General features: G+C 48.2%; 1 long non-coding RNA gene across 1 annotated transcript; it reads left to right on the top strand.

Annotated features, from left to right (window-relative positions):
- Positions 1-61,952: 61,952 nt before the first annotated feature.
- On the top strand, positions 61,953-67,365 carry LOC140399768 (uncharacterized). Its single transcript, XR_011937862.1, has 4 exons — positions 61,953-62,017; positions 63,521-63,548; positions 63,729-63,781; positions 67,328-67,365. It is a non-coding gene; the product is annotated as an uncharacterized lncRNA (long non-coding RNA).
- Positions 67,366-72,089: the final 4,724 nt, after the last annotated feature.

Here is a 72,089-nt window from a genome sequence, read left to right as displayed (position 1 = left end):
CTGGGCAACATTCCCATCTCTGTGTGGACAGCATGTGCTCGGAGGAACCCCTGCAGCTCCTGGTAAACATTCCCATCTCTTGTGGCCACGGTGTGCTCTGGATTACTCCTGCAGCTCCTGGTCAACATTCCCATCTCTGTGTCGCCAGGGTGTGCTCTGTATAGCTCCTGCAGCTCCTGGTCAACATTCCCATCTCTGTGTGGCCAGTGTGTGCTCAGTATAACCCTGCAACTCCTGGTCAATGTTCCCATCTCTGTGTGGCCAGGATGTGCTCTGCATAACCCCTGCAGCTCCTAGTCAACATTCACATCTCTGTGTGGCCAGGGTGTGCTCTGTGTAACCCTGCAGCTCCTGGACAACATTTTCATCTCTGTGTGCCAGTGTGTGCTCCGTATAACCCCTGCAGCTCCTGGTCAACATTCCCATCTCTGTGTGGCCAGGGTGTGCTATGTATAACCCCTGCTCCTGGTCAACATTCCCATTTGTGTGACCAGGGAGCGCATTGTATAACCCCTGCAGCTCCTGGTCAACATTACCATCTTGGTGTGGCACGGTGTGTCCAGTGTAACCCCTGCATCTCCTGGTCAACATTCCCATATCTGTGCGGCCAGGGTGTTCTCTGTATAACCCCTGCTCCTGGTCAACATTCCCATCTCTGTGTGTGGCCAGGGTGTGCACTGTATAACCCCTGCTCCTGGTCAACATTCCCATCTCTGTGTGTGGCCAGGGTGTGAACTGTATAAACCCTGCAGCTCCTGGTCAACATTCCCATCTCTATGTGTGGCCAGAGTGTGCTCTGTATAACCCTTGCAGCTCGTGGTCAACATTCCCATCGCTGTGTGTGGCCGGGGTGTGCTCTGTATAACTGCAGCAGCTCCTGGTCAACAATCCCATCTCTGTGTGGCCAGGGTGTGCTCTGTATAACCCCAGCAGCTCCTGGTCAACATTCCCATCTCTGTGCGGCCAGGGTGTGCTCTGTAGATCCGCAGCAGTTACTGGTCAACATTCCCATCTCTGTGTGGCCAGGGTGTGCTCTGTATAACCTCTGCAGCTCCTGGTCATCATTCCCATCTCTGTGTGTGGCAAGGGTGTGCTCTGTATAACTCCAGCAGATCCTGGTCAACAATCCCATCTCTGTGTGGCCAGGGTGTGCTCTGTATAACCCCAGCAGCTATTGGTCAACATTCCCATCTCTGTATGGCCAGAGTGTGCTCTGTATAACCCCTGCAGCTCCTGGTAAACATTCCCATCTCTGTGTGGCCAGGGTGAGCTCTGTATAACCCCTGCAACTCCAGGGCAACATTCCCATCTCTGTGTGGCCAGGGTGTGCTCTGTATAACCCCTTCTCCTGCTCAACATTCCCATCTCTGTGTGGCCAGGGTGTGCTCTGTAAAACCCCACCAGCTCTTCGTCAACATTCCCATCTCTGTGCGGCCAGGGTGTGCTCTGTATAACCCCAGCAGCTACTGGTCAACATCCCTATCTGTGTGTGGCCAGGGTGTGCTGAGTATATCACTAGCTCTTGGTCAACATTCCCAACTCTGTGTGGCCAGGGTGTGCTCTGTATAAACCCTGCAGCTCCTGGTCAACATTCCCATCACTGTGTGGCCAGGGTGTGCTCTGTATAACCCCTGCAGCTCCTGGTGAACATTCCCATCTCTGTGTGGCCAGGGTCTGCTCCGTATAACCGCTGCAGCTCCTGGTCCACAATCCCATCTCTGTGTGGCCAGGGTGTTCTCAGTATAACCCCTGCTTCTGGTCAACATTCCCATCTCTGTGTCGCCAGGGTGTGCTCTGTATAACCCCTGCAGATCCTGGTAAACATTCTTATCTCTGTGTGAGGCCAGGGTGTGCTCTGTATAACCCCTGCTGCTCCTCGTCAACATTCCCATCTCTCTGTGGCCAGGGTGTGCTCTGCATAACCCCTGCATCTCCTGGTCAACATTCCCATCTCTGTGTGGCCAGGGTGTGCTCTATATAACCCCTGCAACTCCTGGTCAACATTCCCATATTTGTGAGGCCAGGTAGTGCTCTGTATTATCGCTGCATCTCCTGGTCAACATTCCCATCTCTGTGTGGCCAGGGTGTGCTCTGTATAACCCCTGCTCCTGGTCAACATTCCCATCTCTGTGTGGTCAGGGTGTGCTCTGTATAACCCCTGCAGCTCCTGGTCAAGATTCTCATCGATGCGTGGCCAGGGTTTGCCCTGTAAAACCCCAGCAGCTCCTCGTCAACATTCCCATCTCTGTGGGGTCAGGGTGTGCTCTGTATAAATCCAGCAGCTCCTGGTCAACAATTCCATCAGTGTGGCCAGGTAGCGCACTGTATAACCCCTGCAGCTCCTGGTCAACATTCCCATCTCTGTGTGGCCAGGGTGTGATCTGCATAACCCCTGCAGCTCCTGGGAAACATTCCAATCTCTGTGTGGCCAGGGTGTGCTCCGTATAATCCCAGCTCCTGGTCAACATTCCCAACACTGTGTGGCCAGATTGTGCTCTGTATAACCCCTGCAGCTCCTGGTCAACATTCCCATCTCTGTGTGGAAAGCGTCTGCTCCGTATAACCCCTGCAGCTCCTGGTCAACATTCCCATATCTATGTGTGGCCAGGGTGTGCACTGTATAACCCCTGCTCCTGGTCAACATTCTCGTCTCTGTGTGTGGCCAGGGTGTGAACTGTATAAACTCTGCAACTCCTGGTCAACATTCCCATCTCTGTGTGGCCAGAGTGTGCTCTGTATAACTCCAGCAGCTCCTGGTCAACAACCCCATCTCTGTGTGGCAAGGGTGTGCTCTGTATAACCCCAGCAGCTCCTGGTCAACATTCCCATCTCTGTGTGGCCAGAGTGTGCTCTGTCGATCCGCAGCAGTTACTGGTCAACATTCCCATCTCTGTGTGGCCAGGGTTTGCTCTGTATAACCCCAGCAGCTACTGGTCAACCGTCCCACCTCTGTGTGTGGCCAGGGTGTGCACTGTATAACCCCTGCAGCTCCTGGTCAACATTCCCATCTCTGTGTGAGGCCAGGGTGTGCTCTTTATAACTCCAGCAGCTCCTGGTCAACAATCCCATCTCTGTGTGGCCAGGTTGTGCTTTGTAAAAACCCAGCAGCTACTGGTCAACATTCCCATCTCTGTGTGGCCAGGGTGTACTCTGTATAACCCCAGCAGCTCCAGGTAAACATTCCTATCTCTGTGTTGACAGGATGCGCACTGTATAACCCCTGCAGCTCCTGGTCAACATTCCCATCTCTGTGTGGCCAGGGTGTGCTCTGTATAACCTCTGCTGCTCCTGGTCAACATTCCCATCTCTGTGTAGCCAGGGTGTGCTTTGTATAACCCCTGCAGTTCCTGATCAACATTCCCATCTCTGTGTGGCCAGGGTGTTCTCTGTATAACCTCAGCTCCTGGTCAACAGTCCCAACTCTGTGTCGCCAGCGTGTGCTCTGTATCACCCCTGCAGATCCTGGTAAACAGTCCTACCTCTGTGTTGCCAGGGTGTGCTCTGTATAACCCTCTCCATCTCCTGGTCAACATTCCCATCTCTGTGTGGCCAGGGTGGGCTCTGTATAACCCCTGCAACTCCTGGTCAACATTCACATCACTGTGTGGCCAAGGTGTGCTCTGTATAACCCCTGCTCCTTGTCAACATTCCCATATCTGTGTGGTCAGGGTGTGCATTGTATAACCCCTGCAGCTCCTGTTCAAGATTCTCATCTATGCGTGGCCAGGGTTTGCTCTGCAAAACCCCAGCAGCTCCTCGTCAGCATTCCCATCTCTGTGGGGTCAGGGTGTGCTCTGTATAAATCCAGCAGCTCCTGGTCAACAATTACTTCTCTGTGTGGCCAGGTAGCGCACTGTATAACCCCTGCAGCTCCTGGTCAACATTCCCATCTCTGGGTGGCCAGGGGGTGCTCTGTATAACCCGTGCAGCTCCTGGGAAACATTCCAATCTCTGCGTGGCCAGGGTGTGCTCCGTATAATCCCAGCTCCTGGTCAACATTCCCAACTCTGTGAGGCCAGATTGTGCTCTGTATAACCCCTGCAGCTCCTGGTCAACATTCCCATCTTTGTGTGGAAAGTCTCTACTCCGTATAACCCCTGCAGCTCCTGGTCAACATTCCCATATCTGAGTGGCCAGTGTGTGCACTGTATAACCCCTGCAGCTCCTGGTCAACATTCCCATATCTGTGTGGCCAGGGTGTTCTCTGTATAACCCCTGCTCCTGGTCAACATTCCCATCTCTGTGTGTGGCCAGGGTTGCCACTGTATAACCCCTGCAGCTCCTGGTCAACATTCCCATCTCTGTGTGAGGCCAGGGTGTGCTCTGTATAACCCCTGCAGCTCCTGGTCAACATTCCAATCTCTGTGCGGCCGGGGTGTGCTCTGTATACCCGCAGCAGCTCCTGGTCAACATTCCCATCTCTGTTTGGCCAGGGTGTGCTCTGTATAACCCCTGCAGATCCTGGTAAACATTCCCCTCTCTATGTGGCCAGGGTGTTTTCTGTATAACCTCAGGTCCTGGTCAACATTCCCAACTCTGTGTCGCCAGCGAGTGCTCTGTATCACCCCTGCAGATCCTGGTTAACAGTCCTACCTCTGTGTGGCCATGGTGTGCTCTGTATAATCCCTGCAGCTCCTGGTCAACATTTCCATCTCTGTGTGGAAAGCGTCTGCTCCATATAACCCCTGCAGCTCCTGGTCAACATTCCCATATCTGTGTGGCCAGGGTGTTCTCTGTATAACCCCTGCTCCGGGTCAACATTCCCATCTCTGTGTGTGGCCAGGGTGTGCACTGTTTAACCCCTGTTCCTGGTAAACATTCCCATCTCTGTGTGTGGCCAGAGTGTGCTCTGTATAACCCTTGCAGCTCCTGGTCAACATTCCCGTCTCTGTGCCGCCAGGGTGTGCTCTGCATAACTCCAGCAGCTCCTGGTCAACAATTCAATCTCTGTGTGGCAAGGGTGCGCTCTGTATAACCCCAGCAGCTCCTGGTCAACATTCCCATCTCTGTGTGGCCAGGGTGTGCTCTGTCGATCCGCAGCAGTTACTGGTCAACATTCCCATCTCTGTGTGGCCAGGGTGTGCTCTGTATAACCCCAGCAGGTCCTGGACAACAGTCCCAGCTCTGTGTGTGGCCAGGGTGTGCACTGTATAACCCCTGCAGCTCCTGGTCAACATTCCCATCTCTGTGTGAGGCCAGGGTGTGCTCTCTATAACTCCAGCAGCTCCTGGTGAACAATCCCATATCTGTGTGGCCAGGGTGTGCGCTATAAAAACCCAGCAGCTACTGGTCAACATTCCCATCTCTGTGTGGCCAGGGTGTACTCTGTATAACCCCAGCAGCTCCAGGTAAACATTCCTATCTCTGTGTTGACAGGATGCGCACTGTATAACCCCTGCAGCTCCTGGTCAACATTCCCAACTCTATGTGGCCAGGGTGGTCTCTGTAATACTGCAGCAGCTCCTGGACAACATTCCTATCACTGTGTGGCCAGGGTGTGCTCTGTATACCCCCAGCAGCTCCTGGTCAACATTCCTATCTCTGTTTGGCCAGGGTGTGCTCTGTATAACCCCTGCAGCTCCTGGTCAACATTCCCATATCTGTACGGCCAGGGTCTGATCTGTATAACCCCAGCAGCTCCTGGTCAACATTCCCATCTCTGTTTGGCCAGGGTGTGCTCTGTGTAACCCCTGCAGATCCTGGTAAACATTCCTATCTCTGTGTGAGACCAGGGTGTGCTCTGTATAACCCCTGCTGCTCCTGGTCAACATTCCCATATCTGTGTGCCCAGTGTGTGCTCTGTATAACCCCTGCAGTTCCTGATCAACATTCCCATCTCTGTGTGGCCAGGGTGTTCTCTGTATAACCTCAGCTCCTGGTCAACATTCCCAACTCTGTGTCGCCAGCGTGTGCTCTGTATCACCCCTGCAGATCCTGGTAAACAGTCCTACCTCTGTGTGGCCAGGGTGTGCTCTGTATAACCCCTCCATCTCCTGGTCAACATTCCAATCTCTGTGTGGCCAGAGTGCGCACTGTCTAACCCCTGCAGCTCCAGGTCAACATTCCCATCTCTGTGTGGCCAGGGTGTGCTCTGTATAACCCCTGCAACTCCTGGTCAACATTCCCATCTCTGTGTGTGGCCGGGGTGTGCTCTGTATAACTCCAGCAGCTCCTGGTCAACAATCCCATCTAAGTGTGGCCAGGGTGTTCTCTGTTTAACCCCAGCAGCTCTTGGTCAACATTCCCATCTCTGTGTGGCCAGGGTGTGCTCTGTATAACCACAGCAGGGCCTGGTCAACAGGCCCACCTCTGTGTGTGGCCAGGGTGTGCACTGTATAACCCTTGCAGCTCCTGGTCAACATTCCCATCTCTGTGTGAGGCCAGGGTGTGCTCTCTATAACTCCAGCAGCTCCTGGTCAACAATACCATCTCTGTCTGGCCAGGGTGTGCTCTGTATAACCCCTGCTCCTGGTCAACAGTCCCATCTCCGTGTGTGGCCAGGGTGTGCACAGTATAACCCCTGCTCCTGGTCAACATTCCCATCTCTGTGTGGCCAGAGTGCGCACTGTATAACCCCTGCAGCTCCTGGTCAACATTCCCATCTCTGTGTGGCCAGGGAGTGCTCTGTCTAACTCCTGCAACTCCTGGTCAACATTCCCATATCTGTGAGGCCAGGGTGTGCTCTGTATAACCCCTGCATCTCCTGGTCAACATTCCCATCTCTGTGTGGCCAAGGTGTGCTCTGTCTAACCCCTGCTCCTGGTCAACATTCCCATCTCTGTGTGGTCAGGGTGTGCTCTGTATAACCCCTGCAGCTCCTGGTCAAGATTCTCATCTATGCGTGGCCAGGGTTTGCTCTGTAAAACCCCAGCAGCTCCTCGTCAGCATTCCCATCTCTGTGGGGTCAGGGTGTGCTCTGTATAAATCCAGCAGCTCCTGGTCAACATTTCCATCTTTGTGTGGCCAGGTAGCGCATTGTATAACTCCTGCAGCTCCTGGGAAACATTCCAATCTCTGTGTGGCCAGGGTGTGCTCCGTATAATCCCAGCTCCTGGTCAACATTCCCAACTCTGTGTGGCCAGATTGTGCTCTGTATAACCCCTGCAGCTCCTGGTCAACATTCCCATCTCTGTGTGGAAAGCGTCTGCTCCGTATAACCCCTGCAGCTCCTGGTCAACATTCCCATATCTGTGTGGCCAGTGTGTGCTCTGTATAACCCCTGCAGTTCCTGATCAACATTCCCATCTTTGTGTGGCCAGGGTGTTCTCTGTATAACCTCAGCTCCTGGTCAACATTCCCAACTCTGTGTCGCCAGCGTGTGCTCTGTATCACCCCTGCAGATCCTGGTAAACAGTCCTACCTCTGTGTGGCCAGGGTGTGCTCTGTATAACCCCTCCATCCCCTGGTCAACATTCCCATCTCTGTGTGGCCAGAGTGCGCACTGTATAACCCCTGCAGCTCCTGGTCAACATTCACATCTCTGTGTGGCCAGGGTGTGCTCTGTATAACCCCTGCAACTCCTGGTCAACATTCCCATCTCTGTGTGTGGCCGGGGTGTGCTCTGTATAACTCCAGCAGCTCCTCGTCAACAGTCCCATCTCTGTGTGGCCAGGGTGTGCTCTGTATTACCCCAGCAGCTCCTGGTCAACATTCCCATCTCTGTGTGGCCAGGGTGTGCTCTATATAACTCCAGCAGGTCCTGGTCAACAGACCCACCTCTGTGTGTGGCCAGGGTGTGCACTGTATAACCCTTGCAGCTCCTGGTCAACATTCCCATTTCTGTGGGAGGCCAGGGTGTGCTCTCTATAACTCCAGCAACTCCTGGTCAACAATCCCATCTCTGTGTGGCCAGGGTGTGCTCTGTATAACCCCTGCAACTCCTGGTCAACATTCCCATATCTGTGAGGCCAGGGTGTGCTCTGTATAACCCGTGCATCTCCTGGTCAACATTCCCATCTCTGTGTGGCCAAGGTGTGCTCTGTATAACCCCTGCTCCTGGTCAACATTCCCATCTCTATGTGGTCAGGGTGTGCTCTGTATAACCCCTGCAGCTCCTGGTCAATATTCTCATCTATGCGTGGCCAGGGTTTGCTCTGTAAAACCCCAGCAGCTCCTCGTCCGCATTCCCATCTCTGTGGGGTCAGGGTGTGCTCTGTATAAATCCAGCAGCTCCTGGTCAACAATTCCATCTCTGTGTGGCCAGATAGCGCACCGTATAACCCCTGCAGCTCCTGGGAAACATTCCAATCTCTGTATGGCCAGGGTGTGCTCCGTATAATCCCAGCTCCTGGTCAACATTCCCAACCCTGTGTGGCCAGATTGTGCTCTGTATAACCCCTGTAGCTCCTGGTCAACATTCCCATCTCTGTGTGGAAAGCGTCTGCTCCGTATAACCCCTGCAGCTCCTGGTCAACATTTCCATATCTGTGTGGCCAGTGTGTGCTCTGTATAACCCCTGCAGCTCCTGGTCAACATTCCCATATTTGTGTGGCCAGGGTGTTCTCTGTATAACCCCTGCTCCTGGTCAACAGTCCCATCTCTGTGTGTGGCCAGTGTGTGCACAGTATAACCCCTGCTCCTGGTCAACATTCCCATCTCTGTGTGTGGCCAGGGTGTGAACTGTATAAACCCTGCAGATCCTGGTCAACATTCCCATCTCTGTGTGTGGCCAGTGTGTGCTCTGTATATCCCTTGCAGCTCCTGGTCAACATTCCCATCTCTGTGTGTGGCCGGGGTGTGCTCTGTATAACTCCAGCAGCTCCTGGTCAACTTTCCCATCTCTGTGTGGCCAGGGTGTGCTCTGTAGAACCGCAGCAGTTACTGGTCAACATTCCCATCTCTGTGTGGCCAGGGTGTGCTCTGTCTAACCCCAGCAGGTGCTGGTCAACAGTCCCACCTCTGTGTGGCCAGGGTGGTCTCTGTAATACTGCAGCAGCTCCTGGTCAACATTCCCATCACTGTGTGGCCAGGGTGTGCTCTGTATACCCCCAGCAGCTCCAGGTCAACATTCCTATCTCTGTTTGGCCAGGATGTGCTCTGTATAACCCCTGCAGCTCCTGGTCATCATTCCAATCTCTGTGCGGCCAGGGTGTGCTCTGTATAACCCCAGCAGCTCCTGGTCAACATTCCCATCTCTGTTTGGCCAGTGTGTGCTCTGTGTAACCCCTGCAGATCCTGGTAAACATTCCTATCGCTGTGTGAGGCCAGGGTGTGCTCTGTATAACACCTGCTGCTCCTGGTCAACATTCGCATCTCTGTGTGGCCAGGGTGTGCTCTGCATAATCCGTGCAGCTCCTGGTCAACATTCCCATCTCTGTGTGGCCAGGGTGTTCTCTGTATAACCTCAGCTCCTGGTCAACATTCCCAACACTGTGTGGCCAGGGTGTGCTCTGTATAACCCCTGCATCTCCTGGTCAAGATTCCCATATCTGTGAGGCCAGGGTGTGCTCTGTATAACCCCTGCAACTCCTGGTCAAGATTCCCATATCTGTGTGGCCAGGGTGTGCTCTGTATAACCCCTGCAACTCCTGGTCAATATTCCCATATCTGTGTGGCCAGTGTGTGCTCTGTATAACCCCTGCAGCTCCTGGTCAACATTCCCAACTCTGTGTGGCCAGGGTGTGCTCTGTATAACCCCTGCAACTCCTGGTCAAGATTCCCATATCTGTGAGGCCAGGGTGTGCTCTGTATAACCCCTGCATCTCCTGGTCAACATTCCCATCTCTGTGTGGCCAGGGTGTGCTCTGTATAACCCTTGCTCCTGGTCAACATTCCCATCTCTGTGTGGTCAGGGTGTGCCCTGTATAACCCCTGAAGCTCCTGGTCAAGATTCTCATCTATGCGTGGCCAGGGTTTGCTCTGTAAAACCCCAGCAGCTCCTCCGAAACATTCCCATCTCTGTGGGTTCAGGGTGTGCTCTGTATAAATCCAGCATCTCCTGGTCAACAATTCCATCTCTGTGTGGCCAGGGTATGCTCCGTATAATCCCAGCTCCTGGTCAACATTCCCAACTCTGTGTGGCCAGATTGTGCTCTGTATAACCCCTGCAGCTCCTGGTCAACATTCCCATCTCTGTGTGGAAAGCGTCTGCTCTGTATAACTCCAGCAGCTCCTGGTCAACAATCCCATCTCTGTGTGGCCAGGGTGTGCTCTGTATAACCCCAGCAGCTCCTGGTCAACATTCCCATCTCTGTGTGGCCAGGGTGTACTCTGTATTACCCCATATGGTCCTGGTCAACATTCCCATCTCTGTGTGAGGCCAGGGAGTGCTCTCTTTAACTCCAGCAGCTCCTGGTCAACAATCCCATCTCTGGGTTGCCAGGGTGTGCTCAATTAAAACCCAGCAGCAACTGGTCAACATTCCCATCTCTGTGTGGCCAGGGTGTACTCTGTATAACCCCAGCAGCTCCAGGTAAACATTCCTATCTCTGTGTTGACAGGATGCGCACTGTATAACCTCTGCAGCTCCTGGTCAACATTCCCATCTCTGTGTGGCCTGGGTGTTCTCTGTCATACTCCAGCATCTCCTGGTCAACATTCCCATCACTGTGTGGCCATGGTGTGCTATGTATACCCCCAGCAGCTCCTGGTCAACATTCCTATCTCTGTTTGGCCAGGGTGTGCTCTGTATAACCCCTGCAGCTCCTGGTCAACATTCCATTCACTGTGCGGCCAGGGTGTGCTCTGTATACCCCCAGCAGCTCCTGGTCAACATTCCCATCCCTGTTTGCCCAGGGTGTGCTCCGTATAACCCCTGCAGCTCCTGGTCAACATTCCCAACTCTGTGTGGCCAGATTGTGCTCTGTATAACTCCAGCAGCTCCTGGTAAACATTCCTATCTCTGTGTGGCCAGGGTGTGCTCTGTCTAACCCCTGCAGCTCCTGGTCAACATTCCCATCTCTGTGTGGCCAGTGTGTGCACTGTATAACCCCTGCAGCTCCTGGTCAACATTCCCAACTCTGTGTGGCCAGATTCTGTTCTGTATAACTCCAGCAGCTCCTGGTAAACATTCCCATCTCTGTGTGCCCAGGATGTGCTCTGTATAACTCCAGCAGCTCCTGACAACCATTCCAATCTCTGTGTGGCCAGGGTGTGCTCTGTATAACCCCTGCAGCTTCTGGTCAACATTCACATCTCTGTGTGGACAGGGTGCGCTCTGTATAACCCCTGCAGCTCCTTGTCAGCATTCCCATCTCTGTGTGGCCAGGGTGTGCTCCGTATTACCCCTGCAGCTCCTAGTCAATATTCCCATCTCTGTGTGGCCATGGTGTGATCTGTATAACCCCAGCTCCTGGTCAATATTCCCTACTCTGTGTGGCCAGGGTGTGCCTTGTATAACTCCAGCAGCTCCTGGTAAACATTCCTATCTCTGTGTGGACAGGGTGTGCTCTGTATAACCCCTGCAGCTCCTGGTCAACATTGCCAACTCTGTGTGACCAGATTGTGCTGTGTATAACTCCAGCAGCTCCTGGTAAACATTCCGATCTCTGTGTGTGCCCAGGATGCGCTCTGTATAACCCCTGCAGCTCCTGGTAAACATTACTATCTCTGCCTGAGGCCAGGGTGTGCTCTGTATAACCCCTGCAGCTCCTAGTCAACATTCCCATCTCTGTGTGGCCAGGGTGTGCTCTGTATAACCCCTGCAGCTCCTGGTCAACATTCCCATCTCTGTGTAGCCAGGGTGTGCTCTGTATAACCCCTTCAGCTCCTGGTCAACATTCCCATCTCTGTGTGCCAGTGTGTGCTCTGTGTAGCACCGTCAATATGACGCGAGGCAGATTGTGGTAATGTCAGTTGAAGGCTTTTTAAAGCAGAACTTTATCCCCAGCAGCGTAATTACAGATTGCAGCTGCTGAGGGAAATGGAGGGAAAACTGGGTTCTTATATCGGCATTTCTTTGTGGAGTCCAGTAGTTGGCAGATCCTGTCAGGACCTGGCATCCCTCCACCAATAGCCTGTCGGCACGTGGTGTACCGTATTACCCCTAATACATACCACCACATTCACCCCTTGTTGAAAAAACAACCGGCGGGATGGTGGTTCGCATGGTGATAGGGGTTTACAGAGTTGGTTCTGTGCCGTAACTTTGAACAAAACACAAAATTATCCCTTCAACTGGGCCACGGGCCAAACAGGGTCGGCATGATGCCATAACTATAACAAGACACAATAACTGAAAATGTTGAGAGTTAAAGTGATTCGATGAGCCGGATGTGCGCCCTGGTCGTCCTTTCCGATGGTCTCGGGCGTGGTGGTGATGGCGCTGGCTCGAGTCCCGTCGACTCTGGGAGCGTAGCGCTGTCCCCTTTGTCTTTACTCCTGGGCGGGTCTGGGAGGAGAACCTAACCCCCCGGGAAGGGGGTGGCTGCGGGATGTACCGGCGGGAGTGAGGAGTTGGTGATTGGCGTTGGGGGGGGGGGGTATCTCCGGCGGGCGCCAGATCTCGCAGGGAGACCGTGTCCTGTCGGCCATCGGGGCACTGCACATAGGCGTATTGCGGGTTGGCGTGAAGGAGATGCACCCGTTCCACCAACGGACCTGACTTGTGCGCCCGCACATGTTTCTGGAGCAGAATGGGTCCCGGAGCTGCTAGCCAGGTCGGAAGTGGCGTTCCAGAGGAGGACTTCCTAGGAAAGAGGAGGAGGCGCTCGTGAGGCGTTTGATTCGTGGTGGTGCACAGCAGGGACCGGATAGAGTGAAGGGCATCCGTTAGGACTTCCTGCCAGCGGGAAATTGGGAGGCTCCTAGACCGGAGGGCCAGCAGGACGGCCTTCCAGACTGTTCCATTCTCCATTTCTATTTGCCCGTTCCCCCGGGGGTTGTAACTGGTCATCCTGCTCGAGGCTATGCCCCTGCTGAGCAGGAATTGACGCAGTTCGTCACTCATAAAGGAGGACCCCTGTCGCTATGGATATAGTCGGGGAAACCGAACTGTAAAAATGGTACCGAGGGCTTTAATGACCGTGGACGCTGTCATGTCGGGGCAGGGGATGGCGAAAGGGAAACGGGAGTATTCGTCAATCACGTTCAGGTAGTACGTGTTGCGATCGGTGGAGGGGAGGGGGCCTTTGAAATCCAAACTGAGGCGTTCAAAGGGTCGAGAGGCCTTAACCAGGTGCGCTCTATCCGGGCTGAAAAAGTGCGGTTTGCACTCAGCGCAGATCTGGCCGTTCCTGGTGACTGTTCGGACGTCCTCGACGGAGTAAGGGAGGTTGCGGGCCTTAAGGAAGTGGTAGAAACAAGTGACCCCCGGGTGGCAAGAGGTCCTCGTGGAGGGCTTGTAGATGGTACACTTGTACATTGGCACATGTGCCGCGAGATAGGGTATCGGATGGCTCGTTCAGCTTTCCGGGACGATACAAGATCTCATAATTGAAGGTCGAGAGTTCGATCCTCCATCGCAAGATCTTGTCGTTCTTGATCTTGCCCCGCTGTGCATTATCGAACATGAAGGCAACCAACCGTTGGTCAGTGAGGAGAGTGAATCTCCTAACGGCCAGGTAATACCTCCAGTGTCGCACAGCTTCCACTATTGCTTGTGCCTCCTTTTCCACTGAGGAGTGGCGGATTTCTGAAGCGTGGAGGGTTCGGCTGAAGAAGACCACGGGTCTGACTCCTTGGTTGATGGTGGCCGCCAGAGCTACGTCGGATGCGTCGCTCTCGACTTGGAAGGGGAGGGACTCGTCGATGGCGCGCATCGTGGCCTTTGCGATATCCGTTTTGATACGGCTAAAGGCCTGGTATGCCTCAGTGGTCAGGGGAAAAGTAGTGGACTGGATTAGTGGGCGGGCATTGTCTGCGTACTGGGGGACCCACTGGGCGTAATAAGAAAAGAAGCCCAGGCAACGTTTCAGGGCTTTGGCACAGTGGGGAGAGGGAACTCCATGAGGGGGCGCATGCATTCAGGGTCGGGGCCTATCTCTCCATTACGCACTACGTAGCCCAGGATGGCTAGCCGATCGGTGCAGAACATGCATTTTTCTTTGTTGTAAGTGAGGTTCAGGGCGTGAGCGGTCTGGAGGAATTTTTGGAGATTGGCGTCGTGGTCCTGCTGGTCGTGGCCGCAGATGGTGACGTTGTCGAGGTACGGGAACGTGGCCCGTAAACCGTTCTGGTCAACCATTCGGTCCATCTCTCGTTGGAAGACCGAGACTCCGTTGGTGACACCGAATGGAACCCTTAAAAAGTGGTATAACCGCCCGTCTGCTTCGAAGGCAGTATAGTTGCGGTCACCGGGACGGATGGGGAGCTGGTGGTAGGCGGACTTTAGGTCCACGGTGGAAAAGACCTTGTACTGTGCAATCCGATTGACCATGTCGGCTATGCGGGGGAGAGGGTACACATCTAGCTGAGTGTACCTGTTGATGGTCTGACTATAGTCGATGACTATCCTCTGTTTCTCCCCGGTCTTAAAAACTACCACCTGGGCTCTCCAGGGACTGTTGCTAGCCTGGATGATGCCTTCCGTCAGCAGCCTCTGGACCTCGGACCGGATAAATGCTCGGTCCTGGGCGCTGTACCGTCTGCTCCTTGAGGCGACGGGTTTGCAATCCGGGGTGAGGTTTGCAAACAAGGAAGGCGGTTCAACCTTGAGGGTCACGAGGCCACAGAGTCAGTGGGGGTATAGGGCCGCCAAATTTAAATGTTAATCTCTGGAGGTTGCATTGGAAGTCCAACCCTAGGAGTGTGGGCGCACAGACATGGGGGAGGACATACAACCGGTAATTTCGGAATTCCCTCCCCTGCACCGTTAGGTTAGCGATGCAGAACCCCGTGATCTGAACGGAGTAGGATCCCGCCGCCAGGAAAATTTTCTGGGTGCTTGGCCGAATTACGAGGGAACAGCGCCTTACCATGTCCAGATGAATTAAGCTCTCCGTGCTCCCAGAGTCGAATAGACATGGCATCTCATAGCCATTCACTAGGACTGTAGTGGTTGCAGCCTGAAGCGTCCGGGGTCGCGACTGGTCAAGGGTCGTCGAAGCCAGACATGGTTGTTGAAGTTGAGCATCGTAATCAGGCAGTATGTGGCCGTCTGTGTCGGTGTCCTTCAGCCAAGATGGCGGCGTCCACGGATCGAGCGCGGTCGGTGGTGGACAAAATGGCGGCGCCCATCTCTCCCTCGTGGCGTCCGCGGTTCAAAATGGCAGCGTCCGTTGGTCACACGTGGATCGCTGGGGAGCTGGGTCTGTGGTCCCGCTTCTTCACCGGAGATAGCGGCGATCCCGCTGGACTTGCACACCGTCGCGTAGTGGCCCTTTTTCCCCGCAGCTTTTGCAGGTAGCCACGCGGGCCGGGCAGCGCTGCCGAGGGTGTTTCGGCTGGCCGCAAAAATAGCAGCGGGGCCCCCCCGGTTGGTCTGGTGTTTTGGCCGTGCAGGTTTCCGGGGGTGGGGAGGGGGTGTAGGAGAGTCGACTGCAACGGGGGTCCACGGAGCCCAAGGGGCTGTAGTGCGGTCGGGGGTGTAGGCGCGGGCGTTACGCGAGGCCACATCGAGGGATGCCGCCAGGGCCCGAGCTTCTGTAAGTCCCAGAGATTCTTTCTCCAGAAGCCTCTGGCGGATCTGGGATGAGGCCAAACCTGCCACATACGCATCGCGGACCAGGAGCTCTGTGTGTTCACTCGCTGTTACCACCGGGCAGTTGCAGTTTCGACCCAGGATCTGCAGGGCGTTATAAAACTCGTCCAGCGATTCCCCCGGAAATTGCCATCGTGTGGCGAGCTGGTAGCGAGCAAAAACCTGGTTGGCGGGCCGGATGTAGATATCCTTCATCGTCCTCGTCCTTGATAAGTGAGTAGACGTCAGAACTCACCCTGGAATAGAGGACCTGCATCTTTTGTTCATCAGTCGGTGTGCCGATGGCCGTTCGGAGGTAGCTCTCAAAGCATGCCGTCAAGTGTCTGAAGGTAGAGGCCGAGTTAGCTGCTTGGTGTGCGATGCGCAGACACTCCGGGGTGATTCGGAGCTCCATATTCCCATGTCGTTTTCTTCAATTTAAGTTCTGCTTAATAAATTATAGCACCGTCAATTTGACGCGAGGCAGATTGAGGTAATGTCAATTGAAGGCTTTATTAAGCAGAACTTTATCCCCAGCAGCGTAGTTACAGAATGCAGCTGCTGAGGGAAATGGAGGAAAAAACTGGGTTCTTATACCGGCATTTCTGGGTGGAGTCCAGTAGGTGGCAGATCCTATCAGGACCTGGCATCCCTCCATCAATAGCCTGTCGACACGTGGTGTACCGTATTACCCCTAATACATACCACCACAGGGATTATTGAGAGGAAAAGTAAATGGTTAACTATATCCAGCACAGAGGTCTCTGAAACAGCTTTTTAATTGAGGGCTCCCGAGGCCACACTGCCTGTCCCCTGCTCCCAGGGATTATTGAGCAGTAAATGGTTAACTATATCCAGCACAGAGGTCTCTGAAACAGCTTTTTAATTGAGGCTCCCGAGGCCACACTGCCTGTCCCTGCTCCCAGGGATTATTGAGCAGTAAATGGTTAACTATATACAGCACAGAGGTCTCTGAAACAGCTTTTTAATTGGGGGATCCCGGACCACACTGCCTGTCCCCTGCTCTCAGGGATTATTGAGCAGTAAATGGTTAACTATATCCAGCACAGAGTTCTCTGAAACTGCTTTTTAATTGGGGGATCCCGGACCACACTGCCTGTCCCCTGCTCTCAGGGATTATTGAGCAGTAAATGGTTAACTATATTCAGCACAGAGTTCTCTGAAACTGCTTTTTAATTGGGGGCTCCAGAGGCCACACTGCCTGTCCCCTGCTCCCAGGGATTATTGAGCAGTAAATGGTTAACTATATCCAGCACAGAGGTCTCTGAAACAACTTTTTAATTGGGGGCTCCCGAGGCCACACTGCATGTCCCGTGCTCCCAGGGATTATTGAGAAGTAAATGGTTAACAATATACAGCAAAGAGGTCTCTGAAACAACTTTTTAATTGGGGGTTCCCGAGGCCACACTGCCTGTCCCCTGCTCCCAAGGATTATTGAGCAATAAATGGTTAACTATATACAGCACAGAGGCCTCTGAAACAGCTTTTTAATTGGGGGCTTGTAGAAGCCAGGTATTTCGAATACAACTCGTTTCGGTCAAAGATAGCTGTTTAAGCATAAATATTAAGCCCCAATTTTAAATACCCATTTATATAGCATAATTCACTTTTACTGAGGTCCGTTGTTCTGGCAAATGCATATTTTCAAAGTCAGTGTGACATTAAAACAGCACAGTTGCAAGACAATTTGACACTGCTTGTGCTAATTGTCAAGGACAAGGACTGAATACCATAGCAACGTGAAGGCACCATTGTTCAGAATGCAGATAACAGCTAAGTCAGCAAAAGACCTGTTTTTGTTGGTCAGAATATCACATTCCATAACATGAAGACATGAAACAATTAAAAGCTGATGTTGCACATTGAAGATGGACGGCTTGCCATCAAATCAAATGTGTTTGAGTCTCACCCAAACCAATTCGGATTATATTGGGATGTGATTAGATGACTTCAGACAGACATGAAAGTGTATAACTGAAAAGTTTCCGCCCGCCAGTTTTCGTGTCTTTCTGTTAGTCTTTGTGTTGTGTTATGCTGTTGTGTTGTGTTGTAAGTTGTCTTTCTGTTAGTTTGTTCGTCTGTCCTTAATTGTCTGTCTTTAATTCTCTTAGTCTGTTCTTTAATAGTTGTCTTTTTCAGGGTGTTAGTTTTGTCCTGAATAGTCTTTCTGTTAGTTTGTTTTTAGTTGTCTTTAGGGGGCTCTGTCTTTGATTCTGTCAGTCTGTCAGTCTGTTAGTCTGTTTTGTACTTGGAGTTTGAGTTTAGCTGAAGATTAGCTCTCTCTCTCTCTCTTCATGTTTCATTGCCAGACTTTGACCTTCAAGTTACTGTCGAGCTGTCTGCCGAAGCAAAAAGATAATGTCTGTAATTCTCTGAAAGCTTCGAATTGTCTACGAATTCCCTTTTAAATGACTTTCAAATTGTAATCAAGCAACTACAAATAAAACAATTCTTATTGGCACCTGAGAAGTTTTAACTGAAATTTCTGCTGAGTCCCAGTATTCGCAAAGTGCTACTGGTAACCGCATAGTGGAATTGATAGAAATTCCTTCAACTTTACACAGTCGAATAATACTAGGAATCCAACAACTTGGCGTAGTCCAGAAATATTAAATCTTACAACTTGTATTGTGCAAGGACTTTGATTCATGAACTAAGCTTCCCCCAACTTGGCGTAGTTCAGCAAGTTAAGATCCCTTCAAATTAAAGATTTCAACAGGGCTCCCGGAGCCACACTGCCTGCTCCCTGCTCCCAGGGATTATTGAGCAGGAAATAGTTAACTACATACAGCACAGAGGTCTCTGAAACAGCTTTTAATTGGGGGCTCCCGGACCACACTGCCTGTCCCCTGCTCCCAGGGATTATTGAGAAGTAAATGGTTAACTGTATACAGCACAGAGGTCTCTGAAACAACTTTTTAATTGGGGACTCCCGCGGCCACACTGCCTGTCTTCTGCTCCCAGGGATTATTGAGAAGTAAATGGTTAACTATATACAGCACAGAGGTCTCTGAAACAGCTTTATAATTGGGGGCCCCCGAGGCCACACTGCCTGTCCTCTGCACCCAGGGATTATTGAGCAGTAAATGGTTAATTGTATACAGGCACAGAGGTCTCTGAAACAGCTTTTTAATTGGGGGCTCCAGGAGCCACACTGCCTGTCCCCTGCTCCCAGGGATTATTGAGCAGTAAATGGTTAATTATATACAGCACAGAGGTCACTGAAACAGCTTTTTAATTGGGGGCTCCCGGACTACACTGCCTGTTCCCTGCTCCCAGAGATTATTGAGCAGTAAATGGTTAACTGTATACAGGCTCAGAGTGCAGCACAATCAATCACTCACGAGACGAGACGAGAAGGAGTCGAATGATGGCTTTATTACGCAGACTTCTTCCCCAGCAGCACAGTGACAGAATGCGGCTCCTGGGAGAACCCGGGCTCTTATACTCCGCCTTACTGGGTGGAGCCAGTAGGCGGCTGATCCACTCGGGACCCAGTGTCTATCCACCAATAGCATCTCGCATCACAGGGTACCACAATACCCCTAATACATACCACCACAGGGGGCTAGTGTGTGTATGGGAGGGTTAGTGTGTGTGTGGGGGTGCTAGTGTGTGGGTGGGAGGGTTAATGTCTGTCTGGGGGAGGAGGGTTGAGTGTGAGGGCGGTTAGTGTGTGTGAGGGAGGGTTAGTATGTGTGGGGGCTAGTGTGTGCGGGGGAGGGTTAATGTGTGTGTGGTGGGGGAGTGTACGTGTGGGGGGGGATTAGTGTGTGTGGGGTGGGGGAGTGTGTGTGGGGGGTAGTGTGTGTGTGGGGGGATTAGTGTGCGTGTGTGTCAGGGTGTGTGGGGGGTTTCGTGTGTGTGGGTGGGAGGGGGAACAGTGTGTGTGGGTGTTAGTGTCAGTGGGGGTGTTAGTCTGTGTGGGGGGGGTTCGTGTGTGTGTGGGAGGGGGTCAGTGTGTGAGTGGTGGGGCCAGTGTGTGGGGGGGGTTAGTGAGTGTGGAGGGGTTAGTGTGTGTGGGGGTGGGTTAGTGTCTGTGGGGTTTAGTATGTCTGTGGTTGAGGGGGTTAGTGTGTGTGGAGGGGGTAGTGTGTGTGTGGAGGGTGGTGTGTGTGTGTGGAGGGACGTTTGAGTGTGTGTATTAGAGTCTGTGTGTGTCTGTATTTCTGTGTATATTAGTGTATCTGTGTGTGTCGGTGTGTGTGTGAGAAAGTATGCATTAGGCTGTGTGTGTGAGTGTATTAGTGTCTATGTGTGTGAGTGTCTCTATTAGTGTGTGTGTGTTTGTGTATTAGTGTCTCTGTCTGTCCGTGAGCTGTGTACTAGTGTCTCTCTGTGTGTGCGTGTCTGTATTAGTGTATCTATATGTCAGTGAGTGTGTGTACTAGTGTCTCTGGGTGTGTGAGTGTGTATTAGTGTCTGTGCGTGTCTGAGTGTGTGTGAGAATGTGTGCATTAGTGTCTGTTTGTGTGAGTGCATTAGTGGCTATGTGTGTTAGTGTCTCTATTAATGTGTGTGTGTTTGTGTATTCGTGTCTCTGTCGGTCTGTGAGCTGTGTACTCGTTCCTCTCTGTGTGTGAGTTGGTATATTAGTGTATCTGTGTGTCTGTGACTGTGTATTAGTGTTAGTGTGTGTATTTGTGTCTGTGAGTGTGTATTAGCGTTAGTGTGTGTATTAGTGTCTCTGTGTGTCTGTGAGTGTGTGTATTAGTGTCTCTGTGTGTCTGTGAGTGTGTGTTAGTGTCTGTGTGTCTGTGAGTGTCTGTATTAGTGCCTCTGTGTGTCTGCGAGTGTGTGTATGAGTGTCTCTGTGTGTCTGTGAGTGTCTGTATTAGTGTCTCTGTGTGTCTGTGAGTGTGTGTTAGTGTCTGTGTGTGTGTGTGTGCATTAGTGTATCTGTGTGTCTGTGAGTGTGTGTTAGTGTCTGTGTGTCTGTGAGTGTCTGTATTAGTGCCTCTGTGTGTCCGTGACTGTTTACATGACAATCTCCCTGTGTCTGTGAGTGTGTATATTGTTGTCTCTGTGTATCAGTGAGTGAGTGTGTATTAGTTTCTGTGTGTGTGTGTGTTAGTGCGTGTATTAGTGCATGTGTGTGTGACTGTGTGTATGAGTGTTGCTGTGTGAGTGTATGCATTTGAGTCTCCCTGTGTCTGTGAGTGTGTATATTATTGTCTCTGTGCATCGTTAGTGGGTGTATTAGTATCTGTGTGTGTGTGTTAATTTATGTGTGTATTGGTGCCAGTGTGTGTCTGTGAGTGGATGTATTAGTGTATGTGTGTGTGTATTATTGTCTGTATGTGTTTCTGTGAGTGTGTATTAGTGTCTCTGTGTGTCTGCGAGTGTGTATTAGTGTTTCTTTGAGCCTGTGAGTGTGTATTAGTGCCAGCGTGTGTCTGTGAGAACATAAGAACTAGGAGCAGGAGTAGGCCACCTGGCCCCTCGAGCCTGCTCCACCATTCAATGAGATCATGGCTGATCTTTTGTGGACTCAGCTCCACTTTCCGGCCCGAAACACCATAACCCTTAATCCCTTTATTCTTCAAAAGACGATCTATCTTTATCTTAAAAACATTTAGTGAAGGAGCCTCTACTGCTTCACTGGGCAAGTAATGCCATAGATTCACAACCCTTTGGGTGAAGAAGTTCCTCCTAAACTCAGTCCTAAATCTACTTCCCCTTATTTTGAGGCTATGCCCCCTAGTTCTGCTTTCACCCGCCAGTGGAAACAACCTGCCCGCATCTAGCCTATCTATTCCCTTCATAATTTAAATGTTTCTATAAGATCAACCCTCATCCTTCTAAATTCCAACAAGTACAGTCCCATTCTACTCAACCTCTCCTCGTAATCCAACCCCTTCAGCTCTGGGATTAACCTAGTGAATCTCCTCTGCACACCCTCCAGTGCCAGTACGTCCTTTCTCAAGTAAGGAGACCAAAACTGAATACAATACCCCAGGTGTGACCTCACTAACACCTTATACAATTGCAGCATAACCTCCCTAGTCTTCAACTCCATCCATCTAGCAATGAAGGACAAAATTCCATTTGCCTTCTTAATCACCTGTTGCACCTGTAAACCAACTATTTGCAACTCATGCACTAGCACACATCAGGTCTCTCTGCACAGCAGCATGTTTTAATATTTTATCATTTAAATAATAATCCCTTTTACTATTATTCCGACCAAAATGGATGACCTCACATTTGTCAACATTGTGTTCCATCTGCCAGACCCTAGCCCATTCACTTAGCCTATCCAAATCCCTCTGCAGACTTCCAGTATCCTCTGCACTTTTTGCTTTACCACTCAACTTAGTGTCGTCTGCAAACTTGGACACATTGCCCTTGGCCCCCAACTCCAAATCAACTATGTAAATTGTGAACAATTGTGGGCCCAACACTGATCCCTGAGGGAAACCACTAGCAACTGATTGTCAACCAGAGAAACACCCATTAATCTCCACTCTTTGCTTTCCATTAATTAACCAATCCTCTATCCATGCTACTACTTTCCCCTTAATACCATGCATCTTTATCTTATGCAGTAACCTTTTGTGTGGCACCTTGTCAATGGTATTCTGGAAATCCAGATATACCACATCCATTGGCTCACCGTTATCTACCGCACTGGTAATGTCCTCAAAAATTCCACTAAATTAGTTAGGGACAATGGGACAATTTCCATCCAGCCGCCTCGCTATTTCTTCCTTGATGATAGATTCCAGCATCTTCCCTCCTACCGAAGTTAAGCTCACTGGCCTAATATTACCCGCTTTCTGCCTTCCTCCTTTTTTAAACAATGGTGTCACGTTTGCTAATTTCCAATCCGTGTGTTAGTGTCTATGTGTGTGAATGTGTGTATTAGTGACTGTATGTGTGTCTGTAAGTGTGTATTAGTGTATCTATGTGTCGGTGAATGAGTGTATTAGTGTGTCTGTTTTAGTGTCTGTGTGTGTGTACTTGTGTCTCTGTGTGTGTCTTTGGGTTTGTGCATTAGTGTTTGTGTGTGGCTGTGTGTGTTTGTGAGTTTGTGTGTTAGTGTCTGTCTGTGCCTTTGAGTGTGTGTATTACTATATGTGCATGTGTGTGCGTGTGTGTATTAGTGTCTCTGTGTGTTGTGCGAGTGTGTGTTTTAGTGCATCTGCGTGCCAGTGAGTGAGTGTATTAGTGTCTGTGTGTGAGTGGTGTATGAATGTCTCTGTGTGTCTGTGTGTGTGTATTAGTGTCTCTGTGTGTGTATTTGAGTTTGTGCATTAGTGTATGTGTGTCTGTGTGTCTCTGTATGTCTGTATTAGTGTCTGTGTGTGTGAGTGTGTGCATTCGTGTCTGTGTTTGTGTGAGTGTGTGTATTAGTTTACCTGGATGTCAGTGTGTATGTGTATTAGAGTCTGTGTGTGAGTGGTTGTATTTGTTCCTCTGTGTGTCTGTGTGTGTGTATTAGTGTCTCTGTGTGTGTCTTTGATTTTGTGCATTAGTGTATGTGTCTGTCTGTGTGTATGTATTAGTGTCTGTGTGTGTGTGAGTGTGTGCATTAGTGTCTGAGTTGTGTGAGTGCGTTTATTAGTGTCTCTGAGACTGCGTATATTAGTGTCTCTGTGTGTCAGTGAGTGTCTGTCTTAGTGTCTGAGAGAGTGTGTGAATATTCTTATCTCTGTGTGACTGTGAATGTGTGTATTAGTGTCTCTGTGTGTCTGCGATTGTGTGTATTAGTGTCTCTGTGTGGCTGTGAGTGTGTGTATTAGTGTCACTGTGTGTCTGCGAGTGTGTGTATTAGTGTCTCTGTGTGGCTGGGAGTGTGTGTATTAGTGTCCCTGTGTGTCTGTGAGTGTGTGTATTTGTGTCTCTGTGTGTCTGTGAGTGTGTGTATTTGTGTTATGGGCCAGGGTTTAGAGAACCCCAAAGTGTATCTTGGAGTTCCCCTGACCCACAAATTTTAATAGATTGTGTTATGGGGAGCACACGGCCCACACTACAGTGTGGTACAGCAGAAAAGGAAAAGTATTTTTCGAAGCAAAACAATGTTTATTCTATAAGCTCAAGTTAACCTTTTTAAAACATACAGTGAACAACTGAGGAACCATTAATTCAAATTCAACCCCCCCCCCCCAAGAATACAACACTAAGTAATCCGTAAGCTGTCCTTTTGACATCTAGAAGACTTCAGACACATTTTACCAGAGGGACATTAGGTTTACATTCACTACTGAGAACATTTATAATTCTGAATTCACCAAATGATCAAGAGATAGTCTTTTCATGGCAGAGAGAACAACAGTACACCTGCTCTGTCTGGCTTCAGCTCCAACACTGAAAACGAAACTAAAACACACCCTGCAGCAAACAGCCAAAACGAAAGTAAAAAGCTGACAGACAGCCCATCTCCACCCACTCTCTGACATCACTGCAGTAATAAACACCCATTTCTTACAGGTACTCGCACATGACAGTGTCTGTGTGTGTGTGAGTGTGTGAATTAGAGTTCCATGTGCCTGTGGGTGTGTGTATGTATGTCTCTGTGTGTCTGTGAGAATGTGAATAAATGTGTGTGTGTGTGTGTGCATTAGTGTCTGTGAGTGTGAGCATTTGTGTCTTTGTGAGTGTGAGCATTTGTGTCTTTGTGAGTGTGTGTGTTAGTATCTCTGTGTCTTTGTGTTTGTTTATTCGTGTCTGTGAGTGTGTGTATTTGTGTCTCTCTGTGAATGTGAGTGTGTGTGTTCGTGTCTCTGTGTCTGTGAGTGTGTGTATTTGTGTCTCTCTGGGAATGTGAGTGTGTGTTAGTGTTTCTGTGTCTGTGTGTTTGTTTATTCGTGTCTGTGAGTGTGTGTATTTGTGTCTCTCTGGGAATGTGAGTGTGTGTGTTAGTGTCTCTGTGTCTGTGAGTGTGTGTATTTGTGTCTCTCTGGGAATGTGAGTGTGTGTTAGTGTCTCTGTGTCTGTGAGAGTGTGTATTTGTGTCTCTCTGGGAATGTGAGTGTGTGTTAGTGTCTCTGTGTCTGTGAGAATGTGTATTTGTGTCTCTCTGGGAATGTGTGTGTGTTAGTGTCTCTGTGTCTGTGAGAGTGTGTATTTGTGTCTCTCTGGGAATGTGAGTGTGTGTTAGTGTCTCTGTGTCTGTGAGAGTGTGTATTTGTGTCTCTCTGGGAATGTGAGTGTGTGTGTTAGTGTCTCTGTGTCTGTGAGTGTGTGTGTTTGTGTCTCTCTGGGAATGTGAGTGTGTGTTAGTGTCTCTGTGTCTGTGAGTGTGTGTATTTGTTTTATTTTGTCAACACCACCTCAATCACACTGGTAATGATTTCCTTGGCCTGATTATTTCCTGTTTATTTCCTTTCCTCTCAGTGAACATCATCACAATTGTGATCATGAAGAGGAAAAACTGTGGACTGTCCAAATGTGTCACTTGTTACCTGATGGCCATGGCAGTGGGGGATCTACTGGTCGTGATTCTCGACCTGATGTTGAGACACATTCCTATTGTTTTTGATGAACAGTTTGATTTCCTGCTGTCGATCCCCGTGTGTAATATCCACGCCGCCCTGCTTTATGCAGCCACTGACTGTTCTGTCTGGTTCACCGTCACTTTCACCTTCGATCGATTTGTGGCCATTTGTTGCCCGAAGCTGAAAAGTAAATATTGCAGCGAGAAAACGGCGGCTGTGGTTCTGGGAACAGTGACTGTGCTGAGCTGTTTGAAGAACATTTTCTGGTATTTTATGTTCTCAGATGGGTATCGGCTGAGGAATCTGCCCTGGTTTTGTCATGTCCCAGGGGATGTTGCGTTCTCTCCTGTCTGGACAACAATCGAGTTCCTCCACAACATTCTAACCCCGGGTGTTCCATTTGTCCTGATTCTGCTGCTCAATGTTCTCACCGTCAGACACATTGTCCTGAGCAGCAGGGCCCGCAGGAGACTCCGGGCTCACAGCAGTGGGGAGAGTCCCAGAGACCCAGAGATGGAGAGTCGGAGGAAATCAATCATTTTACTGTTTATCATCTCGGCCAATTTCATCCTGTTATGGTCAATGTTAATGTTTTTTTCTATGTGGAACCGGCTGGATTATCTGGGGTATACCACTGTCTGGGTAGAGTATTATGTTATGGAATTGGGGTTCATGTTGCAGCTCTTGAGTTGCTGCACAAACACTGCGATTTACGCCGTGACACAGACTCAGTTCAGACAGCAGTTTAAGAATATGCTGAAATTTCCCTTTAGTCCGGTTCTTCAATTTATGACATCCTGTGAGGGAACCACAGCCACACGGCACCTCTCTCCTCACACTGCCAGTAAAACTGCCCATCACCAGCCAGACTCACCCTGATTTGCCATCCTGCATTACCAGGGTCGTTGGCTATTTATGTTACCATTGGAGATGGTTGCTGGCCACTTTGGGTTTTGTGTGTGTATGTGTGTGGGTGGTGGGGCCGGCGATGCGAGGCCAAGAGGTTACTCTGGGAGGGGCAGCTACCACCTCAGGAGAACTGCAGCGGCCCCTGTGAATCGGGAGGAGGCAGAGGAGAAGGAACGCCACCAACTACAATGGGGAAAAGACTAGAAAATATCTCAAATGAAATAAATCCGCTGACACAGGCATTATTTTAATGTTTTCAAAATTATTGAAACGTCCAAGTTCATGAAATGGAGAAATTCTCTTTATCAGTCATTAAAAAAAGTAAAAGACCTCAGCACCAACATTCAGAATAATAGGGCAGCTTTGCCGAGGCCCACTCACCTGCGCCATCACGTAACCCCACCGAACCTCCAACAACCCTCCAAATCGCTTCTCACACCGCGCTGAGGGGTGGGCGGACTCTTTAGTCCGTTGTATAAAAGGTCGTTCAGGACGCTGTCCACCAGGGGAGAAACCCAGCTGCTTCTGAGTCATTCCCCCATGACCAATCAGCTGAGTCTGTGACACTCCCCCCATGTCGATCACCTTGATGTGTGTCAGTACCCCCAATGCCAGGGATCGCCCGGGAAGTGTCTACACCGTATTGTAAATGAATCTAAGTTGCTTGGTGTGCAGTCTCTGTGTCCTTACAGAAGGGATGTTCCTGAACGCTACCCCCGGTTTAGGATGGACTTATTTTGATACAATTTCTTTGCGGGAATAAAAAAATGACTTCAAAAAAATTCGCTTGATCTGCCAAACCCGCCATGCGCGATCAGGTGGGCCTGTGTGATTACCCACATTGTCAAACATCTGGGCGCGTGTGGCTCCACCCATGTTCGATCAGCTGGGGTCTGTGTGATTTTCTGATGGCCGATCAGCTGGATGCGTGGTTCCCCAATGGCCGATCAGCTGCGTCTGTTTGAATCCCCCATGGCGATTCAGCTGATTTTGTGTGGTTCCCCCATGGGCGAGCAGCTGGTTCTGTGTGATTCCCTGCCTGGTCCATCGGCTGCTTCATTGTGATGCCCCCCATGGCCGATCAACTGGGTCTGTGTGATTCCTCCATGACCGAAAGGCTATGTCTGTGTGACAACCCTAATGGCCGATCAACTGGACGTGTGAATAACCCCATGGTCGATCAGCTTGGTGTGTGCCTCCCCCCCAAAGGCCGATCGGTTTGGTGTGTGTATGATTCACTCCATGGAGAGATTATCTGGGTGCTTGTGCCTCCCCCCCCCCCGCCCCCCCCCCCCCATGGCCGTCGTTGCTCCTCCTAGTGTCACTTCTCACGCGCTCCCCAGCTCCGGCTGCTGCTCTTTGGCGGGAGAATCCTGCGCCTGCCGCGGGGGAGACGGGGGAGATGCCAGCTGGCCGTGACGTGCGGCAGGCGCGCGGGCGGCGCTCATGGGAAAATATCGAAAGGCGAAATCAAAGGCAGGCAGTGCGCGGGCCACCGTATGACTGACAACGCCCCCCCCTGCTAACGCAAAATGGTAGCCCCGCCGCGCAGGGTGTGCTGGGATATTTGTAGCGCAGGCGCAGTGGCGGCTCCTGCTGCCCATTGTCCCCATTTGGGGTGATTGGAATTGTTGAGGAGATGGAGCAACGATTCCAGTTTCAATGGGAGCTGCGGCGCTGCCCCACCTCCCGCTCTTCAATTCTCTCCAGTGTCAGTGCCGCAGAGTTTTAAGGCAAAGAGCAGTGTGACCGCAGCCCCTTCAAGTTGCGCTCCCCCCTCCCCACTTGGCCGGATGTATTCAGGGTGAACGCGGGCAGACGGTGGACGGGGCGGGGATTCTGAATAACTTTGCGGGGGGTTTCTGAATAACTCTGCTCCACCTTGACCTTTCCCCCCCCTAACCCTTGTCCCTCATCAAACCGGCTCCTTCCTTCTGTCCGGATACCGCTCATCAGAAAGAATAAAAACGTCGCCACGCGGCACAGAAAGAGGCCATTCAGCCCATCAAGTCCGCACGAAATTGGGAAATAAATACTAGCAGCAGTGCCCCTGTGCCGTTTCAAATTCCTAGCACTGGCTACCCTTTTGTCAGTACAATGGATTAAGTCCCATTAAACTGTCCACTTAATATTGATCCATTGACAACTGTGAAATAGTGCAAATACGCAAAAGGCGAGGTAGAGATTGTGGAAATGTCAACACCTTTATTCAGAAAACAATGTCCTATTTATTGAAGTGTTGATATAGGTAAATCATTGGATGGCCATTGACCAGGTTTATATTAAAATCACGATGCAGTTCAAGGTTCACGAGGAGGTTCATGAGGAGGAGGTGTCAGCAATTCTGATTCAAGACGTGGAGTAGAGGCAACCCCGGTAACCATAGACCAGTGAGCCTTACTTCTATTGTGGGCAAAGTCTTGGAACGGATTACAAGAGATAGAACATAGAACATAGAACGATACAGCGCAGTACAGGCCCTTCGGCCCACGATGTTGCACCGAAACAAAAGCCATCTAACCTACACTATGCCATTATCATCCATATGTTTATCCAATAAACTTTTAAATGCTCTCAATGTTGGCGAGTTCACTACTGTTGCAGGTAGGGCATTCCACGGCCTCACCACTCTTTGCGTAAATAACCTACCTCTGACCTCTGTCCTATATCTATTATCCCTAAGTTTAAAGCTATGTCCCCTCGTGCAGGCCATTTCCATCCGCGGGAGAAGGCTCTCACTGTCCACCCTATCTAACCCCCTGATCATTTCATGTGGCTCTATTAATCTCCTCTTAACCTTCTTCTCTCCAACGAAAACAACCTCAAGTCGGTCAGCCTTTCCTCATAAGATTTTCCCTCCATACCAGGCAACATCCTGGTAAATCTCCTCTGCACCCGCTCCAAAGCCTCCACGTCCTTCCTATAATGCGGTGACCATAACTGTACGCAATACTCCAAATGCGGTCGTACCAGAGATTTGTACAGCTGCAACATGACCTCCTGACTCCGGAACTCAATCCCTCTACCAATAAAGGCCAACACTCCATAGGCCTTCTTCACAACCCTATCAACCTGGGTGGCAACTTTCAGGGATCTATGTACATGGACGCCTAGATCCCTCTGCTCATCCACACTTCCAAGAACTTTACCATTAGCCAAATATTCCGCATTCCTGTTATTCCTTCCAAAGTGAATCACCTCACACTTCTCTACATTAAACTCCATTTGCCACCTCTCAGCCCAGCTCTGCAGCTTATCTATGTCCCTCGGTAACCTGTTACATCCTTCCACACTGTCGACAACACCACCGACTTTAGTGTCGTCTGCAAATTTACTCACCCACCCTTCTGCGCCTTCTGGTCATTGATAAAAATGACAAACAGCAACGGCCCCAGAACAGATCCTTGTGGTACGCCACTTGTAACTGAACTCCATTCTGAACATTTCCCAGCAACCACCACCCTCTGTCTTCTTTCAGCTAGCCAATTTATGATCCACATCTCTAAATCACCCTCAATCCCCAGCCTCCGTATTTTCTGCAATAGCCTACCGAGGGGAACCTTATCAAACGCTTTACTGAAATCCATATACACCACATCAACTGCTCTACCCTCGTCTAGACGCGAGGCTCACCGGTCTATAGTTGCCGGGGTTGTCTCTGCTCCCCTTTTTGAACAAAGGGACCAAATTTGCTATCCTCCAGTCCTCTGGCACTATTCCTGTAGACAATGATGACATAAAAATCATAGCCAAAATCCAGCAATCTCTTCCCTGGCCTCCCAGAGAATCCTAGGATAAATCCCATCAGGACCCAGGGACCTATCTATTTTCAGCTTGTCCAGAATTGCCAACACCTCTTCCCTACGTACCTCCATGCCATCTATTCTAATAGCCTGGGTCTCAGCATTCTCCTCCACAACATTATCTTTTTCCTGAGTGAATACTGACGAAAAATATTCATTTAGTATCTCGCCTATCTCTTCAGACTCCACACACAATTTCCCATCCCTGTCCTTGACTGGTCCTACTCTTACCCTAGTCATTCGCTTATTCCTGACATACCTGTAGAAAGCTTTTGGGTTTTCCTTGATCCTACCTGCCAAATACTTCTCATGTCCCCTCCTTGCTCGTCTTAGCTCGCTCTTTAGATCCTTCCTCGCTACCTTGTAACTATCCATCGCCCCAACTGAAACTTCACACCTCATCATCACATAGGCCTCCTTCTTCCTCTTAACAAGAGATTCCACTTCTTTGGTAATCCACGGTTCCCTCGCTCTACGCCTTCCTCCCTCCCTGACCGGTACATACTTATCAAGAACACGCAGTAGCTGATCCTTGAACAACCTCCACTTATCTAGTGTGCCCAACACTTGCAGCCTACTTCTCCAACCTATCCCCTCCCAAGTCACGTCTAATGGCATCATAATTGCCCTTCCCCCAGCTATAACTCTTGCCCTGCGGTGTATACTTATCCCTTTCCATCATTAACGTAAACGTCACCGAGTTGTGGTCACTGTCCTCAAAGTGCTCTCCACCATCCAAATCCAACACCTGGCCTGGTTCATTACCCAAAACCAAATCCAACGTGGTCTCGCCTCTTGTTGGCCTGTCAACATATTGTGTCAGGAAACCCTCCTGCACACACTGTACAAAAAACGACCCATCTAATGTACTCGCACTATATCTTTTCCAGTCAATATTTGGAAAGTTAATGTCTCCCATAATAACTACTCTGTTACTTTCGCTCTTATCCAGGATCATCCTCGCCATCCTTTCCTCTACATCCCTAGAACTATTTGGAGGCCTATAGAAAACTCCCAACAGGGTGACCTCTCCTTTCCTGTTTCTAACCTCAGCCCATACTACCTCGGAAGATGAGTCCCCATCTAGTATCATCTCCGCCACCGTAATACTGCTCTTGACTAGCAGCGCCACACCTCCCCCTATTTTGCCTCCTTCTCTGAGCTTACTAAAACACCTAAACCCCTGAACCTGCAACATCCATTCCTGTCCCTGCTCTATCCATGTCTCCGAAATGGCCACAACATCGAAGTCCCAGGTACCAACCCATGCTGCCAATTCCCCTACCTTATTTCGTATACTCCTGACATTGAAGTAGACACACTTCAAACCACCGACCTGAACACTGGCTCCTCCTGCGACGTCAAATCTGTGCTCCTGACCTCGAGACTCTCATTCTCCCGTACCCGAAAACTACAATCCAGGTTCCCGTGCCCCTGCTGCAATTGTTTACCCCCCCCCCCCCGCAAGAGCACTAACAAATCTCCCCCCCACCCCCCAGGATATTTGTGCCCCTCAGGTTCAGATGTAGACCATCCTGTCTGTAGAGGTCCCACCTGCCCCAGAAAGAGCCCCAGTTATCCAGAAATCTGAATCCCTCCCGCCTGCACCATCCCTGTAGCCACGTGTTTAATTGCTCTCTCTCCCTATTCGTCGTCTCACTATCACGTGGCACGGGCAACAACCCAGAGATAACAACTCTGTTTGTTCTAGCTCCGAGCTTCCATCCTAGCTCCCTGAAAGCCTGCCTGACATCCTTGTTCCCTTTCCTACCTATGTCGTTAGTGCCAATGTGGACCACGACTTGGGGCTGCTCCCCCTCCCCCTTATGGACCCGGAAAACAGGATCCGAGACATCACGTACCCTTGCACCTGGGAGGCAACATACCAAACGTGATAGGATTTATAATCATCTAGAAATGAATAATTTGATTAGGGATAGTCAGCACGGTTTTGTGAAGGGTAGGTCGTGCCTCACAAACTTTATTGTGTTCTTTGAGAAGCTGACCAAACGGCTGGAAGTGGTTAAAGCAGTTGATGTGGTATATATGGGTTTCAGTAAAGCGTTTGATAATGTTCCCCGCGGTAGGCTATTGCAGAAAACACGGAGGCATGGGATTCAGGGTGATTTAGCAGTTTGGATCAGAAATTGGCTTGCTGTAAGAAGACAGAGGCTGGTAGTTGATGGGAAATGTTCCACAAGGATCTGTTTCGGAACCACTGCTGTTTGTTATTTTTATAAATGACCTGGACGAGGGCGTAGAAGAATGGGCGAGTAAATTTGCGGATGATACTTAAGTCGGTAGAGTTGTGGACAGTGCGGAAGGATGTTGCAGGTTGCAGAGGGACATAGATAAGCTGCAGCGCTGGGCTGAGAAGAGGCAAATGGAGTTTAATGCAGAAAAGTGTGAGGTGATTCATTTTTCAAGGAGTAACTGGAATACAGAGTACTGGGCTAATTATAAGATTCTTGGCAGTGTGGATGAGCAGAGATATCTAGGTTTCCATGTACATAGATCTCTGAATGTTGCCACCCAGGTTTATAGGATTGTAAAGAAGGCGAACGGTGTGTTAGCTTTTATTGGTAGAGGGCTTGAGTTTCGGAGCCATGAGGTCGTGTTTAAGCTGTACAAAACTCTGGTGCGGCCGCATTTGCAGTATTGCGTGCAGTTCTGGTCGCCGCATTTTAGGAAGGATGAGGAAGCATCGGAAAGGGTGCAGAGGAGATTTACCAGAATGTTGCCTGGTATTGAGGGAAGATCTTATGAGGAAAGGCTGAGGGACTTGAGGCTGTTTTCATTAGAGAGAAGAAGGTTAAGAGGTGACTTAATAGAGGCATACAAGATGATCAGAGGATTAGATAGGTTGGACAGTGAAAACCTTTTTCCTCGGATGGTGATGGCTAGTACGAGCGGACATAGCTTTAAATTGAGAGGCCATAGATATAGGACAGATATCAGAGGTAGGTACCAGCGAGCTTGAGGCAAGACCAACACATGTGTGCGATGATCTGCTCTTCTAGAGCACTGCTCACATTTATCCCCAAGAAGAAGCCCTACCTAAGCGCCTTGGTCAAGTGCACCTGTGCTTCACCTGGAAGTGGGTCAGGCTTACGCTCACACATGAGGAGGTAAAGTTGGCCCTTTGAAGAGCCTCACTCCACACCGACCCCCCTCTCAAAAATGAAAGCCAGCTCATCATCCCGCTTCGACTGTACCTCCTCCAGCGAAGCCCATTCCGTTGTCAACATCTGCCCATCGGCACCTGAAATCCTACTCTCTACTAACTCGAACAAGGACACTACCCTGTCCAAAAGTGTAGGCGACAGTATTGGAGGAAATGAAGGCCGCGCCTTTAAGGAAATAATAGCGCACCTCAAAGTACCTGAATGTGTTCGCTCTCGGGAGCTGGAACTTCCAGAACAACTCGTCCAGACCGGTAAAACTACCTTCTAGAAACATGTCACTAAACCTCTGTAACCCCCATCTCCCATGCCCTGAAAGATGAATCCAAGCCAGACCGCACAAACATTTGTTCATAGATATCTGATCCCGCAGTGGCATGAACCATAGTTTCAAATGCTGCATAAACTGATTCCAAATCCGCAAAGTAGCTCTCACCACCGTGCAAGATGAAGAGAGCCTTTCAGGGGAGACGGGTGTGGTGTAATAGCCAGGACTCTCAGACTCGACCCTATGCATCGAACCTTTTACAGCCGCCTTCATACAGGATTCGATTCTTGAACCAGTCAAGCACCTTGCAATATTTGTCGTCCAATAGTAACGTAACAGATTAGGTAGCACTAACCCCCCTTTGGTACCTTTGCAAAACGGCCCAATAAACCCCAGGAGACTTTCCAGCTCAAACAAAAGTAGATATCAATCTATTGACCCCGCAAAACAAAGCCTTGAGAAGAAAGACTGGGAGACTCTTAGACCGAAAACAAGAACATCGAGAGAATATTCATCTTCACCGTCTTTACTCTTCCCGCTAAGGTGAGAGGGAGGGCAGCTCACATATTCAAATCTGTCTTCGCCCCATCCACCAGACTATAAACGTTTAGTTTATGTAGCGTGGCCCAGGAATGGATCACTCATATTCCCAGATACCAGAAAGCAGTCCTGGCCAGAAAATGGCAGCCTCCCAAGATCGGTTCCACCTCCGGAGGGTTCACCGCAAAATATTTAGAGACTCAGTTTGCGCCTCGAAAAGGAGGCAAACTTCCTGGGTTGCTCCATTATCTCCCGCACATTAGCGCCTTGGTCAAGTTTAGGTGCTTGTTTAGCACAGGGCTCAATAGCTGGCTTTTAAATCAGACCAAGGCAGGCCAGCAGCGCGAGTTCAATTCCATACCAGCCTCCCCGAACAGGCGCCGGAATATGGCGACTAGGGGCTATTCAAAGTAAGTTCATTTGAAGCCTACTTGTGACAATCAGCGATTTTCATTTTCATATTTGAGTGTGGTTCCGTGAAATATAGCAACAGTTTGTTCCCGTATATGGGCACCCCCCCACCCCAAACACACCGTCCACTTCGTAGTCGACATCAATGCAATGGCCAGTGGCTAGATTGCTGAGGTAAATAAAAACAGAGACAACCGACACCCTGCTATGTATCCCTGTTCAGTTAGAAATAACTCGACTTCAAGCCATTAGTACGCACACCTGCCGTGAGCTTATACCATGAAATACATTTTGGTCCAAAGCCATACTCAAGCTCGCCGAATTCCTTCCCTCCGCCCATCGAACTAATCATCTGTGGTTTGGTCCCTAAGGAAGGCGACAATTCAACATTTAACAATCTCCTAATATTGTCCGACAACTGCCGGCCCTTCACAAATCCAGTTTTCAACCCAAATTCACCTCCAATAGGCAGGGTTCCAAACACATTGCCAACATCTTAGCCAACAACTGAACGTCAGCGATTTTACAACGAAAGAGGCCCATACTATCCACATTCCTGGGATCTTTGTCGTTCCTCAGCATCGTGAAATCGATACCTGCCCCAGATAGCTGGCAGAGGCCCGCGGGACACCGAGTCAGTAAACATATGCAGCAGAACTGGGACCAACTGACCAGCAAACTGTCTGTAAAATTCAGTGGGGAATCCCTCTCGACCCGAAGGTTTGCCATTCTCCACTAACCGAATTCAGCGCATGATCTCCTCTGGCCCTGTCGGCGTCTCCACCTCCATGAAGGTAATAAAAATCATAATAACCTTTGTTAGTTTCACAAGTAGGCTTGCATAAACACTGCACTTAAGGTACTGTGAACTACTGAAGGTGGTTTTCGTTGGTAGGTAATCTATTTCAAGACGCATCTGGGTAAATCTGGGCATGTGGACAGACAGACACTGGTGGACACCATTCACTAGATGGACCGCCGGTACCACAATCAGTCCAACACCTGAGTATTAGTGGACAGAAATAAATTGTAAATGGACATTGATTTGTTCATAATGATGAAGGCGGTGAGTTAGCTGCGAACCGCCAGGGGGACATAGTCTGGGGAGAAGGCCAGTTGTTTGTTGGCTCACCAACTGAGGCGGAAGGCTGCCATCCGGGAGATAAAGAACGTCAGGGACTCTGGGGTTGGTCTGGAATCTGCCCAGAGAATGTTGTTGAGGTGTTTGAGGACTTCTCCCATGACCTGCTCCGGGGCTCCATCAATGAAGCAATTTGGGGATGGTTGATGGTTAGCACTGTAGGTTCTCAGCGCTAGGGACCCGGGTTCGGTTCCCTGCATGGATCACTGTGTGTGCAGAGTCCGCACATTGTCCCCGTGTCTGCGTGGGTTTCCTCCGGGTTCTCGGTTTCCTCCCACAGGTCCCGAAGGACGTGAATTGGAAATTCTGAATTCTCCCTCAGTGCTCCCGAATAAGCGGTGTAGTATGGCGACTCGGGGATTTTCCATGAGCGGGGAAGGCAAGACCGCCTCACTCATGCTAAACTCCATCAATTCCTCATTGGTAGAGGATACCCGCTCACAAAATCTCTTATCCACTAAGAATGACTTGAATGACACGGGCGTGGCTAAGAGCGGCCTGACTCCAACATGAATACCACAACTTGCGGAGAATAATCTGGTATAACTTCCGCCGATTTCCCTGACATCCCTTCCCACTCCCTCCCCGGCCCCAGGGAGTCGAGACATTCCCTCCAAACAGAAGTCAATCTGGGGGTAAACCCGATTGCCATTGAACAGAAATAAGACTTGTCACTCGGCCCACAGGTCTGCACCGCCTCCGCAGCCCGTCCATCACTAATAAAAGCACACATCCTCCTGGGTCTGCGCACACAGGTCTGCACCACCACACCCCGTCCATCACTAATAATCGCACACATCCTCCTGGGTCTGTCAAACTGTCAACCGCTGCAAAAAACAGCCTCTTATTAATCAGCACTGCCCTCCTCCCCCTTGCGTCTTAATATCAAAACTCGAAGGACGCACATGTCCTCGTCCCGTTTCCGCAGTCTTGTTGGATGTCAGACTCTCAAATGGGTCTCCCGTAAAAGGAAAATATATCGGCCTTCAAACGTTCAGATAGGCAAACAGGCATTACCTTTGAACTGAGCCATTTTATCCCCTCACATTCCAGCTAAAGAATGGGAAAGGGATATCTGACAGCCCCCCCCCCCCCCCAAGGCGTCCCGACCCCTCAATCTATCAGCATCCCCCTGCCCCCGCCGCCCGGCCCAACCCCTCCATCTATCAGCATATTCCTTCACTCCCCCCTCCGCGCCCGGCGCGACCGACCCCGCCATCTCTTAGCATATCCATGCCCCCGCCGCCCGCCCGGAGCCCTCCATCTATCAGTATATCTATGCCCTCCACCCAGGCCCGACCCCTCCATATATCAGGATATACCTGTCCCCCAACCCCGGCCGACCCCGAGCCCTCAATCTATCAGTATATCTATGCCACCCACCCCGGCCCGAACCCTCCATCTATCAGGATATCCCTGGCCCCCAACCCCGGCCGACCCCGAGCCCTCAATCTATCAGTATATCGATGCCACCCACCCCGGCCCGAACCCTCCATCTATCAGGATATCCCTGCACCCCAACCCCGGACCGCCCCGAGCCCTCAATCTATCAGTATATCTATGCACCCCCCCCCCCACCCCGGCCCGACCCTTACATCTATCAGGATATCCCTGCCCCCCAACCCCGGCCCGCCCCGCGCCCTCAATCTATCAGTATAACTGTGCCCCACCCCGGCCCGACTCCTTCATCTATCAGGATATCCCTGCCCCCACACCCACGCCCGCCCTGACCCCTCCATCTATCCGCATATCCCTGCCCTCGCCGCACCCGCACCGACCCCTCCATCTATCCGTATATCATCATAGAATTTACAGTGCAGAAGGAGGCCATTCGGCCCATCGAGTCTGTACCGGCTCTTGGAAAGAGCACCCTACCCAAGGTCAACACCTCCACCCTATCCCCATCACCCAGTAACCCCACCCAACATTAAGGGCAATTTTGGACACTAAGGGCAATTTATCACGTTCAATCCACCTAACTTGCACATCTTTGGACTGTGGTAGGAAACCGGAGCACCCGGAGGAAACCCACGCAGACACGGGGAGGATGTGCAGACTCCGCACAGACACTGACCCAAGCCGGAATCGAACCTGGGACCCTGGAGCTGTGAAGCAATTGTGCTATCCACAAGGCTACCGTGCTGCCCTCACCGCGCCCACACCGACCCCTCCATCTATCTAACAGCATATCCCTGCCCCCACGCCCGCCCCGCCTCGTCCATCTATCAGCATATCCCTGCCCCCCCCCGTCCATCTATCAGCACATCCCTGCCCCCCCCGCCCCGTCCATCTATCAGCATATCCCTGCCCCCCCCCGCCCGCCCCGCCCCGTCCATCTATCAGAATATCCCAGCCCCCCCCGCCCCGTCCATCTATCAGCATATCCATGGCCCCCCCCGCCCCGTCCATCTATCAGCATATCCGTGCCCCCCCGCCCCGTCCATCTATCAGCATATCCATTACCCCCCCCCGCCCCGTCCATCTATCAGCATTTCCCTGCCACCCCCCCCCCCCCGCCCGCCCCGACCCATCTATCAGCATATCCCAGCCCCCCCTCCCGCCCCGTCCATCTATCAGCATATCCCTGCCCCACCCCCCCGCCCCGTCCATCTATCAGCATATCCCTGCCCCCCTCCCGCCCCGTCCATCTATCAGCATATCCCTGCACCCCCCCCCCGCCCCGTCCATCTATCAGCATTTCCCTGCCCCCCCCCGTCCCGTCCATCTATCAGCATATCCCTGTCCCCTCCCTCCCGCCCCGTCCATCTAGCAGCATATCCCTGCCCCCCCCGCCCCGTCCATCTATCAGCATATCCCTGCCCCCCTCCCGCCCCGTCCATCTATCAGCATATCCCTGCCCCCCCCCCCCCGCCCCGTCCATCTATCAGCATATCCCTGCCCCCCTCCCGCCCCGTCCATCTATCAACATATCCCTGCGCCCCCCCCCCTCCCGCCCCGTCCATCTATCAGCATTTCGCTGCCCCCCGCCCGCCCCGCCCCCATCTATCAGCATATCCCTGCCTCCCCCGCCGGCCCCGCCCCGTCCATCTATCAGCATATCCCTCCCGCTGCCCCTTTGAGGTGTGCAGGCGGTTCCTCAGCGTTCGTCAGCTGATGCTGACGAAATCTCTTTCCGCGACCAAAGCCGTGTCAAATCTCCACGGGATAGCTGAGACCGACCCAACTTCAACATCAAGAGCACGAAATGCGGAGCGAAGAGAGGTGATACGGCTGCAGCCCGAATTTTATCTCGATACAACCCCCAAATGTAAGCCACCTCACCACACCTCGTGCCCGCCCCACTTGACAAAAATCCGAAACATAAAGATGCAGAAGAACTTGACGATGTAATAACAGCAAAGACCATCGTCTTCGAGCACGCCAGTTCCCCAATATCCCCCCCCCCCCCAATTCGTGTCTATCACTAAAGTCATTCGCTTCCTCAGGCGTGTTGAAACAATAGTCCCTCTCCTTGGAGGTGAGCCGAAGATGGGTCCGGTCACCATCCCAACTCACACGTTGCTTTTATCGAGAGCAGCCTTGGCCTTATTAAACACCAGACGCATTCTTGCTCGCTCTGGCCCCAACGTCCTTGTATATTATGATGCCATTACCCTCCCATCTACAATCTCGGTAGTCCTTCACCTCCAACTTGCTCCTTGTCCAGGTAACTATCATCGCCTGTGGTGGCTCCGTTGACTTCAGCTTCGGCCTCAATGATCGATTGGCCTTGTCCTGCTCAGAATGTTCGGAACGATCCCCTCACCCACCATCTTTCCAAACGTCTTAGAGATGTAATCTGTGGATTTTTCCCCTCCAAGCCATCCGGCACCCATCAATTCTTAGGTTCTGCCGTCTGAAGCGAATCTCCAGAGCATCAACATTCGCTTATACCCTTTCCACTCCTCCGCCAGCAATGGCGACTCAGCATCCTGAGAGATAATCTTGTCGCTGTGGTCAGTGAGCGCCTCCTCCACCTTCCTGATCGTCACGCCTGTACCATTATTCCCTGATCCATCAACTCCCGAATAGGTGCCAAGGCCCCTCAATCCCCTTCACCAAATCCTCAGCCACCGCGTGTCGCTGCTTCGACAATTCACTTGTTAAAAAGTCCAACAGCTTCTCGATCTTCCACTAAGGGGTCAGCAATGCCAGAGACCTCCGCCAAGTTCTCCTCTTCCGAGGCTCGAGGACCTTCTCAATCTGCCGAAGATCACTTGCCCGACTTTTGACTTGTATTCTATACATCAGATATCACACATGTTCAGTGTTGTGTTTACAGTTTTCCCGCAATCTGTGTGGGTTTCCACCGTGTGCTCCGGATTCCTCCCACATCCAAATATGTGCAGGTCAGGTGGATTCGCCACGATTTAATAAAATGTCCTTAGTGTCAAGAGATGTGCAGGCTTGGGTGGAATGCTCTTTTTGACGGTAGATGTAGAAAGGATGGGTCGAATGGCCTCCAACGGCACTTCAACTTTAACCCTGTATCGAACCCCGTGCTGTACCAATACTGCAATTGTTTGATTAGAACAGTGGAGGTTTACACTAAATTTAACTCCGTGCTGTACCTGTCCTGAAGCGTGTGATTGTGTCAATGTAAAGGAAGCTTTACTCTGTATGTAACCCCGTGCTGTACCTGTCTTGGAAGTGTTTCATTTGGAGAGTGGGTATGGAGATTTACTCTGTTTCGAACTCTGTGATGTACCTGTCCTGAGAGTGTTTCAGGGGGAGAGTGGAGATGGAGATGAACTCTGTATCTCACCCTGTGCTGTACCTGTCCTGGGAGTGTGTAACAGGGACAGTGTCGAGGGTGCTTTCCTCTGTATCTGAACCCGTGCTGTACCTGTCCTGGGGGGGGGGGGGGGCTGTTTGATGGGGAGAGTGGAGATGGAGATTTACTCTGTATCTTACCCTGTGCTGTACGGTCCTGAAGTGTTTCACAGGGAGAATGGAGATGGACATTTACTCAGTATTAATGAAGTTATATGGGGACTTGTTGAGCCGACCAGACGGATTTTCAGTGCAGATTTGATGTCCCGACATAAGAAAGGATATAGGTGCAATAGAGGGAGTGCCCCGGAGTTTTATTAAGCTAATACCATAGTTGGGGAGGGGGGGAGGGGGGGGGGGCTGTCCTATTGAATTGACGTGGCCTGTGTTCACTGGAGTTTAGAAGGATGAGGAAATCTGATGGGAAAATATTAAATTTCAAGTGGGATGGCCAGACTAGATGCTAGGAGGAGGTTTTACCTTCTTGGGGGATCTGAAACTAGAGAAAGGGTCCCAGGATATGAATTAGGAAATTTAGGACTGAGTCGAGGAAATAATTCTTCAGTCAGAGGGTTATCCTACCGGACAAGGCTACGGAGTCCAAGCCACTGAATGTATTGCAGATAGAGGTAGATTTTGTTTAGATTTTATTTACACCAAGGGTAATGTGGAAAAAGTGGGAATATGGAAAGAAAACAACAGGCAGACAGTGCAGAGATCCCTCGTGGCCGTTCCCCTTCAAAACAAATATACCGTTTTGGATGCTGTTGGGGGGGATGACCTACCGGGGGAAGGCCCTAGCGGCCAGGTCTCTGGCAATGAGTCTGGCTCTGGGGCTCAGAAGGGAACTGGGAGACTAGAAAAGCAATAGTAATAGGAGATTCAATGGTTAGGGGAATAGATCGGAGATTCTGTGGTCGCGAGCGAGACTCCCGGAAGGTATGTTGCCTCCCGGGTGCCAGGGCCAGGAGTGTCTTGGATAGTCTCTTCCGGATCCTTAAGGAGGAGGGGGAGCAGCCAGAAGTCGTGGCGCACATTGGTACCAATGACATAGGTAGAAAAGGGGTGTGGAGTTATTAAACGAGTTTAGGGAGTTAGGCTGGAAGTTAAAAGCCAGGAAAGACAGAGTTGTCATCTCTGGTTTGTTGCCGGCACCACGTGATAGCGATGCTCGGAATAGGGAGAGTGCAATTGAACACGTGGCTGCAGGAATGGTGTAGGGGGGGGGGGGTCTTCAGGTATTTGGATAGTTGGACCGCATTCTGGGGAAGTTGGGACTTGCACAAGCAGGACGGGTTGCATCTGAACCAGAGGGGCACCAATATCCTGGGAGGGAGGTTTTCAAGTACTCTTCGGGAGGTTTTTAACTAATTTGGCAGGGGAATGGGAACCGGATTTGTAGCCCAGCAACTAAGGTAGCCGATATTCAGGACGCAAAAGCGTGTAGTGAGGCAGTGGGGAAGGGAACACTGACAAAGGAGAGTACTTGTAGGCACGAACATGGGTTGAAGTATGTATACTTCAACGCAAGAAGCAACAGGAATAAGGTGGGTAAACGTAAGCTATGGATCGGTACTTGATAGTCCAACAGCTGCAAAGAGGCACTTCGAGGAGTATCTGCCTACTCAGGTAGTATGGTTTGAAGTCAGAAATAGGAAAGGAGCAGTCACCTTGTTGGGAGTTTTCTATAGGCCCCCCAATAGTAGCAGAGATGTGGAGGAACGGATTGGGAAACAGATTTTGGAAAGGTGCAGAAGTCACAGGGTAGTAGTCATGGGTGACTTCAAATTCCCAAACATTGAGTGGAAACTCTTTAGATCAAATAGTTTGGAAGGGGTGGTGTTTGTGCAGTGTGTCCAGGAAGCTTTTCTAACACAGTATGTAGATTGTCCGACCAGAGTGGAGGCCATATTGGATTTGGTAATACAACAGGACAAGTGATAGATGTGTTAGTGCAGGAGCATTTTGGAGGTAGTGACCACAATTCTGTGACTTTCAGTTTAGTAATGGAGAGGGATAGGTGCGTGCAACAGGGCAAGGTTTACAATTGGGGGAAGGGTAAATACGATGTTGTCAGACAAGAATTGAAGTGCATAAGTTGGGAACATAGGCTGCCAGGGAAGGACACAAGTGAAATGTGGAACTTGTTCAAGGAACAGATACTACAGTGTCCTTGATATGTATGTCCCTGTCAGGCAGGGGAGAGATGGTCGAGTGAGGGAACCATGATTGACAAGAGAGATTGAGTGTCTTGTTCAGAGGAAGAAGGAGAAATATGTAAGGCTGAGGAAACAAGGTTCAGGCCGGGCGCTGGAGGGTTACAAGATAGCCAGGAGGGAACTGCAGAAAGGGATTAGGAGAGCTAAGAGAGAGCATGAACAATCTTTGGTGGGCAGGATCAAGGAAATACACAAGGCCTTTTACACATATGTGAAAAATATCAGGATGACTAGAGCGAGGGTAGGTCCGATCAAGGACGCTAGCGGGAGATTGGGTATTGAGTCTGAAGAGATAGAAGAGGTATTGAACGAGTACTTTTCATCAGTATTTACAAATGAGAGGGGCCAGATTGTTGGAGAGGGCAGTGTGAAAGAGACTGGTAAGCTTGAGGAAATATTTGTTCGGAAGGAAGATGTGTTGGGCATTTTGAAAAACTTGAGGATAGACAAGTCTCCCGGGCCGGAAGGGATATACCCAAGGATTCTATGGGATGCAAAAGATGAAATTGCAGAGCCGTTGGCAATGATCGTTTCGTCCTCACTGTCAACAGGGATGGTACCAGGGGATTGGAGAGTGTTGAATGTCGTGCCCCTGTTCACAAAAGGGAATAGGGAAAACCCTGGGAATTACAGGCCAGTTAGTCTTACTTAAGTGGTAGGCAAAGTAATGGAAATGGTACTGATGGATAGGATTTCTGAGCATCTGGAAAGACACTGTTGATTAGGGATAGTCAGCACAGGATTTGTGAGGGGTAGGTCTTGCCTTACAAGCCTTATTGAATTATTTGAGGAGGTGACCAAGCATGTGGATGAAGGTAAAGCAGTGGATGTAGTGTACATGGATTTTACTAAGGCATTTGATAAGGTTCCCTATGGTAGGCTGATGCAGAAAGTCAGGAGGCATGGGATAGTTGGAAATTTGGCCAGTTGTATAACGAACTGGCTAACCGATCGAAGTCAGAGAGGTGGTGGATGGCAAATATTCATCCTGGATCCCAGTTACCAGTGGCGTACCGCAGGGCTCAGTTCTTGGTCTTCTGTTGTTTGTGATTGTCATTCATGACTTGGATGATGGAGTTGAAAGGTGGGTCAGTAAATTTGCAGACGATACGAAGATTGTTGGAGTTGTGGATGGCGAGGAGGGCTGTTGTCGGCTGCAAAGAGACATAGATAGGATGCAGAGTGGGCTGAGAAGTGGCAGATGGAGTTTACCCCTGAAAAGTGTGAGGTTGTCCATTTTGGAAGGACAAGTATGAATGCGGAAAACATCCCTCATTATAATTTGCAAGAGCCGGTACAGATTCGATGGGCCAATGGCCTCCTTCTGCATTGTAAATTCTATGATAATCTATGATAATTTCAGACTACTCCTTATTCTGAGTCTGTGATTCTTGATTGTAGATTCAACAGCCATGGCAGGATGTGGGGAGTGTGGGGAAGGGATTATAAAATGTGTCCTTTCCTGTAATAGTTTTTTATGTCCCAATTACCTCTTTGCTTCGAAACACTAGAGATAACACAGGCTCAGTTACCTCAATCTCTCCTCACTGGAGAGTTCCGCCATCCCTGGAATTAACTTAGTGAATGCTCTAAGGCACACCTAAAGTTCCTTAGGAACGGAGACAAACACTGTGCACAGGACTCCGGATGCAGACTCAACACGTCTGTATCGCATTGCAGCAAGGCATCTTCATTCCAGTCCTCAAATCCTCGAAAATTAAAGGACAAAATAACATTTTAGTTGCCAATTCCGAACTGCACCCACCAATGCCCCGTTGCCCTTCAGAAGGTGACGCTGTTCGTGAACCGGTACAGTCCCTGGGGGCAGGTGTTAGGTGTTTATTTGTAGGAAATGGATATTGCCTGGCACTTGCTCTGCCTTTCTATTCATTTCCTACCCAACTGCATACTTGCACACTTATTCATGTTATATCCCACCTTTCAGGAGCAAATAATGCGTTTCCTTGATATGTATGTCCCTGTTAGGCCGGGAGGAAATGGTCGAGTGAGGGAACCAGGGTTTACAAAAGAGGTTGAATGTATTGTCAAGAGGAAGAAGGACGTAAGGATGAGAAAACAAAGGTCAGTTAGTTCACTTGAGGGATACAAGATAGCTAGGAAGGAGCTCACGAAAGGGCTTAAGGGATCTAGGAGGGAGCATGAGAAGTACTTGGCGGTAGGACCAAGGTCAAGTTAGGGCCGGTCAACGAGAATAGTGGGAACGTGTGCATGGAGTCTGAAGATAGAGGAGAGGCCCCAAATGAATACTTTTCTTCAGTGTTCACAAAGCAGAGGGGTCATGTTGTTGAGGAGGATATTGCGATACAGGCTGGAGGGCTGGAGGACGTAGATAGTCGGAAGGAAGATGTGTCAGAAATGTTGAGAAGCCTGAGGATAGATAAGACCCATAGGCCTGATGGGATATACCCTTGGATTCTTTGGGAGGCGAGGGATGAGATTGCAGAGCCTTTGGCTTTGATCCTTATGCCCTCACTGTCTACAGGAATAGTGCGAGGGGACTGGAGAGAGGCGAATGCTGTCTTCTTGTTCAGCAAAGGGAATAGGTGTAACCCTGGGAATTATAGACCGGTTAGTCTCACTTCGGTCATAGGTAAATTATTGGAAAGGGTCCTGAGGGATAGGGTTCAAGATCATTTGGAAATATACAGCATAATCCAGGATAGTCAGCATGGATTTGTGAGGGGTAAGTCTTGCCTGACAAGTTTGATTGTATTCTTTGAGGAAGTAACTATGTACATAGATGAAGGTAGAGCAGTTGATGTCGATACATGGATTTTAGTAAGGCGTTTGATAAGGTGCCCCATGGTCGGATTACGCAGAAAGTAAGGAGCACGGGCAGCACGGTAGCCTTGTGGATAGCACAATTGCTTCACAGTTCCAGGGTCCCAGGTTCGATTGGGTCACTGTCTGTGCGGAGTCTGCACATCCTCCCCGTGTGTGCGTGGGTTTCCTCCGGGTGCTCCGGTTTCCTCCCACAGTCCAAAGATGTGCGGGTTAGGTGGATTGGCCTTGATAAATTGCCCTTAGTGTCCAAAATTGCCCTTAGTGTTGGGTGGGGTTAGTGGGTTATGGGGATAGGGTGGCGGTGTTGACCTTGGGTATGGTGCTCTTTCCAAGAGCCGTTGCAGACTCGATGGGCCGAATGGCCTCCTTCTGCTCTGTAAATTCTATGATCTATAAAAGGCGTCATGGCAGAGAGGGAAATTTGGCCGATTGGATCAGGAACTGGCTATCACATAGAAGACAGAGGGTGGTAGTAGACGGTAAATTTTCATCCTGGAGCCCAGTCACCAGCGGTGTACCACAGGCATCAGTGCTGGGTATTCTGCGATTTATGATTTTTATCAATGAATTGGATGATGGAGTTGAAAGTTGGGTTAGTAAGTTTGCTGATGACACCAAGATTGGCGGAGAAGTGGATAATGTGGAGGTCTGTTGAAGGCTGCAAAGCGACATTGCCCGGATGCAGAGATGTGCTGAAAAGCGGCAGATGGAGTTTAACCGTGATAAGTGTGAGATGATTCATTTTGGTAGGCTACATTTGAATGCGCATTACAGGGTTAACGCAGTGTTCTGAAGAATGTGGAAGAGCAGAGATATCTCGGAGTTCATGTCCATAGATCTCTGAAAGTTGCCACCCAAGTGGATAGAGCGGTGAAGAAAGCCTATAGTGTGTCAGCGTTTATTAACGGGGGGGATTGAGTTTTACAGCCGCGAGGTTAACCTGCAACTATGCAAGTCGTTGGTTAGACCACATTTGGAGTATTGTGTGCAATTCTGGTCACCTCATTATAGGAAGGATGTGGAAGCAGTGGAAAGGGTGCAAAGTAGAGTTACCAGGATGCTGCTTGGATTAGAGGGTAGGTCTTATGAGGAAAGGTTGAAGGTGCTAGGGTTTTACTCATTGGAGAGAAGGAGGATGAGAGGAGACTTAATTGAGATGCATGAGGCGATGAGAGGGATACATAGAGTGGACATTCAGCGACTTTGTCCTCGGTGGAATGTAGCTGTTACAAGGGGGCTTAACTATGAGGTTCATGGTGGAAGATGTAGGATGGATGTCAGAGGTAGGTTATTTACTCAGAGTGTGGTTGGGGCTTGGAACGCACTCCCAGCTATGGTAGTGGAGTCGGACACTTCATGAACTTTCAAGCGGATATTGGATAGGCATTTGGAGTGCACTAGAATGATTGGGAGTAAGATGATTTGATCTTAGTTTCAGACTAGTTCGGCACAACATCGTAGGCCGAAGACCCTGTACTGTGCTGTACAGTTCTATGTTCTACATTGAAAAGCAACTCTAGCTATCGTGTTTATATCACTAGCTAGCTTGCACATATATTTCATCTTCTCTCCCCCTTTGCATTTTTAGTTGTCCTCTGCTCGCTTTTAAAGGCTGACAATCCTCGGGCTTCTCACTAATCCTCGCCACTTTCTGTGCTTTTTCTTTTGCTTTTATTATGTCCTTGAATGCCTCGTCTGCCACTAGTGCCTCGCCCTCCCCTGAGCAGGTTTACTTCTCCTTGGAATGAATTTCTGTAGAGCCTCAACTCTGGCCAATTCCTCTCTCATGTCTTTGTCGTTACCCTTATTTGATTGGGAAATCGTTACATCTGATTGCAGCTTCTCCCTCTCAAACTCCAGGGAAAATTATTTCATATGTGGTCACTTCTCCCTCAGGGTACCTTCGCCTTAAGTTCCCTAATCAAGTCTGCCTCTTTACACATAACCAATTCCAGAATTGGCTCTGTCAAAGTTGCTCCAAAAAAGCATCTTCTAGACATTCTAGAAATTCCTTTTCTTGGGACCCATTACCAACATGATTTTCCCAATACACTCGCATATTGAAGTACCCCGTGATTCATGCCATGTTGCCTTTTCTACCTCCTGATTTACTTGCTGTCCCACATTCTGATCACTGCTAGGGGAACTGTACATAAGTCCCAACAGGACCTTTTTAACCTTTGCAATTCCTCAATTCCACCCGCAGAGTTTCTATACATTCTTATCCTACATCGCTTCTTGCTATCGATTGATCTTCATTCCTTAGGAACAATTCAACCCCGCCCCATTTGCCCATCTACCTGTCCTTTCGATAGGATCCATATCCTTTAGATCCCAGTCTTGATCCCCTTGCAGCCCCGTCTCTGTGATGCCCACAGCATCGTACCGGCCAATGTTAATGCGCGTAACAAGCTCATTTTCCTTGTTCCGTATACTGCACGCATTTAGGCACAACGCCCTCAATCCTGCATTAACCACCTCCCTTCTCACACTTGTCACCTTTTATGCTCTTCCTGAGGTTAGCGTTATGCCACTTTCTATAATCTCTGGTCTATCACGTGTTCTGGAAACTTGACTAAACTCTCCTGAGCTTCGGTTCATTTAACCAGTTCAAAGTCCTCATAATTAACCTGCCCTTTTACCCCCTCATTTAACTTTGATTTTCCAATTCTCCATAAAATTGAACCCCCTTTCGCCCACTATTAAGTTTAAACCCTAACTACAGCCCGAGTTATACGGTTCGCCAGGACTCGGGTCCCAGCATGATTCAGATGAAGACCGTCCCAACAGAACAGGTCCTCTCTTCTCCAGTACTGTTGCCAATGTCCCATGAATTCAAATCCATTTCTTCCACACCAGCTTTTGAGCCGCTTTCAGATTCCATTACAAGAAATTAGCACACACAAGTAATTCCTTACTGGTTATCTATGTCCAATCGTGACTATCGATTAAGGGTACATCATGCATATTATATGAGCATAATTAACAGATACGATGCATGCTTAATTAAGCAATAAAATCACAACAAAGGCACTCATAGTATCTTGAAATTTCTGATATCCAATATCTGGGATGTAGCTATCAATCCTGCTGTTCCATGGCTCTACTTGAGGAATGCTTGGTATCCAACATCCCTTCCTATCCTTATCAGCAGGAGAGGATACAGAGGAGATATACCAGGATGTTGTATGGTCTGGAGGGTGTCAGCTGTGAGGAGAGGTTGGGTCATCTCGGATTGTTTTCACTGGAACGACAGAGTTTCAGGGGCAACCTGATAGAAATCTACAAAATTGCAAGTGACATAGACAGAGTGGATAGTCAGGTGCTTTTTCCTTGGGTGGAAAAGTCAAGTACGAGGCAGCAGATGTTTAAGGTGTGAATAGGAAAGTTTAGAGTAGATGTGTGATATATTTTTTTTTCAGAGTGTGGCGAGTGCCTGGAACGCGGTGCCCGAGGAGGTGGTGAACGTTTAATAGGCATCTTGAAAAATAAACGAAAAAGGTGGGGCTAGATGGCAAGGTACCCCTGAATTGCAGCAGGTTTTAGTATAGATAGTCATCATGACCGGCGCAGTATTGGAGGATCAAATGCCCTGTTCCGGGGCATCAGGAACCTACATGAGAAAACAGCATGTTCTTTCTGGCAAATTAATCTGTTGGACTAGGGTCAAGGCAACTCCAGGGATGAGAAACAGGACAGAAATGCGTTCTGAGATTGTTTGTTTTTCGGAGAAGAGAGAGGGTGCTGCAATTTTCAATTGCCCGTAAAACATTATTGATCTCAGCCTTCCTCTCATGCATTCCATTTATGGATGAGGCAATTGGCTGAAATAATTAGGGCTGTTCGTCGACCGACAGATTTGGCTTCTACTGCAGAGTGAATTTTCAATTCTAGTTTCAATTCCGAAATACTGAACTGGCTGGGAATATTGTAGAAATCACAGAGTTCCTACAGTGCAGAAGGAAGCCATTCGGTCCATCATGTCTGCACGACCCTCCGACATAGCACCCTCCCTAGGCCCACGCCATTTATCCGGAACACCACCTAACATTTTAAACACTAAGGGGTAATTTAGCATGGCCAATCCACCTAATCTCCACATCTCTAGACATGAAGGAAGAATTTAGCATGGCCAACTCACTTAACATCCAAATCTATGGACACTAAGCGATAAATTTAACATGGCCAGTCCAGCAACCGTGCAGATCTTTTTGCGGTACGCATTGGCCAATCAACCTACGCTATACATCTTTGGACAGTGGGTGGAACCCGGAGCATCAGAATAAAACCCAGGCAGACACGGGGAGACCGTGCAAACTTGACCCAGACAGGCCATGTTTGGAATGGAACCTGAGTACGCAGCACTGTGCGGGATGTGTTAGCTCAACGTGTTACAATCCGAAATCGTCTTGTTTTGCTCTTAATCATATACGGAGCTGTTGTTCGTTCATGAGCAAGCAGCAAAAGTAGGAATATCTGTCCCAAGGTACAATGAGCGCTAATTGAAATGCAATGAAAATGGCTTATTGTCACAAGTAGGCTTCAACTGGTTACTGTGAAAAGCCCCGAGTCGCCACATTCCGGCGCCTGGTCGGGGAGGCTGGTATGGGAATTGAGCCGTGCTGCTTGCCTGCCTTGGTCTGCTTTCGAAGCCATAGATGTAGCCCGGTGCTAAACAGCCCCTTAGAGGCAGATCTCATCAGGGATGGGACGAGTAAATATTATTCAGAGAAACATTTGAAGGGAGTGTCAGATACACCCACCCAGAAGCTTGCTGTACAATATGTTCATGCACCAAATTGGTGTTCGATTAGTCGTGTTTTCTTGTGTTTTACCTGACGACCACACCGAACATCTACTCGTCTGTGGCGAATTCAAGTGGTCAATGAACTGTTCAACCGAGTAATCCCTCAATACTGAGTGCTATGCTACTGTCGCCAATAGAGATAAGGAAAATAAGGAGAATGCATTACCTTAGGGATCTCACCAGAGGCTCCGTCGATATGAACGATGATTGGATGAAGGATATTCGGTCAGACAAGGCTTGCCACATGTTGCAGTAACCGTTCCATAGCATGAGAGAGGGGAGGGAGGTGGATTGGGGGTCATTGTGGACTTTCTCCATTTCACTCAGTTAGAACCTCAACACACCTCTTTCAATTGACCCTGACCCACCCTGTTGTGAGGCAAGGAGAGAGAATAACAACACAGTTGCCACCCTATCTATCCTCGCAATCTGTTTCACTCGCGTTTTGTCTCATCCACCTTTTCCTGCTGAACTAGAAAATCTGTGGATCACGAGGGGCACAACTTTCAAACCATTATGCCACCCGTTCTCCAGACAGAAATTTTACATTTAAAACGTTATTTCTGAATGGCATCACCCTTGCCAGAATGCCATGTCCCTCTCCGTCCCACCCCGCCTCACCCCAACACCCTCTGCCTCCATCACTCACTTCACCACACACCGTGCCTTCGCACACTATACTCTGCTTCCTCCCTACACCCTCTGCCTCCCCATACTTCAACTCACTCCAACACTCTCTGTCGCCCCTCAGCACACCCACCTTGCTCAAACGCCCACTTTCTCACACTACCTGACTCCAATACCCTCTGCCTCCCCTCAGCACACCCACCTTACTCCAACGCCCTCTTTCTCACACTACCTTCCTCCAACGCCCTCTTTCTCACCCTAACTTACTCCAACGCCCTCTTTCTCACCCTACCTTACTCGAACACCCTTGGCCGTCCAACTCACCCCGCCTTACCCATTTACCCTCCGCTTCGCCATCACACCCCAGCTCATTGCAATTCGCTGTGACTCCCCCACCTCACCCATACACGTTCTGCTTCCCCGTCACGCCTCCCCACCTCAATCCAAGACCCCGCCTCCGTCACATATCCCTCACTACAGCACCCTTTGCCTCTCCCCACACCCCACCCCACCCCACCTCATTCCAGTACCCGAGACCTCCCCCACAGGCCGCCTCACTCCAATAACCTCTGCCGTCCCTCAAACCACCTACCTAGCCAGCATTCCATATTGTCTCTCTATCCATAAATGTATATTGTCTCTCGATCCATAACTTCATATTGTCTCGCTTTCCATAACTTTATATTGTTTCTCTATCCATGACTCTATATTGTCTCTCTATCCATAAAATTATATTGTGTCTCTCTATCCATTACTTTATATTGTCTCTCTATCCATAACTTCATATTGTCTCTCTGTCCAGAACTTTATATTGTCTCTCTATTCATAACTTCATATTGTCTCTCTATCCATAACTTTACATTGTCTCACTATCCAAAACTTTATATTGTCTCTCTATCCATAACTTTACATTGTCTCACTGTCCATAACTTTACATTGTCTCTCTATCCATAGCTCGATAGAACACAGAACATAGAAAAATGCAGTGCAGAACGATGTTCTGCATCCGCCGACGATGTTGCGCCGAACGTTTGTCCTTGATTAAGCACAAATTAATCTACACCCCATCATTCTACCGTAATCCATGTACCTATCCAATAGCCGCTTGAAGGTCCCTAATGTTTCCGACTCAACTACTTACACAGGCAGTTCATTCCATGCCGCCACTACTCTCTGGGTAAAGAACCGACCTCTGATATCCCCCCCTCTATTGTCCACCATTCACCTTAAATTTATGTCCCTTTTAATGGTTTGTTCTACCCGGGGGAAAAATCCCTGACTGTCTACTCTATCTATCTACTCCCTTGATAGGGGCTATTTAGCACAGGGCTAAATCGCTGGCTTTGAAAGCAGACCAAGACAAGCCAGCAGCATGGTTCGATTCCCGTAACAGCCTCCCCGAACAGGCTCCGGAATGTGGCGACTAGGGGCTTTTCACAGTAACTTCATTTGAAGCCTACTTGTGACAATAAGCGATTTCCATTTTTTCATTTTCATCAGCTCATCAACTTCCGTTCTAATGAGAAAAGGCCGAGCACCCTCAACCTTTCCTCGTAAGACCTACTCTCCATTCCAGGCAACATCCTGGCAAATCTTATTATCACCGTTTCCAAAGCCTCCACATCCTTCCTAAAATGGGGCGAACAGAACTGCACACAGTACTCCAAATGTGCCGTTCCCAAGGTTTTGTACAGCTGCATCATCACCTCGCGGCTCTTAAATTCACTCCCTCTGCGAATGAACGCCAGCACACCATAGGCCTTCTTCACAGCTCTATCTACTTGAGTGGAAACTTTCAAAGATCTATGAACATAGACCCCAAGACCTCTCACATTCCCAAGAACCCTACCGTTAACCCTGTATTCCACATTCTATATTGTCTCTCTATCCATAACTCTATATTATATATCCATTCATCACATCCATGTTGCCTATCTGTTAATAATTGTATATTTTATTCTCCGGTATCAGAGACTTGTTCGAATTGGAATATGTTCAGGAACGTTTTATTCAATTTCATTATTTTTCCCGTAATTGTATAACTCTGCTTTTTACAGTTGAAGTCGGTGAGCTGGTCGGAGATGTCGAAGCAGGTGAGTAACACGAGCATGAAAGGAATTGATTTTCAATCATGTGGATCTGATTTACACAGAATGTCTGATGCGGACTTTACTCTGCACCTTTGGTCCAATGGTCCTCACGTTCTCTTATGTTTCTACTTCTCCCAACCAATCACCATTATCTTTTGGAATGACAATCACGGCTTCTCAAAAGTGTGTCAATTGTATTCGGCACAATTCCCACCAGTCACCGTGTGGGGGCTGTGAGGTTTACCACTACAGCAGTTACACTGGCACACTCTGTTCTCTGAATCTTCCAAGAACCATTCCGCACGTGGGTACAATTGATTTTAAAATGCACGTTTATTTCGGCGCACTAGATTTATTGGAACATTAAACACCGAACCTGCTAAATATCGACTTCTATGTTATTTAATTGAGGGATCGCATCTCGCTAATGTGATTGTGGGAGTCGGTTAATGCGATCTGCATACATTAGTTTCTGCACATACATTGTTTTAAATGCGTTTTGTTTTTATTCCAGATCGTTTACGGAAACCAGTCTTGACTGTGGATCCAGCTTTTGGGAAGTTTATTACCGGAGAGAAAATAACTTTGAGTTGTCGGTGCTACTGTCCTGCCACACGGATCGAATAGTTTCACAATGAGCACGATGTTGATCATAAGGACTTTAAGGAAGGACAATGCAAGACATATTTTGATCATTCCTTCTCTGTGCGCAGGGCAGGAAATTATATTTGCCGATGTCAGGCTTGGAAGAAGAACGGATGGATACATTCAGATGAGAGCGATCCCGTTCAGATACACATTGGAGGTATGATACCAAACCTGAGTCCGCCTGTCATTACATCAACTGCCGTTTGATCTGAAAATAGAAGATCGGTTTCCCCCAAAGCGAATATCAATGGGATTCACTTTGGCCTTTGGATATTGGTCTGCCAATCTAGCCACTTCAAATATTTTTATTGTATTTTTCCAGGCTAACATCGGTCTATTCGGCCAACATGGAAGTAAACGTTCAGATTCCTCATCAAATGCTCGTTTTTAAAATGGAATAATTAGTATTATTTCTCGGGCAAACAATACTCCATCTTATTGTTCAGCATTGCATTACAAGCAGCGAGAAGCAGTGTCAGCAGATTGCCAGGATCTGTCCCGTTCAGCACTCTCGGCTGTGCGCAGGGCAGGAAATTATATTTGCCGATGTCAGGCTTGGAAGAAGAACGGATGGATACATTCAGATGAGAGCGATCCCGTTCAGATACACATTGGAGGTATGATACTAAGGTGCGCACCTCCTGCTGGTAATGAAACCCGCAGCGGAGTGTTTGAAGTAATGTGTTCCGTTGAACGCAGAATCGGTTCCTCCGGATTAAATTGAAGAATGGGTTTCCTCCGGGTGCTCCGGTTTCCTCCCAAAGTCCAAAGATGTGCAGGTTAGGTGATTTGGCCATGCTAAATTGCCCTTAGTGTCCACAAAGGTTAGGTGGGGTTCCTGGGTTCAGTGGAGAAGGTGGAGTTATGGGCTCAGGTAGGGTGCCCTTTACAAGGGTCGGTGCAGACTCTCTGGACCGAATGGCGTCCTTCAGCACTGTAAAATCTATGATTCTCTGAGACCATAAAAACCTTGACAACACGTTTTTAGATCGTTGCCAAATGTATAAGTTTACACCAGTTATACCTCTGCTGGAAAGGTTTTCCACATTTCCCTGTCTGAAAAATTTAACTTAAACTATGTTGTGGTGAATTAGAGGCACGGTTGAAAACAAAACGAACTTTAAAATTGCTGGAGTGGATACAAAAAGGGTGATCTCAAAATCTATTTACAAGCGATTGGCAGCGGATGGGAGAGGTCACTCTGCGTCGGGTAATCCGTTACGCCGGTTGGTCAATAGGGTTTCCCATTGAAGGGCAACCCACGCCGTCGGGGAAACCCCGGTGCTGCAGGCAAAACGAAGCATCTTGCCGGTGGGGAATACAGCCCAATGTTCTCCGGTTCCTATCTGATTTTCTAGTTGACTGTTCGGGTAGTTGAGGGGAGGAGTTCGGAGCATCCGAATGAAACCTACGCAGACACGGGAGAAAGTGCAAATACCACACAGTCAGTGACCCAAAGTCTGTAATTGAACACGGATCCCATGAGCTAAGAGGCAGCGTGACCCACTGTGCCAACCAGTGTGCCACCGTTACGACCCCAATTTTCTGACAGTCCTTTATCAATTATATCATACTTCTTCTGAAAGCCTTTTCCTGTTTTCCCGTTCAAAACATAATGAGATGAGGGAATAGGATAGTTCAGCGGTCGGTGATCCAAAATAATGCAACTGTTGCAGCACAACATATTACAACGTCAACCCAAATATATTTGTCTCGGCCACATCTTATCAAAGACATAGCACAACTTGGGGTCCATGATTCCAGCAAACCCAAATGCTACTTTCGTAAATTCTAAAATGTACAGTTATCAATATCATTATGATTGATTTCCATATTACCATTGCTGGCGCTAATTCTGCCTCAGTATATTTGCATGAAGTCGAGTGGGATGTTGAAGTGTTTCCTTCAAGAAATACCTTCATTGATACGACGACAAATATTATATTGGGCACATGGATTTGTCACAACGGCAAAATCGTGTTCCAACTACCTCCACCAGTGCACACATTTTTTCATCGACCATATTCTTTCCAAGAGGTTTCAAAACGGTTATTTTTGAAGGTCCAAATGTTTCCAATAGGTTATCTATGAACGCCTTGCCTTCTCAAACTTGCCTGAGCTGTGATCATCCTCAGGTGTAATCACCACCATTCAACACTCACATTCAAAGAGGAAAACAGCCGATGGACATCGGGACTGTGGCGACGTGGCCACCTTCTTTGCCTTGTTGCTTCTGAACTCCAGTGGTACGCAATAGGGTGCTTACCAGCAGGCACGTTCTATTCCATTGTTTTTATTATTTGACAACATGTCGATCACAAAAGTTAGGAGAATACAGGTGTAGTGTCGAACGTTTACAGGGAACTTATTAACTTTCCGTAAGATGTATCCCAATGAGCAATGACGATTCGGAAAGTGGGCATCCTCCGTGGTTAACTAAGGAAGCAAAGGTGAACATCAAAATGAAATATAGACTGTAGAAGTCAGCGTGAATTCGTGTTTTTTGTTCTTTGCTGCACAGAAGGCGGCGATTGGCCGTGTGCACCGGCTCCCGATGGAACTACCCAACTTGTCCCATTCTCCATCCCTATTCCTGAAGCACTCTGAATTAATCCTGATCAATTATGTATCCAGTTCACTTTTGATACCTCCGATGGAATCCACATGCACCAGTTTGCCAGGCAGCGCATTCAAACCCCAACAATTCCCTGAGGAAAAACATTTCTGCTCATTTCACTCCGAGCTCTCTTGATGACTGTCTTGAAATTGTGACCCACTCGTCGCTGACATACCATCTACTGGAAACAGAATATCCCTCTTCACTCTGGCAAAATGTTCAGAATATTGAACACATCAGTTAGGTCACCTCTTAATTTTCTCGGATCCAAGGCGAACAATTCCGATTTCTCCAATCTTTCCTTGTATCTAAAATTCCTCTTTCCTGCTATCATTCTAGGAACCCTCACCTGAACTCTCTCCAGGGCTTTAACATTCTTCCTGAAATAAGGTGCCCTAAACTGTGTTCCAAATGTGGACTGACCAAAGGTTTGTAGTGGTGTAGCATCACCTCCTGGCCTTTATCTCTATGACTCGCTTTTTATACCAGGGATCCTCTTCTTAACAACTGTTTCAACTTGCCTGGCCACCTTCAGAGAATTATGCACGTGACCCCCAAGGTTCCTGTGCTCCTGGAGTCCCCTCAAAGCTCAGCCATTGAACCTATATTGCCTCGCCAAGTTTCTTCTATCAAAATGTATTACCTTACATTTCACTGCATTGCGTTTCATCTACCAGGTGCCTGCCCATTTGGGGCATGTTAGAAGCTGGGACCAATTTGGGGATCAGCAAATATTTACTGGACCGATCAGATACAGGGGCGAAAACTGCGACCTATAGAAAACAAGACTACGACATAAAAATGAACAGTTAAAATGTATTCAATGATTGACATAAGGAAAAGTAAAAAAGGGGTTCATTCCTGTCTTGTTATTGCCAGGTCGGCGGCGAAGATTTGATGCAGGAGGATACGAATCTCCTTAACGGTACATAAAACTTATAAATGGGCAGCACGGTAGCACATGTGGATAGCACTGTCGCTTCACAGCGCCAGAGCCCCAGGATCAATTCCCCGTTGGGTCACTGTCTGTGCGGAGTCTGCACGTTCTCCCCGTGTCTGCGTGGTTTCCTCCGGGTGCTCCGGTTTCCTACCATAGTCCAAAGATATGCAGGTTAGGTGGATTGGTCATGATACATTGCCCTTAATGATCAAAAATGTTAGGAGGGGTTATTGGGTTCCGGGGATAGGGCGGAAGAGGGCTTAAATGGGTCGGTGCAGACTCGATGGGCCGAATGGCCTCCTTCTGCACTGTATGATCTATGTTATATGTTCTATGTTCTAATGTTCAGTTGGAAATCTTCTCCAGCCTGGGTTCTCGTCCATCATGACATATTAATGGACACTTCGGCCAGTTTCCCACCAAAGGGGAAGGTTGGGTATGAAGTTATTTTGATTGATTTATCTCTCCTTTCAATTCTTTGAGTAAAATCACTAATCTCGGGGTGTGTTTGCCAAATATTCACGTGCGCACTGGGCACAAACAAAGAATGAGATAACATCCGGGGCGTTAAGAATGGGACTACAGTGTGCATCTGGTAGGCGGGAGTGAGTTCAACAAGCCTCAAACATTTTCCGGGAACGGTTTTGCGGAGTGCAACTGCAGGGCTGGTGTTTCTTCCTGCTGCTCCTTTTGAGGAGAATCCGTTCTTTTATTTAAGTGTAACTTATTTTTAACTCTAAGACGCGTTTCCCGCTTCTTTCGCGTCTTGGTGACCTTATTGCCGTATGGGAGATAGTAACGCATTCATCAGTCTTAAGCAGTGTCGCTAATTGCCCCGTGAAACAACCTAATTAACTTGGGATTTCTGGGTGTGAAATGTAAATACGCCACAGTCCAAAGATGTGCAGGTTAGATGAATTGGCCAATGATAAATTGCCCTTAATGTCCAAAATTGCCCTTGGTGTTGGGTGGAGGTGTTGAGTTTGGGTAGGGTGCTCTTTCCAAGTGCCGGTGCAGACTCAAAGGGCCGAATGGCCTCCTTCTGCACTGAAAATTCAATGATAATCTATGATTAATCTAGGACAAAGGTTCGGCACAACATCGTGGGCCGAAGGGCCTGTTCTGTGCTGTGTTTTCTATGTTCTATATTCTATGCTCTCTGCTCATACGTGATATGCCCGTTCTTAACCCTCACATTGCATTGTCTTGTGATTCTTGGGAACAATCATTGTAAACATGCCGGATCCCGTGGGAGCTGCAAAGGCTGGATTGCTTTGTAGACCCTCTTAATCACATTTTGATTTGATGTTCCGAAATTCAGCGCATCATCGTTTTGACTAAAATCAAACGCTATTTGTTGTGCATCTCAACTTCTTGTCTCTGCTTTGTTACAGACAAAGTTTCGCCGCCAACCATCAGCAAACGCCGATCAAACAGTGACACTGTCCTTGTTTCCTGCGAAGGTGACATTCGGTCTGCCGGGGGATTGCACTTGCACAGAATTCCCAGCGAACAACATGTACAAACTCTCGAAGTGAGCGATGGTCAGAAAAAGCTGACATTTGCTATAAATGTCACGGATCCGGATTCTTTAGGAAATTATAGTTGCCGTTACCAAACATTTGTTTTGGGACATTGGAAGCTGTCCCCGTTCAGCAAATCTGTGGAGGTTACCGAGAAAGGTAAGGATCAACAAACAAGCAGTATCTTTTTGTATCTCAATATTTTACTCGTTGTCGGCATTCTGTTAACAGAAGATAATAGAAGTTAACAGAATGTTCCCATTAATTTGAACATATATGAGATACTTATTGTAAGAAGAGGCTGATCGCAGAAACATATATATAGACAAAGTCAAAGATGCAAGACGATACTTTGAAAGCCACTGATCTTCGGGAAAGCGTTCTTCAGGACGCGCGACAACGCAGAATCGCCGAGCAGAAACTTATAGCCAAGTTCCGCACACATGAGTGCGGCCTCAACCGGGACCTTGGATTCATGTCGCATTACATTCACACCCCACCATCTGGGCTGGGCTTGCGAAATCCTACCAACAGTCCTGGCTTGAGACAATTCACAACTCTTTAACATGTGATTATCCCTCTCTCCAGTCGCAACGTCTGAACCTGTAAAGACATAATTACCTGCCAAAACTCGCATTCAATATAGCATCTTGCACCATTGACTTTGTCTATATATGAGTTCGTGGAAGTCACCACTTCATTCACCTGGTGAAGAAGCTGCGCTCTGAAAGCCAGTGTTTGAAACAAACCTGTTGGACTTTAACCTGGTGTTGTAAGACTTCGTACTGTGCTCACCCCAGTCCAACGCCGGCATCTCCACATCTTAATAATCAAGTAACCTATCTATCGCTGTCTCAAAGCCACTCGGAGAGTTGACCTCCACAGCCTTCTGCGACAATGAATTGTAAAGTTTCACCGCGCGCTAGCTGAATAAATTCACAAAGACATGAACGATATGAGCAGGAGGAAGCCATTCGGCGTTCGAGCCTGCTCCGCCATTCGTCACGGTCATGCTGATCATCAAACTCAGTAGTCTGATCCTGGTTTCTCCCCAGAGCCTTTGATCCCATTCGCCTCAAGTGCCATATCTAGCCGCGTATGGAATATTTTAAATGTATTATCCTCAACTACTCCCTCTGGTAATGAATTCCACAGGCTCACTGCTGTTTGTGTTTAGCAATGTCTCCTCAATTCTGTCCTAAATGATCTTCTCCCAATCCTAAGACTGTGACCCTGGTTCTGGAAACACCCAACATGGGCAACTTCCATCAGCATCTACCCTATCTAGTCCTGCTTGAATTTTATAAGTCTCTGTAAGATCACCCCTCATCCTTCTGAACTCCAGCGAGAACAATCCCAACCTGGTCATTCTCTCCTCAAACATTAGTCCCGCCAACCCAGGAATCAGTCTGGCAAAGCTTCGCTGCACTCCCTCGAGAGCAAGAACATCCTTCTGCAGAGCAGGGGAACAAAAATGCACAGAATATTCTAGTTGTGACGTCACCAAGGCCCTGTATAATTGCAGCAACACATCCCTGTTCCCGTGCTCGAAACCTGTCATTTCAAGCCAACATGCAATTTGGATTATTTGACGTCTGCTGCACCAGCATGCTTTTCAGCGACTGGTGCACAAGGGCACCCAATTCCCGCAGCATACTCCCCTCCCCCATCCCCGTAGACCAATCTAACAACCGTTCAGGTCGTAATCTGCCTTCTTGTTTTCCGACCAAAGTGAATAACTTCACATTTATCCAAATTAAACTGTTAGCCTCCTCATTTATGGTTTAACGGATCGTTCCTTCATTCTGATGCTGTGCCCTCGGGTTCTAGTCGCTCCGAATAGTGGAAACATCCTCTACACGTCCACTCTATCCAGGCCTCTCAGTAAGCTGTAAGTCTCAATGAGATACCCCCACAACCTTCCAAATTCAGTGGAGTAAAGCCTCAAAATCCTCAGCCGTTCTTCGTATGACAAGACCTTCATTCCGCATTCTTGTGAATCTCCTCTGTACCTTCACCAAGGACAACACGTCCTTCTTCAGGTTCCGAGCCCATAACTGCTCATAATATTCCAAATAGGGTATGGGCACACCCGTACAGAGCCTCAGCCGTACATTCCTGCTGTTGTATTCGAGCCCTCTCGACATGAATGTTGGCATTATATTTGACATCCTAACTGCAATATGAAGCTCCATGTTATGTAGTGCATTAGGTATGAGGAGAGGTTGGAAACATCTGTTTCGTTCTCACTGCAACGACGGGGGTTGAGGGGCGATCTGATAGAAGTCGACAAGACTTTGAGGGGCATGGGAAGAGTGATTAGTCGGAAGATTTTTTCCCAGGGTGGAAGAGTCAATACCTGGGGGGGGCATAGGATTAGGTGTGAGGGGCAACGTTTAAGGAGATGTGCGAGGGAAGCTTTTTACATTGAGAGTGGTGGAAGCCAGGAACCCGCTGGCCGAGGACGTAGTCGAAGCAGGAACGATAGTGACAGTAAAGGCCATCTCGAGAAATACATGTATAGGATGGGAATAGAGTGATATGGTCCCCGGAACGGGAGGGAGATTTAGTTCAGACGGGCAGCATGATCGAAGGGCCGAAGGGCCTGTTCGTGTGCTGTTATTTTCCTTGTTCTTTATTCTTGTTCTTTGTTAAATTTAAGAGAATCCTGAACTGGGTCTCTAAATGCGGCCAATGAAAAGCTGTTTGCAAAATGAACAATCCCGTTGCAAAGGATATCAAGTGTGATGGATTAGAAATGTGGCTATGTAGTTGGCAAAAATGTTTGTGTGTATGTGGGGGTGGGGGGGGGGCGGCTTGAGTTGGTATTAGATTGGCCCCTTGTTTTTTATCGCTGACCACAACAGAACTGAGCTAGGACGTGCTTGCAGTGATCGTCCTTCACACACAGTGTTCCGAATCCGTTCAATTGAGACAATATATATATGGCCGCATACCATTTCTACGTTTCTAAGAAGGTAATGAGTTTCTGGTTGATAGTTTGCAGGATGTACCAATAGTTCGTATGGTTTTCCAACAAATGTGCTGTAAACAGTTGTATCGAACATCAGTCTGTGGTGTATGTTTGTTTATCACAAGCCCCTGGATTTAAGGTTAGGCAGCCAAACCATACGAAGGTATGTTTGGTGGGAAGATGCCTCAGACATCTGTATCAACCTGCCATTATTTGATTGAACTGAATTAGAAATAAAATCCATCAGTTGATGACGAAGGATAAACATTTGATAATAACACTGCAAAAATTGACTCAGAAACGAGTTTATGTGATTGCCAGGGAATGGTGAGTAGTGATATTTGTAGCTCTGGGAAGGCTTTTATTGGTAATACATTTGGCCACCTTCAGAGGTCACAGTAGCTAATGGCTGCCATTGAAATCAGGAGAAGAAATTGCCTATCAAGCGTGACATCTTGCAATCGCGTTTTACATAATGATACATGAACCGAAAAACTCTATCGTGGCGGAGGTATCGAAAGATGCATTCATTATCATAATGGTCTCTGCCAGAAGTGTTGACATTCCCTCCCCCGCCCCCGAAAAATTCTTACAGTGATTTCCCATTTTATCACTTATTAGTTGAAGAGAATAACATGTCGTTGGCCATTGGCCCAGTGTGTGCTGTCTTCATCATCGTTTTACTGATTGCGGCGCTCATTGCTGGCGTCATCATCAAGCGTCGTGAGTACATTTGCAAAACAGTTCTATATATTGAACCATAGAATCGCTATAGTGAGGATAGCTCTGGACACTAAGGCGCGAATTTAGCATGGTCAATCAACCTAACCAACAGACCTTTGGAAACTAAGGGGACACATTTAACCTGCACATCGTTGAACAGCAAGAGGCAAACTAGCATGATCAATCCACCTAATCAGCACATCTTTGGACAATGAGCAACATTTAAAAAAATATAACCCACCTAACCGGCACATCTTTCGACACTAAGGGACATTTTTTTTTATTATGCAGAATCCACCTAACCTGCATAGCTTTGGATACAAAGGGACAATATAGCTTGGCAAATCCATCTAACCATATCACTGGACACCAGGGGGCAATTTTTGCATGGTCACATCATCTAACCTGATGGATGCCAATGGAGGAGGATTCCTTAAATGTTCTGCACACGCATCCCTGTTCCATGTCCCTGTGGTCATCCTTCGCAGAAATTCAGTGTTGTATTTCCCAGTGGCAAAATTTCCGAAGGTTAATTTCGATTGACAAAATAGTTCAATGTGTGAGGAGGCACGCAAAAGTAACTGTTCGTTCTGAAGGAAAGTCAAAATACGAGCTCAGCAAACAATATAGATATGTCCATCAGCCTTGAGATAAACGTATTTATAAAATGGGAGAATTCCTGAGATCCATATAATGCATACATTGTTGAAGGAGGCCTTTCGTCCCATCGAAATTAGCATGCCGCCCAATCCCACTACCCTCCCCATCCCCGTAGACCAATCTAACATTTGAACACTATGCGGTAGATTTGCATGGCCAATGCACCTAACCTGCAGACATTTGGACACTAAGGAGAATTTATCATGACCAATACACCGAACCTGCACATGCTCGGGCACTAAGGGACAAGTTAACATGGTCAATCAACCTCATCGGTACTTCTTAGGATGTTAATGGTCAATATTGTCAGGACCTTTCCACATGTTTTGACACTAACTGTATTCAGCAATGCCAATACACCGAGACTGTGTGTGGTATTCGGAGCTCGCGGCGGAGCAGAGGAAAAGTGCAAACTCCAGAAAGATAGGAACCCAAGGTCAGAATCCAACCGGGTGCATTGATTTATACATACAAATTGAAACGATCGAGAGGTATTTTATTTTTTCTAAGTTTGTATTGTCGAATTTGCCACCTTTTATTAAAGAGGCCAAGTTCCTTTCCGTTTCAAACATAGGAAAACAAAGCTCTGCGAGCTGTCAAATGGCTGCCCAAAATTCAAAGGAGGCCGCCACATGACATTGGGCCAAATTGAATCCCAACTAGACTCGGCAGGTCCTTCCTTCACTTAAACATGCGCAGTTTCACTGTTACTTAGCTTGCTCGGCTGAGTTTCACACACAACATATGTCCAGTACGAAGCTTGCGTCTTCAGGCATGGGGAGGACAATTTCGAGGAAAACCGACGACCTTTTTGACATGTTTCACCATCTGTTTTCACAACAGGGCGAACAGAAAGTCAACTCAATGAGAGGTGAGACTATAATCTGCTGCATTGAATGTTGATAATGGCACATTTATTCAATATATCGAGTTGCACAATAATTACCTGCGTTATGCAGGTGAATCGTTCCGAAACTTGGTGTATTTTAAAAAGTAAATTTAGTTTGGCCTTCATTCAAAATAACATATTGCCATTTTCCATATTTTATAGTGCTCCAGCCAAAGGAGGTGGAACTCGAAGGTATCAAGAAGATGATGGCACGTGTGAGTGCAGAATCGATGCTAGTCGCTAGTTTTCATGATCAAGAATTTATTGTAGACGTTTTTGGGGAATTCCTGTGACGAAAAATGTTTTAAAGGCAGAAAAACATAAAATACTGGACAAACTCAGAATCTCTGATTGCATCTGTGGAGAGCGAAGGAAGTTAAATGTTCCCGTCTGCATGACGCCTTTACAAAGCTGGAGGGAAATGGAAATAGGTCAGATTTATACTGTTCTGCGCGTGTGTATGTGTGTGTGTGTGGGGGGGGGGGGGGGGGGGGCGTGAAGCGGTGGAGCTGGAGAGAGGGCCAGGAGTAGGGGGAGATTGTCTAAGATGTCTTGCACAGAAAGACGAAATTAATATTAATGTGGTGATTATGGCAAACAAGGATGCTGATAGTGGAACAAAAAGAGATCAGAATGTGTGAATGGAGGAACAAAGGTCAGCACTGTGTTGAGGGCAACGAGGAACAAATAGCTCAAGTGGGGTCGCGGGATGGGGAACAGATCAATGGAACAAATGAAAATAAATTGATTGAAATAAAAATGGGTGGCGGTGGAGGAGAGAGTTCACAGTCTTGATGTTCTTGAATTGATTATTAATTCCGGAAGGCTGTAAATTACCTAATCGGAAGGTGAGGTGCTGTTCCTCCAGTTGAGCTGGGGTTCACTGGAACATTGCGGAGAGCAGGACGGTGAGTTGAGCTAACATGTATAGCGTTCGCTCATCATAGGATTTAGAACAAAGAAGAAATAAATTTACAGCACAGGAACATGCCTTTCGGCACTCCAAGCCTGTGCCGACCATGGTGCCGGGCTAAACTAAAACCTTCTGCATTTTTGGGGTCCGTCTCCCTCTATTCCCGTCGAATTCATGTGTTTGTCAAAATGTCCCTTAAACATCACTATCGTCCCTGCTTCCACCACCTCCTCTGGCAGCGAGTTCCAGGCACCGATTACCCTCTGTGTAAAACACTTGCCTCGTACATCTCCTCTAAACGTTGCCCCTCGAACATTAAACCTATGCTCCCCCAGTAATAGTCCCCTCTACCCAAGGAAAAAACCTCTGACTATCCACTCTGTAGATGTCCCTCATAATTGTGTACACCTCTATCAGGTCGCCGCTCAACCTCCGTCGTCCTAGTGAGAATAAAACGAGTTTATTTAACCTCTCCTCATAGCTAATGTCCTCCATATCTGGCAACATCCTCGTAAATATCTTCTTCCCCCTCTCTAAAGCCTCCACGTCCTTCTGCTAGTGTGGCGATCAGAATTGCACACTCCACTCAAAATGCGGCCTAACCAAGGTTTTATATAGCTGCAACATGATTTCTCAACTCCTGTACTCAATGCGCTAGCTGATGAAGGCAAGCATGTCATATCTACTCTTAATCACATTGGGCACCTGTGTTACAACATTTAGGGAACTGTGAACCTGCACGCCCAGATCCCTCTGGATGTTAATGTTCCTAAGGGTTCTACCATTTACAGTATAATGCACACCTAGATTTGATCCTCTAAACTGCATCACCTCGCATTTGTCCGGATTACACTTCATCTGCCATTTCTGTGTCCAAGTCTCCAATCTATCTATATCCTGTTGTATCCACTGACACTCCTCAGTACGATCAACAACTCCGCCAATCATCATGTCATCCACAAACTTACTGATCAGACCACCCATATTTTCCTCCAGAATTTATATGGTATACAAACAACAGAGCTCCCGCACTGATCCCTATGGAAAACCAGTAGCTAGATCCCCATTTTCAAAACAAAACACCCTTCCGCTGCTACTCTCTGTCTTCAATAACCAAGTAAGAAGTCTTACAACACACCAGGTTAAAGTCCAACAGGTTTGTTTCGATGTCACTAGCTTTCGGAGCGCTGCCCCTTCACCTGAGGAAGGGGCAGCGCTCCGAAAGATCGTGACATCGAAACAAACCTGTTGGACATTAACCTGGTGTTGTAAGACCTCTTACTGTGCTCATCCCAGTCCAACGCCGGCATCTCCACATCATGTCTTCAATAACCAAGTCATTTCTGTATTCAGTGAGCCAGTCCACCCGGAATCGCATGTGATATTAGTTTTAATCCCCGTCTGCCATGTGGGACCTTGATAAACGTGGGAGGTGGGAACTCAGCGAGACCTGATGTGCCAGTGCATCAGTCGCTAAAGGTTGGCGCGCAGGTGCAGCAGGCAGGAGAGAAGACCAATGATATTTTGGCCGCCATAGCTAGAAGACTTCAGTATAGGCTAGGGATGTTTTACTACAATTATGCATGGCATGTGGTGAGGCCACATCTGTAGTATTGTGTGCAGTATATGTTTCCTTTTCTGAGGCAGGATGTTCTTGCTATGGAGGGAGTGCAGCGTCGATTTACCAGGATGATTCCTGCGATACTGGGACATATGAGGTGAAACTAAGTTAGTTACCATTACATTTATTGGAGTTTGGAAGAGTGAGAGGTGATCTGCAGCACACTGATAAAATTCTAACAGGATGAGACAGGGCAGATTCCGAAAACATGTCCCTGATGGTGGGGGAGTCCAGAACTAGGAGCTCATAGATTCTGGATAAGGAGTAAACCGTTGAGGACTGAGGTGAGGAGAGTGGTGAACCTGTGGAATGCACTACCGCCGAAATTAGTTGTGGCCAAAACGTCGTGTACATTCAAAAATGAGTAAGATATAGATCTTGGGGCTGAAGGGCTCAAGAGATATGCCGGGAAGGTGGGATCAGGATACTGAACCTGATGGTCCACCATGATCGTAATGAATGGCAGGGCAGGCTCGAAGGGCCAAATAATCTCCTCCTGCTTATGTTTGGCAAGTATGTTACTGTTTTTTCACTCATGTACCGTTCTAGTCCCCGAATATCAAAAACAGGTCTGAATGTTAAAGGCACAAATATGCCATTGTTTTTGCCCGAATAACCATGGAGGGGCTGGGTGGGGCGTGGTGATCTCTCTATGGATTCAATAGATGCCGTCAAACGCACATGGGATAGGCATCTTTATATTCTATGCCTCTGTTGCACCTGAAAACTTGGAACGGTGTTGGAAATGAAAGGACTCGAAACAGTTTATTTCTCAGAATCCGGCAAAATGACTCAAATCATTTTTACAACGTGATTTTAAAATTTGGCAAATTGCTTCCCGAAATGTTTTTTTCCCCTTCTGGACGAAAGCTGCAATGTTCATTGACTTTCTGGTCACAGAATGTGTGTGTAGCTGGCTGTGCCAGTAGTTATTGCCCATTCTCCAATTGCCCTTGAATTGAATGGCGTTTCAGAGGTCCTTAACGAATCCACCACATTGTGGGCAAGACTTTTTTAATTTGAATTCAAATGTCACCATCTACTTTTTTTGGGGGGGGGGGGTGGGGTGGGGGGGGTCAAACCTGGGTCCCCAGGTCACTCCACGAGCTTTGCCAACTTGCCACTTCCGTGACAATACCACTGCGCCCCTACCTGTCTCGATTGCCATCCACTCTTTCGATACTGGAACAGGCATTTATGATGGACCATTCATGTGTTTTATTTCAGATGAAGATGTAAATGAGCCTCCGCAAATAAACGTAATGGTACGTATAATTTTCCAAGAGAGATATAGATAGATAGATAGATAGAAAGTTAGATAGATAGAGAAAGAGAGAGAGAGAGAGAGATAAATAGATATATTGATAGATAGATAAATACATAGATAGGTAGATAGATAGATAGCTATATATATATATATATAGATAGATAGATAGATAGATAGATAGATAGATAGACAGACAGACAGACAGACAGACAAACAGACAGACAGACAGACAGACAGACTGACAGACAGACAGACAGACAGATAGACAGATAGATAGACAGATAGATAGATAGATAGACAGATAGATAGATAGATAGATAGATAGATAGATAGATAGATAGATAGATAGATAGATAGATAGATAGATAGATAGATAGATAGATAGATAGATAGATAGATAGATAGATAGATAGATAGATAGATAGAGTTTGCGGCATTGGTTGGTACCTGGGACTTCGATGTTGTCGCCATTTCGGAGACATGGATAGAGCAGGGACAGGAATGGTTGTTGCAGGTGCCGGGGTTTAGATATTTCAGTAAGCTCAGGGAAGGTGGTAAAAGAGGGGGAGAGGTGGCATTGTATGTCAAGGACAGTATTACGGTGACAGAAAGGACGGTTGATGAAGACTCGTCTACTGAGGTAGTATGGGCTGAGGTTAGAAACAGGAAAGGATAGGTCACCCTGTTAGGGGTTTTCTTTCGGCCTCCGAAAAGTTCCAGAGATGTAGAGGAAAGGATTGCAATGATGATTCCGGATAAGCGAGAGCAACAGGGTAGTTGTTATGGGGGACTTTAACTTTCAAAATATTGACTGGATACGCTATAGTTCGAGTACTTTAGATGGGTTCCTTTTTGTCCAATGTGTGCAGGAGGGTTTCCTGAAACAGCATGTAGATAGACCAACGAGAGGCGAGGCCATATTGGATTTGGTACTGGGTAATGAACCAGGACAGGTGTTAGATTTGGAGGTAGGTGAGCACTTTGGTGATAGTGACCACAATTCGATTTTATGTAATTGCCAGGGAATGGTGAGTAGTGATATTTTTAGATCTGGGAAGGTTTTTATTGGAAATACATTTGGCTACCTTCAGAGGGCACAGCAGCTCATGGCTGCCATTGAATTCGATTACGTTTACTTTAGTGATGGAAAGGGTTAGGTATATACCGCAGGGCAAGAGTTATTTCTGGGGTAAGGCAATTATGATGCGATGAGGCAAGACTTAGGATGCATCGGATGGAGAGGAAAACTGCAGGGGATGGATACAATGGAAATGTGGAGCTTGTTGAAGGAACAGCTACTGCGTGTCCTTGATAAGTATGTACCTGTCAGGCAAGGACGAAGTGGTCGAGCGACGGAACCATGGTTTACTAAAGCAGTCGAAACACTTGTCAAGAGGAAGAAGGAGGCTTATGTAAAGATGAGACATGAAGGTTCAGTTCGGGCGCTCGAGAGTTACAAGTTAGATAGGAAGGACTTAAAGATAGAGCTGAGAAGAGCCAGGTGGGGACATGAGAAGTCTTTGGCAGGTAGGATCAAGGATAACCCTAAAGCTTTCTGTAGATTTGTCAGGAATAAAAGAATGAGTAGAGTAAGAGTAGGGCCAGTCAAGGACCGTCGTGGGAAGGTGTGCGTGGAGTCCGAGGAGATAGGAGACGTGCTAAATGAATATCTTTCGTCAGTATTCACACAGGAAAAAGACAATGTTGCCGAGGGGAATACTGAGATTCAGGCTACTAGATTAGAAGGGCTTGAGGTTCATAAGGAGTAGGTGTTAGCAATTCTGGAAAGTGTGAAAATAGATAAGTCCCCTGGGCCGGATGGGATTTATCCTAGGATTCTCTGGGAAGCTAGGGAGGAGATTGCTGAGCCTTTGGCTTTGATCTTTAAGTCATATTTGTCCAAAGGAATAGTGCCACAAGACTGAAGGATAGCAAATGTTGTCCACTTGATCAATAAGGGGAGTAGAGACAACCCCGGTAACAATAGACCAGTGAACCTCTGTTGTGGGCAAAGTCTTGGACAGGTTTATAAGAGATAGGATGCCTAATCATCTGGAAAGGAACAATTTGATTAGAGATAGTTTTGTGAAGGGTAGGTCGTGCCTCACAAACCTTATTGAGTTATTTGAGAAGGTGAGAAACAGGTGGATGAGGGTAAAGCAGTTGATGTGGTGTATATGGATTTCAGTAAAGCGTTTGAAAAGGTTCCCCATGGTGGGCTACTGCAGAAAACACGGAGGCATGGGATTTAGTGTGATTTAGCAGTTTGGATCAGAAATTGGCTAGCTGGAAGAAGACAGTGGCTGGTGGTTGATGGGAAATGTTCAGACTGGAGTCCAGTTACTTGTGGTGTACTACAATGATCTGTTTTGGGGCCACTGCTGTTTGTCATTTTTATAAATGACAAGGAGGAGGGCGTAGAAGGATGGGTGAGTAAAGCTGCAGATTACACTAAGGTCGTGGAGTTGTGGACAGTGCGGAAGGACGTTACAAGTTACAGAGGGACATAGATAAGTTGCAGCGCTGGGCTGAGAGGTGGCAAATGAAGTTTAATGCGGAAAAGTGTGAGGTGATGCGTTTGGAAGGAATAATAGGAAGACAGAGTACTGGGCTAGTGGTAAGATTCTTGGCAGTGTGGATGAGTAGAGAGATCTCGGTGTCCATGTACATAGAACACTGAAAGTTGAAACCCAGGTTGAGAGGGTTGTTAAGAAGGCGTACGGTGTGTTAGCTTTTATTGGTAGAGGGATTGAATTTCGGAGCCATGAGGTCATGTTGCAGCTGTACAAAACTCTGGTGCGGCCGCATTTGGAGTACTGCATGCAATTCTGGTCGACGCATTATAGGAAGGATGTGGCAGCATTGGAAAGGGTGCAGAGGAGATTTACCAGAATGTTGCCTGGAATGGAGGGAAGATCTTATGAGGAAATGCTGAGGGACTTGAGGCTGCTTTCGTTAGAGAGAAGAAGGTTAACAGGTGACTGAATTGAGGCATACAAGATGATCAGAGGATTGGATAGGGTGGACAGTGAGAGCCTTTTTCCTCGGATGGTGATGTCTTGCACGAGGGACATACCTTTAAATTGAGGGGTGATAGATATGTGACAGATGTCAGAGGTAGGTTCTTTACTCAGAGAGTAGTAAGGGCGTGGAATGCACTGCCTGCAACAGTAGTGGACTCGCCAACACTAAGGGCATTGAAATGGTCATTGGATAGACATATGGACGAAAAAGGAATAGTGTCGGTGGGCCTTAGAGTCGTTTCACAGGTCGGCGCAACATCGAGGGCCGAAGGGTCTGTACTGCGCTGTAATTTAATTTTTAAAAATAGATCTCAAGATAGATAGTTAGGTAGATAGATGGATGGATAGATATGTTCGTACACTAATCTTTTCCTTTTTCCATGTTACTCATTGTAGACTATATATTCTGAAATCGTGTAGAACGTCCAGTAGGAGTTCAGGTGTGCAAATTTGTTGGTGGACGTGCTGAATCCGCATTAGTGGAGACTGGCTTTCATTCTGATCTGCAAATGGAGGAAAAGAACGTTCTGATTACCGTCTGCTTGACATATGCAACTTCGAAATATATAACCGAAATGGTGTCAGACAGAATGAACTCCCTTATTGCAGAATTGTGAAGCTGACAGAAGTGTTTAGATTACCCTTACTCATTTTCCAAAAGCTGATTTCCCAATTTGAGCACCGAATGAAGCATGGTGTTAGCACAGGTGTGCAACTCCAATGATCAGATTTTCGTTTCTGTCCAATATCTAATTATGCTTAAAAGCTCGCTGGTAAAGATTAAGAATTTTAAAGATGAACGCCTTGGAGTCTATTGTTCACCTATATTGTAGTTTTTGTTGATATCTCTTATTGCTTACAACGCATACTTTGCATATGGGAGCATATGCGTGTAGCGACAGAATTCATACTGATGTGCCCAAAACCTGACACATCGTATACGTAGGTTTTTTTATGGAATGCCATAGAGCCGTGGAATGTAATTGCTAAAAATGAGCAGAATCTGAGTAGAGGTGCCCAAAGCTAAATAAACTTTACCGGCAGCAGCATTGCAACTTCCAGTGAGCCATCTTAGACAGACCTTTCCAAAGAACGTTCAAGATTACTCCTGTTCCCTGTGCGAGCATGTGTATCTCGTGTGCTCTGATAAATGGTTTGACTAAATGTGAAATGTGTGTTTTTTTCCTACTTTGGATTCCTTCTACAAAGGAAAACCGTTCGTCATGCTCACTGTATAATCTCATTATGGAGAACGCAATTGTTCCATGGCCCATTTGCCGCCCTGAGTTTTGGTTTGCTGGAAACCTGTGTAATTTAAACATGAAGCATAGAATCACTAAGTTGCAGATGGGAAGGGGGAAATCCGGCCTATCGAAACTGCACCGACAAGCTAAAATAGCACCACACCTAGGCCAATTCCACCAAGCTATCCACGTAACCCCACGTAAACCGCACACCGTTGCACACTAAGGGTTAATTCGGCGCGGCCAATCAGTTTAACCAGAAGATCTTTGAACACGAAGAGAACATTTAGCATGGCCAATCGTCCTAACCTGCACACCTTTGGACACAAAGGGTCAATTTAGACTGGTAACTCCAGCTAACCTGCACATCTTTGGATGCTAAGTGACAATTTCTGATGACCACTCCACCTAACCAGCACATCTTTGGACACTAAGGGGCACTTTAGCGGGGTCAG

This window comes from Scyliorhinus torazame, chromosome 23 (assembly GCF_047496885.1).
Source record: "Scyliorhinus torazame isolate Kashiwa2021f chromosome 23, sScyTor2.1, whole genome shotgun sequence".
Classification (NCBI taxonomy): domain Eukaryota; kingdom Metazoa; phylum Chordata; class Chondrichthyes; order Carcharhiniformes; family Scyliorhinidae; genus Scyliorhinus; species Scyliorhinus torazame.
The sequence above is the reverse complement of the archived record's forward strand: the minus strand, read 5'-3'. Positions and strand labels throughout refer to the sequence as shown.